Source organism: Dromiciops gliroides, chromosome 4, assembly GCF_019393635.1.
Source record: "Dromiciops gliroides isolate mDroGli1 chromosome 4, mDroGli1.pri, whole genome shotgun sequence".
Classification (NCBI taxonomy): domain Eukaryota; kingdom Metazoa; phylum Chordata; class Mammalia; order Microbiotheria; family Microbiotheriidae; genus Dromiciops; species Dromiciops gliroides.
The window spans coordinates 222,675,301-222,747,389 of record NC_057864.1 but is presented as its reverse complement, the minus strand read 5'-3'; the positions used below and the strand labels follow the sequence as shown (position 1 = coordinate 222,747,389).

General features: G+C 39.7%; 2 pseudogenes; both read left to right on the top strand.

Annotated features, from left to right (window-relative positions):
* Positions 1 to 20,440: 20,440 nt before the first annotated feature.
* On the top strand, positions 20,441 to 22,069 carry LOC122752624 (annotated as a pseudogene).
* A 15,582-nt stretch (positions 22,070 to 37,651) lies between these two features.
* LOC122752621 lies at positions 37,652 to 38,143 on the top strand (annotated as a pseudogene).
* The last annotated feature ends 33,946 nt before the right edge of the window (positions 38,144 to 72,089 follow it).

Sequence of the window (72,089 nt, the reverse complement as noted above, 5' to 3'; positions counted from 1 at the left end):
GATTGACTTAGAGCAAACAACAAGAAAATTGGTAGGCAGACATTTGTAGAAAGGAGACTGGCTCTTCCTCTGCCTTCACACAGCACTGAAATTCACCTATCCTGTACACATTAGAGCCAGGCTTGTTAAACATTTTTGACTCATGACCCCTTTTCACCCGAGAAATTTTTATACAACTGTGGGTATATAGGTATATAAAATAGGTATACATAACCTTATATTCTTGCCAAATTTTTCTCATACCTCACATTCAGTTACACAACCCCATATGGGATTGTGACCCACAGTTTAAGAAGCTAGGCATAGAGTGAGGAGAAGGTGGTGGTGGTACTGAAAAAGAGTGGGTTGAAAATAAAGAGAAGAGGGGACAGCTAGGTGGTGCAGTGGATAAAGCACAGGCCCTGGATTCAGGACAACTTGAGTTCAAATCCAGCCTCAGACACTTAACACTTACTAGCTGTGTGACCCTGGGCAAGTCACTTAACCCTCATTGCCCTGGAAAAAAAAAAAAAAAAGAATGCACCAGACTGAGGGAATAGATTTAAATTAGTAAAATGGGGAATGGTGATATCTTTCAAGGATAGGATGGATTATATCAAATTTTTGGATCACAGGAAGCTGGGAAGGATAGAAAGAATGACAATCAGGATACCAAAAGATTTCAACAAACTGGAACAACAGTCAGGGTCTAAAAATTTAAAAAGTGAAATGTTGCAAAGTCTTTTAAGTAAAACAAAACAAAACATGCAAGCTCAGGATAAAGGCAGCATGACTAGATACTAGGTCATGCAAAAAGCTCTAGGGGTTTTCCTGGACTAAAAACTGAATATGATTTAACAATGTTTACATTGCAGCCAAAAAAAGCTAATGCTATTCTCGGCTACATTAAGAGAGGCATAGCATCCAGAAGAAGTGAGGTAATAGTCCTCCCATTCTCTGCCCTGATCACATACCACATCTGGAAAGAATGAAGGGGGCAGGGAGCAGCTAAGTGGCGCAGTGGCACCAGCTCTGGATTCAAGAGGACCTGAGTTCAAATCTGACCTCAGACACTTGACACTAGCTGTGTAACCCTGGGCAAGTCACGTAACCCTCATTGCCCTGCCAAAAAAAAAAAAGGAATGAAGGGGGCAGCTAGTTGTCTCAGTGGATAAAGTGACAACCCTGGATTCAGGAGGATCTAGTTCAAGTCCAGCCTCAGACACTTGACACTTACTAGCTGTGTGACCCTGGGCAAGTCACTTAACTCTCATTGCCCTGCAAAAAAAGCAAGCAAGCAAACAAACAAACAAAAACAATGGTAATATTGATTTGATTCTTATTTCCAGAGCAGGAAGGAGGTGCATTATTGGTAGAAAATGTTCAGTTCTGAGCATAACATTTGAATAAGGACATTGCCAAAAGACAGTGAGCGAGACAACAAATGGACTTTAAAATGATATTAGGTGAGAAAGAGTTGAAAGAATTGTGGATGTTTAGACTGGAGAAAAGAAAATAGGGAGGGGTGTGATAGTTGTTTTTCAAATACTAGAAAGGATGCCATTTGGAAGAGGAACTATACTTTTTCTGCTTGGGCATTGAAAGAAATTATAAGAAGGCAGATTTTGGCACAAAATAAGAAAAAAATTTCTAACAATTCAAGTTTTCTAAAAAAGAAAATGGAATGCCTCATAAGGCTGTGAGTTCTCTTTCCCTGCATGTATTAAAGCAAAGTCTGGATGGCCACTCGTTTGGGAAGTAGACGAACCAAAATATATAAGCAACCTTCCAACTCTGAGACAGCCGGAGGATGACTCTCTGTTAAATCGCTGTAGGAGGTCAAAGTGTGTGCCATGGATATGACCCACCAGATTTCTCATATGGAAGCTCTTTCTCAACCATTTAGGGACTGGAAAAAAACTCAGTTTGTGCCCTGACTTTGTATTTTCAGGGTTAATTCAGAAATAATTTGGAGACTAGTTAAGACCTCTTGTGAGATTCATTGGACAAGATGAACTCTTTGTTAAGGTTAATTCCTCCTGGTGGTAACCTCCAACAATTCTGAAAAGTAAACTCTCCCAATGTTTCTAGCTAGAAAGAATGAGTAGATGAATGAGCAGTCATATAATAAGCTCTTAGTCTATGCCAGGATAAGCACCAAGCACTAGAAATGCAAAAAACGAACAAACAAAAACCATAGACTGTGCCTTCAAGGAGCTTACATTCTAATAATAGGATAAGGTAAACAATATGGGGGGGGCAGCTAGGTGGCACAGTGGATAAAGCACTGGCCCTGGATTCAGGAGGGCCTGAGTTCAAATCCAGCCTGACACTTGACACTTACTAGCTGTGTGATCTTGGGCAAGTCACTTAACCCTCATTGCCCCACCAAGAAAGGAAGGAAGGAAAGAAGGTAGGAAGGAAGGAAGGAAGGAAGGAAGGAAGGAAGGAAGGAAGGAAGGAAGGAAGGAAGGAAGGAAGGAAGAAAGGAAGGAAGGAAGGAAGGAAGGAAGGAAGGAAGGAAGGAAGGAAGGAAGGAAGGAAGGAAGGAAGGAAGGAAGGAAGGAAGGAAGGAAGGAAGGAAGGGAGGAAGGAAGGGAGGTGGGGGTTAGTCAAGGAAGTCACAGAGATGGATGAGTGGAGGAGTCATAGTGCAGTTTATTGACATAATTACAGGAATGATAATATTGATTTGATTATTGTTACAAGAAGTGGAAACAGAGTGGAAAGAAGGGGAGGATGGGAGAAGCAGGGCTAGAGTGAAAGAGTATGGCACGAATGCAGCAAGGGAACAACACGTTGGGGTTTGAGTCAGACTAAAAATGATGACTTCTCAACCATGAGAAGCCCAAGGCACCTGTGCAGGCACTGGAATGCTGGAATCTGAGCCTCTGGGTCCCATTCTTAGCAGGTAGATAAGGGATCACATGCTGTTCGAATTAGGACATAGAGGCAAGAATGAAACAGTCCTTTATCTCAAGGAGCTACTATTCTGTTGAGGAAAATCAGCCTGCATAAAGAGAAGTAAATACTAGGTGTATTCAAAATAAATACAAAATAGAGGCAGCTAGGTGGCACAGTGGATAGAGCACCAGTCCTGGATTCAGGAGGACCTGAGTTCAAATCCGACCTCAGACACTTAACACTTACTAGCTGTGTAACCCTAGGCAAGTCACTTAACCCTAATTTTCACCTAAATAAATAAATACATACATACAAAATAATTCAGGTTTGGAAGGAGCCAACAATTAGAGAATAAGGAAAAGAAGTTTTAGAGGTCCTCCGTCCAATCCTTACCTGAACAAGGATGGAATTCCCATCCCCACCCCCCTACATCTCTGACAGACTCTTCTTAAAGACCTTCAGCAATGGGGAACTCACTACATCTTGAATCAACTTGCTTTATTTTGAATGGCTCAATGGTTAGAGGAGGGACTTCTTTGTGACAAGACAATATATCTATAAATGCAATCATTATTGCATTTATTACAGATAATAGTGATGCTAAAGCTCACACAACTAATAAATGTCATATTGATGTGAGGTCACAGTCATTGGGTTTGATCCCAGCTTGGTCCATTTAGCTTTACTAATTAGCTTTGGTATTTATTATTATCTCCATTGTTAAGAAGTATCTCTCAGGGCGGCTAGGTGGTGCAGTGGATAAAGCACCAGCCCTGGATTCAGGAGTACCTGAGTTCAAATCTGGCCTCAGACACTTGACACTTACTAGCTGTGTGACCCTGGGCAAGTTACTTAACCCCCATTGCCCTGCAAAAAAAAAAAAAAAAAAAAAAAAAAAAAGTATCTCTCACTGTTAAGAAGTTTTTCCTTGAAACTGGGACACTAATGCACTGTTGGTGAAGTTGTGAACTGACCCAACCATTATGGAGAACAATTTGGAACGATTCCCAAAAAGCTATAAAACTGTGCATACCTTTTGATCTAGCAATAGTACTGGTAGGTGTATATCATAAAGACATCCCAAAAAAGAAAAAAGGACATATTTGTACAAAAATGCTTATAGCAGATCTTTTTGTGGTGGCTAAGAATTGGAAATTGAGGGATGCCCATCAGTTGGGGTATAGCTAAACAAGCTGTGGTATGATGATGTTGAAATATTATTGTGCTATAAAAAATGAGAAGCAGGAAGATTTCAGAAAAACCTGGAAAGACTTTTATGAACTAATACAAAGTGAAAGTGAGCAGAACCAGGTGCACACAGTAAAAGCAATTTTGTTCAATGAAAAACTATGAATATTTAGCTGTTGTCAGCAATACAATGATCCAAAAGAATCACAAAGGGCTAATGATAAAGTATACTATCCACCTCCAGAGAAAGAATTGATGTTGTTTGAATACAGACTGAAGCATGCTATTTTTCACTTTCTTTCTTTCATTTTTTTCTTTTATTTGAGTCCTCTTGTACAAAATTACTAATATGGAAATGTTTTTCATAATTGCACATGTGTTAACTATATCTGATTGCTTATAACCTCAGGGAGGAGGGAGGGGAGGGATAGAATTTGGAACTCAAATCTTTAAACAAAAATTTGTTTTTAATGTTTTCCTCCAAAATCTGCCTCTCTCCAACTTCCACCCATCGCCATTAATCTGTCCTTTGGTGCCAAAAAATTATCTACTATTTCACATGATAGCCCTTCAATACATGAAGACAGTTATTATGTTCCCCTAAATCTTCTTTTCTTCCAGCTAAACAAACCTAGTTCTTTGAATCAATTTCTCCTCTAGGCATAATTTTCAATTCTCTAACTATCCTTGTGAGTAGAAATTGTTTCATTCTTTATCCTGGTATCCCTAGCACTAAGCACAGTACCAGGCCTAAAGTAGGTCCTTAATAAATACTTGTTGAATGGTTATATAATCATAAGAGAAAAAGAGCATCTATTAAGAGCTTACTATATCCCAGGCACAGTGCTAAGCACTGGGGATACACAGTACCTACTGTTAAGGAGTTCTGATAAGGAAAGAAAAAAGCAAAGAGCAATTAAAAAGGGGGGTGGGGTAGCTAGGCGGCACAGTGGATAAAGCACTAGCCCTGGATTCAGGAGGGCCTGAGTTCAAATCCAGCCTCAGACACTTGACACTTACTAGCTGTGTGAACCTGGGCAAGTCACTTAACCCTCATTGTCCCACCAAAAATGGGGTGGGGGGGGGGGACACTTGCATAGAGAAAAGGGAGCTCACGAGGAAGTGGAGCAGACCAGAAAGTGAGCTGGAAGGGAAGTGGGCATCAAGGCATTGAACTGGTCAGAGGTGAGCAGCAGTTTCCTGGGTTATACACATTATACATTACTAGAGGCATAGTGTTCAGCATAAGGAAGGGATATTGCTTCTATACTCCATCGTGTAGGTGCCCCATATTTTAGGAAGAATATTGACAAGCTGGAATGAGTCCAGAGCACAGCTCAAGGAGGGGCCAATGGTAATGATTGTTCCAGGATGTGCTGGCACACTGGCCCATACACCATCCATTCCCAGTTTTACTAGTTAGTTGTAAGAAAAAGTTTTGTGGCCAGTCAACAAGCATTTATTAAGTACTGATGAAAATTAATATTATGCTATATTATTTAATAACCAATATTACTCAGTTATCCATCTTTGTCTTGATTTTGTCAAGACTCCACTTTTGAAGGGCAGGCGGTTTCTGAAGGGCTAGATAGAGTAATGTGATCACTCCCAGGCCCCAAGGCATCTGTTCATAAACCAGCTTGGGCTAGGCCTCTCCCAAATGGGAGCTTCTCCTCTGTTTAGCCAGCAGACAGAGAACCAGCTTGAGCTAGGACCTCCCCTGGGGACAAGTCTCTGGTCCTGGGGTGGGGGGGGGGGCGGGAGGGGGGATATAATTGAGAATTTTTTTGTTTTTCTAGCCAAGATTGCTGGAGATAACTGGGTTTCATAAAGCAACCAGCATTCCTTAAGTATCTGAGAAGGGCATAATCAATCACATCTAAAGATCAGCCCACTTTACCTAGCTGCAGACCAATCCTTTCACCTAAGGATTAGTCCTGCCCCTCCCCCCAACGATGAAGCAATTGGGAGGAGCTGAGAACTCTGAACCCTCCTCCTCATTACCATTTGGGAAAGTCTTGCCTTTGCCAAGGGAGGTCCCAATGATATACCATCAAGCTAATCAGAAAAAAGACACATGTACATTTAAAAGCCCCTGTCAGAAAATAACTAAGTATATACAAAATATATACAGAGTAGATAGAAGGTAATCTCAGAGGAGAAGGTGCTAGCAGCTGGGGAGATTGGTAAAGGCCTCCTTATAACCATTAAGAGCTACATAAATATGTAATTTTTTTTAGTGTTCCAGGTTGCCTTGTTATACAAACATTTCAGGATAGATGGTGATGGTGGTGGTGGTGGTAATGACGATGATGTTAATAGCATTAAGAAAATACTTCAAGATTTGCAAAGCACTTAAATACTATTTAATTTTCTCCTCACAACAACCTATGAGATAGTTGCTAATAATAATACAGTTGAGGAATCTATAGACAGAGGTTAAATGATTTATCCAGAGTTACAGAGCTAAGAAGTATCTGAGGGCAGATTTGAATTCAGGTTTTCCTGGCTCTGGGTCCAGCCATAATATTCAGTATGCAACTTATCTGCTAATGGATAGAGAGACAGACAGACAGACATATAAAGCATTTAATAGTAATAATACAAGTAGTAATTACTATTAAATGCTTTATATGTCTATCTATAGTAATTACCGGGCAGCTAGGTGGCGCAGTGAATAGAGTGCTGGGCCTAGAGTCAGGAAGACTCATCTTCATGAGTTCAAATCCAGCCTCAGACACTTACTTGTTGTGTGGCCCTGGGCAAGTCACTTATCCCTGTTTGCCTCAGTTTCCTCATCTGTAAAATGAGCTAGAGAAGGAAATGTCAAACCACTCCAGCATCTTTGCCAAGAAAACCCCAAATGGGCTTATGAAGAGTTGAATGTGACTGAAAAATAACTAACCACAACAAAAAAAGTGATTACTATTATTTAGCAAGTATTAGTAATACTTAGTAGTAATAAATTAGAAATAAAACAATACTACTATTGATGTAAGAGGCAAAAAGGGGTTGATAGAAAAACCTAAGATCTAAGCTTTAATTCAGATATTAGCTCTAAAAGGGAGTTAGGTCCCAGTTAATGGATAACTTACAAGTCAAAATGCTAGGTTCTTGTACCCACAGTGATCAGCATCCATAAACGGACCAAAACGGGTCAGGTCAAAATAACAATAAAGGAAAAGACAAGGGTATAGAAATTCTAAAGAAAAATGATTATATTTTGAAACTAGGCATGGGAATCAGAAAGAGACATGCGCAGAAAAGGCCAAATTTGTCCCCAGATTCACCTTATGACATGTAAACCCCCAAAACACACCTCCACTGAAAAAGGTACCCTCCTCGGGAGTTGGCTTAGGACCCTAGGAACTCCAAATTGGGATAGGCCCTCCCCTGAAACACCCCTAGGTGGAGAATATTATAATGAGAAGGACAGGCCCTCCCCTGTACCTCTCCAACATGGAGATTATTATAATGAGACTAATAATCAATTTATCTATACTATAAATATAACTGTCTTTCCTTTCCTTATTTGAGAGATACCTTTCCACTATTCTGGTTCTCTCCTTATGATCACTCACAGCATTGCAATAAAACTTGGGAAACTGAGTCACTGAGTCTTGTAATTCTTTTGGAACAACTCAAGATCCTTTGACCCCAAATTCTATCCCACATCACTATTATTTTAATACTTTGTGTCTGTAGTTTTGTTGGTATTAGGACTTTCTCCACCAATGTAGGTCTCAACTTAATACATTAAATTTCTCCATTCTACATTCAACTCGATGATGAGCCTCTTTGAACTTAATTTAGGCTTGTCAGACAACTGAAACAGTACATCACCAGATCCATACCTGAAGCCTTTCCACTTTGATAGGGCTTGCCAGTACTTCACCAGAATCCAGGGTCAACTCAAAGATACAATGAGGTACTGGAGTAGGGCTTGAATGGAAAGAGCTAGTAGCAGCAACTGCAATTTTAGCAATGTGCTTCACCTGGACTAGCTAACCTGGCATAGACTTATTCCCCTGCATACTCAGTAAGTGTAGACTGAGGCCCAGGGCTTTTAAACACAAAAAAGCTGGCTCATTCAACGCCTGCTAATTTACTGAAAAAAATTGCTGGGTGAAGAAGTCCTTTATAGAATATAGCTGAAAGGGAAAAGCTTGGCTGCCCCCTGACAATTGGGATGGTTATCAACTATAGGGAATTGCTCTCCTCCCACATCCCATTATCTTGACCCCATAGCCCAGACTTGGCTCCTCCCTCCCAACAATTCTCTCCAACACGGTCTTGTTCCTTGAAGTACAAATGAGCACTTACCTAGAAAAATCATTTACTCAGATAGTTACATCTCCAATTCACTCAAATAACTGACAATCTGCTACAAAATTATAGAGCTTGTGATTGATTTGTTGCCAGATATTGCCAGGCAACAGGAAACTTTTCCACTGTCTCCACTCTAGTAGGAGAACTGTAAAGAGGCCTATATCACAGCAGCTATCTCTTAAGAGATGAACCAGAGGAGTGTGCAATCAGAGGAATAGTGGACTGAACTGAGCTGCTAAAAAAAAAATTTTTTTTTCAAATATTCTCTAATTTATAGTAAACCATTCATTTTTAACTTAGATTCTGAAGTCCCCGTCCCTAAGACTAAATTTGCGTGTGAAAATCAATTAACAGGCCAAGTTAAGGCTTAGGAAGAGAAAAGTATAATGAAAAATCACCCAGTTCCTTTTGAGCATGGAAATTAACATTTAAAATGTATCTTGAAGGAAGGAAAAAATGAAATGCTACTTTACAGAATCCAAGAGATCAATTTCCCAAGTCTGACAGTTATTGAAGTCTTCATCTGATGACAAAAAAATCAATTTCAATAATTAATTTAACAGAATTGCCACTTTGTAGTCAATGATAAAGGAAAGTCATACAGTAGCTGAATTTAACATTTCCACAGAGACCATTCTGGGACAAAAATGCATAAACACTAGTAAATTACTTGAAAGCTGTTCTCTTTTTTAATTAACTGAAACAAATTTGTAATAATCCCTATAACTCATGTCTTAAAATGGATATCGCTTAAAGATTGAATCTTTCCTCCAATTCTGATTTGATTAGACTAGTGTTGAAGTTGCTGATCCCAACCACTAACAGTGATTCACTTATTCTAAGACTGTGATGATTAAAAGGTTTTAATAAAACACACAGAACTTTCAAGATTCTTCTCCAGCTTTGGCTGGTAAAAAAAAAAAGGAAAAAAAAGTGTCAGAAACATTTAATTACCCTGGTATTAGCTAGTGATTTAATGAGCCCACTCTAGCTGTGCGTACCTGGGATATGAGAATCTCTGGAGTTAAAAGCTTCTGAAGGGCTATAAAAGCCTTTTTGAGAATGATGGGTATGTGTGCTTTAAACTCCCAAATTAATATAAAAGTTAAAGCCCCAGGCTCCCAACTTCCTCTCTGTTCCATGTGGGAGCACTGAAGTGAAGATCTAACATGCTTTAATTCTACAACCCCCAAATGACAAGATGGGTATGTGTATAGGAGGTGGGGAGAGAGTCAGGATGCTATGATCTGTACCTAGAAGCACATAAATACAGAACCGGAAAAGACCTGAGGGAGATAAATGATAGATAGATAGATGATGATGATAGATAGATAGATAGATAGATAGATAGATAGATAGATAGATAGATAGATAGATAGATAGATAGATAGATAGATAGATGATTGATAGATAGATAGATGGATGAGAGATAGATGATTGATAGATGGATAGATGTTATAGGGCCTAGCACCCCAGAAGTCCTCTGGGGTACATCAAAGAATGTTCTCCTTGAGAAACTAAACCAAAGGACAGACACACCTAAAGAAATAAGTAGAACCAGATCCCAACTGAGTTAGATCTGGGACCACCACCCTTCATTCCAGTCTCCCTCACCCCTGGGGAGATAAGATTAGGTGTGGCTGCTGCCTTTGTGGTCTGAGGAGCAGAGAGATGGCTTGAGAGATCCCCAGCCACCCCTCCCCCGACTACTCCAGCCACCACCAGTGGGAGATGGTCCTCCCTCAATAAGGGAACTTTTCACAATCAGATGATCACCCCCATCAGTCCTCTATAAAAGTATATGCCTGTTTTCTGCTCAAGGAGATTGGTATCTCAGAGCCATGCTCTGTGCCATGCCTTCTCCCCATGAGAAGAAGTCTAAGGATTTCTCTCTTGGTTTCCCTTCCCCAGCCCCTAAATAACCTGTTATCTTATTCTATTGGATTTGTGTGCAAGAGGGTGTAATTCTTTAAAGAGGACTTTAATTCTTTCCTAAGGACCCCAAACCCCAACCCCTATCCCTATCCCCAAACCCCCTACCCATTTTCCCCACAACAGATGATAGATAGATAGATAGATAGATAGATAGATAGATAGATAGATAGATAGATAGATAGATAGATAGATAGATGATAGATGATTGATAGAGGGATAGATAGATGATAGATAGATTGGTAGATAGATAGATAGATAGATTAGATAGATAGATAGATAGATAGATAGATAGATAGATAGATAGATAGATAGATAGATAGATAGATGATAGATCAATCCTGTACAAGTGCAAAATCTTCTTCAGGTCTTTTCCAATTCTGTATACACACATTTTTTTCACGAGATGTATAATATAGTGTGGTATGTCAATCAGTCAACAAGTATTAATAAGAGAGGAAAGCTAAGTGGCACAATGGATAGAGCGCTGGTTCTGCAGTCAAGAAAACTCATCTTCATGAGTTCAAATTTGGCCTCAGATACTACCTGTGTGACCTTTGGCAAGTCACTTACCCATTTGCCTCAGTTTCCTTATATATAAAGTGAGCTGGTGAAGGAAATGACAAAGCACTCCAGTACCTTTGCCAAGAAAATCTCAGATGGGGTCATGAAGAGTCAGACATGACTGAAAAACTTCATTAAAAAATTCATTAAGGGGGCAGCTAGATGGCTCAGTAGATAAAGCACTGGCCCTGGAGTCAGGAGTACCTGAGTTCAAATCCGGCCTCAGACACTTAACACTTACTAGCTGTGTGACCCTGGGCAAGTCACTTAACTCCAATTGCCTCACCAAAAAAAAAAAAAGAAGAAAGAAAGAAAAGTAAATTTTTTTATTATTAAATTAAATTTAAATTAAAAAAAAATTCATTAAGGGCCAGGTATGACTGTCCTAAGTGCTGAAAAAAAATACTGTATAAAGAATTGTTATGGGGGAAATACGTGTGGGTTTGGGGTAGGGGTCCTTAGAAATTCCTCTTTAAAGAATTACACCCTCTTATCTCCAAATCCAAGAAAAAAAAAAAAAGAAAGAACTGTGGAGTATAGATGCTGAATGAACCACACTATTTCTTTTGTTTTTGGTGCTGTTGGTTTTTTTTTCTATTTTGAGGTTTTTCATCATTGCTCTGATTTTTTCTCTTATAACAGGACTAATGCAGAAATAGGATTAATGTTATTATGTGTGTATATATATATATGTGTGTGTATAGATATCTATATCTATATAGATATATAGATATATAGATATAACCTATATCAGATTACCTGCTGTCTAGGGGAGGGGGGAGGCAGAGGAGGGAGGGAGAAAAATCTGAAATTGTAAAGCTTGTATAAACAAAAGTTGAGAACTATCTTTACATGTAACGGAAAAAATAAAATACCTTATATGTAAAATAAAAAAATTAAATTAAATTTTAAAAAATAATTACACCCTCTTGCACACAAATCCAATTAGAAAAAAATAATAATTTGTTTAGGTTCTAGGGAAAGGAAACCAAGAGAGAAATCCTTGGACTTCTCATGAGGAGAAAGCATGACACAGAGGTGTGGCTCTCTGAGATACTTTTCTCCTTGAGCAGGAGAGAGGGAAATCCTTTTATAGAGGACTGATGGGAGTGGTCTGGTGGTGGCTGGGGGAAGTTGGGTGAGGGGCAGCTCCGGATCTCTCAAGCCATCTCTCTCCTCAAGCCACAAAAGGCAGCAGCCATACCTAATCTTATCTCCCTGAGGGATGGGGGATACTGGAATGAAGGGTGGTGGTCCTGGAGCTAGCTCAGTCCTGATCTGGTGCCACTTATCTCTTTAGGTGTGTCAGTCCTTTGTTTTAGTTTCTCAAGGAGAAAGTTGATTTACTTGAGAAAACCTCTGGGATACCCTGGGCCCATAACAGAATGAAACAAGCCCTAAGCTCAAGTAATTTACCCTCTAACAAAGGTGATTACAAGCATATTTTAAAATCTATACAGTATGAATGCAAATTTGATACAAAAAAACATATATAAAAAAATAGTTAAATACAATTTGAGAGAGAGGCAGTTGGTAGTTGGGGAAGACTGGGAAAGATTTCGTGCTGAAGATGGAGTTTGAGTTGCATCCTAAAAGAAGAGAGGGACTCTGTGAGGTGGAAGCAAGGAAGGAGTGAATGAAGACCAAGGCTCTTAGAAGGGATATATGGAGTGTCATGGGTGGGCAACAGAAAGAAGGCCAGTTTGGCCACATGGCAGAGTGGAGGAGGAGGAGTATTGCCCAGTGAGGCTGTAAAGATTGGCTGGGACTAGCTTGTACAGGGCTTTAAAAGCTAAACAGGGGCAGCTAGGTAGTGCAGTGGATAGAGCACTGGCCCTGGAGTCAGGAGGACCTGAGTTCAAATCCGGCCTCAGACACGTAACACTTACTAGCTATGTGACCCTGGGCAAGTCACTTAACCCCAATTGCTTCACCAAAAAAAAAAAAAAACCTAAACAGAGGAACATGTATTGATTCCTAAAGGCATTAGGAAGCCACTGAAGTTGGCTGAGTAGAATTACCTGGTCAGATCTGCAGTTAAGAAAAAGTATTGGGGGCAGCTAGGTGGTACAGTGGATAGAGAACCAGCCCTGGATTCAGGAGGACCTGAGTTCAAATCCGACTCAGACACTTGACACTTACTAGCTGTGTGACCCTGGGTAAGTCACTTAACCCTCATTGCCCCACCAAAAAAAGAAAAGAAAAGAAAAGAAATAGTATTTAGGCAATAGTGTGTAGGAAAGACCAGAGTGGTGAGACTTGAGGCAGAGAGACCAATTAATCTAGGCATATAACAATAATCTAGGCATGACGATAATCTAGGCATAGTGTAAGAGACAGAGAATTGCCTTCACAATCAGAAAAACCTGGGTTCAAGTCTTCCCTCTGAAACATACTGCTTATGTGAACCTGGGCTTATTATATAACCTCTTAATGCCCTGAGCAACTCTTTAAGATTATAAATTGCAAAGAAGATATAAATATGCAATGGCAGAAGGAGTTCCTTTATTTGGGGGTTTTATGTTTTTTTTTTAGAAAAGACATTTTAATTAATATTTCTTTAAAAAAAAAAAACAGCACCTGCATTACCCACTATATCCTTCCCAACCTCCCACCCTCTCCTAGAGAACCATCCCTTATAATAATGATTTTTTTAAAAATAAAAGTATTTTATTATTTTCCTGTTACATGTAGAAATAGTTTTCAACATTTGTTTATATAAGATTTCCAATTTCAAATTTTTCTCCCTCCTCCCTTCCCTCCCCCCTTCCCTAGACAGCAGGTAATCTGATATAGGTTATATATACATAATAACATTAAACATATTTCTGCATTAGTCATGTTATAAGAGAAGAATCAGAGCAAAAAGGAAAAACCTCAAAACAGAAAACCAACAGCACCAAAAACAAAAGAGATAGTATGGTCCAATCAGCATCCATATTCCACAGTTCCTTTTTTTTTTCCTGGATTTGGAGAGCCTTTTCCAGCATGGGTCCTTTGGAACTTTCTTGTACCATTGGATTGGTGAGAAGAATCTAGTCTATCACAGTTGATCAACACATAATGTTGATGATACTGTGTACAATGTTCTGGTTCTGCTCAGCTCACTCATCATCAGTTCATGCAAGTCCTTTCAGGTTTCTCTGAACTCCTCCTGCTCATCATTTCTTACAGCACAATAGAATTCCAGTACATTCCTATACCACAACTTGTTCAGCCATTCCCCAATTGATGGACAACCCCTCAATTTTCAATTCCTTGCCACCACAAAAAGAGCAGCTATAAATATTTTTGTACATGTGGGTCCTTTTCCCTTTTTTATGATCTCTTTGGGGAAAAGACCCAAAAGTGGTATTGCTGGGTCAAAGGGTATGCACAGCTTTATAGCCCTTTGGGCATAATTCCAAATTGCTCTCCAGAATGGTTGGGTCAGTTCATAGCTCCACCAACAATGCATTAGTGTTCCAATTTTCCCACAGCCTCTCCAACATTTATTATCTTCCTTTTTTGTCATTTTAGCCAATCTGATAGGTGTCGGGTGGTACCTCAGAGTTGTTTTAATTTGCATCTCTCTAATCAATAGTGATTTAGAGCATTTTTTCATATGTGAATAGATAGCTTTGATTTCTTCATCAGAAAACTGCCTGTTCATATCCTTTGACCATTTCTCAATTGGGGAATGACTTGGATTCTTATAAATTTGATTTAGTATAATAATGAATTTTAAAAGAGAAAGAAAGAGATGGGGATAGGGGAGAGAATGTATTACAAAACTAATCAATATATTAAAAATATTATGTTATATGTAGTGTTCTACATCCATGGTCCCCCACCTCTTCAAAGAAGCAGAGGGAAGTGTTTTCTCATATCTTTTATTTAGATCTAAATTTGGTCATTACAATTTTGCAGTACTGACTTTAGATTGTTTTCTGGTTGCTGTTGTTTTCATTTTCATTGTTGTAGTCAACGTGATTGTCTTATTTCACTTTATCAGAACATTTAATTCTATGCTTCTCTGTATTTATCATGTCAACATTTCCTACAGCACCATGCTATTTCATTGCATTCATGCACTAAAATATATTTATCCATTCCCCAACTAATAGGCATCTTCCTTCCCTTCCCCACCCCCTCCTCCCCCAAGTCTTTGCTACCACAAAAAGTGCTGCTCTAACCTCCTTGGAGTATATGCCTAGGAGTGGAATCTTTAAGTCAAAGGATATGGACAGGAGGAAGCTAGGTGGCACAGTGGATAAAGCACTGGCCTTGGATTCAGTAGGACCTGAGTTCAAATCCAGCCTCAGACATTTGACACTTACTAGCTGAATGACCCTGGGCAAGTCATTTAATTCTCATTGCCCTGAAAAAAAAATTGTGGACAATTTAGTCAGTCTGCTAGGAGGGCAACAAGCATTAATTAAATGCTTACTACTGTCAGACACTGTGCTAAATGCTATGGATACAAAGAAAAGCAAAAACATGGTCCCTCTTCTCAAAAAGTTCCATTCTAATGGTGGAGACAACCTAGAGAATAACTATGCAGGGTAAATGGAAAAGATAACCTTAGAGCAACCTAAGTCTTCTTGCAGAAGATGGAATATAGGATCTTTTTTTCTTATATATATAATATTTCATTTTCCCCCAATTACATGTTAAAATAATTTTTAACATTTTTTTAAAGTTTTGAGTTCCAAATTTTATGCCTCCCTCCCTAAACTCCTCTCTGAGACAGCAAACAGATATAAGTTATGCATATGTAATCATGAAAAACATTTCATATTAGTCATTTTGTAGAAGACTCAAATAAAAGAAAAAAATGAAAGTGAAAAATAGCATGCTTCAGTCTGTATTCAATCAACATCAGTTCTTTCTTTGGAGGTGGATAGCATGTTTCATCATTAGTCTTTTTGGATTATCTTGGATCATTGTTTGGTGAGAATAGCTAAGTCATTCACAATTCTTCACTGAACAATATTGCTGTTACTCTGTACAATATTCTCCTGGTTCTGCTCACTTCACTTTGCACCAGTTCATGTAAGTCTTTCCTGTCTTGATCTTCCATTTTCCCAATTTTGGGGCATCGCTTCAATTTCCAATTCTTAGGTACCACAAAAAGAGCTGCTTTAAATATTTGTGTACAAATAGGTACAGATGAGTCTTAAAAGAAGTCATGGGGGGCAGCTAGGTGGCACAGTGGATAGAACACTGGCCCTGGAGTCAAGAGGACCTGAGTTCAAATCCAGCCTCAGACACTTAACACTTACTAGCCGTGTGACCCTAGGCAACTCACTTAACCCCAATTGCCTCACCAAAAAAAAAAAAAAAAAGGAAGTCATGGAAGTTAGGAATCAGAGAGAGGGAGAGTATTCTCAGCATGGGTGACTAACAGTGTAAATTCAGTGTCACTTGATGAGAAACAGCAAAGGGGTCAATGTAGGTGTACCACACCATGGTGATGGGGAGTAAAGTATAAGATGACTGAAAAGGTATGAAAGATCTAGGTTATGTAGGGCTTTAAATACCAAAAAGAAGAATTAATATTTAATGCTATAGGGAACTGAGAGCTACTAGAGGTTATTGAATAGGAGAGTTACATGAAACTCACTTTGGCAACTGAGTGGAATACAGAGAAACTTGAAGTGTGAAAGCCATTATGATGTGGGATGGAATTAGGGTCAAAGTGATCGTAAGCTCTCCCAAAAGAATTACAAGGAGGGTGGCTAGGTGGCACAGTGGATAAAGCACAGGCCCTGGATTCAGGAGGACCTGAGTTCAAATCCAGCCTCAGACACTTGACACTTACTAGCTATGTGACCCTGGGCAAGTCACTTAACCCTCATTGCCCTGCCAAAAAAAAAATAATTACAAGACTCAGTGACTCAGTTTCCCGCATTTTATTGCAATACTGTGGGTGACCATAGGGAGAGAATCAGAATAGTGGAAAGGTATATCTTGAATTAAGAAAGGAAAGATAGTTATATTTTTAGTATGAATAAATTGATTATCAGTCTCATTATAATAATCTCCACCTTAGGGAGGTACAGGAGAGGGCTTATCCTAATTTGGAGTTCCTGGGGTCCAAAGCCAGCCCCCAAGGTGGGTACCTTTTTCCATGGAGGTGTGTTTTAGGGGTTTACAAGTCATAAGGTGAATCTGAGGACAAATTTGGCCTTTTCTGCCCATGTCTCTTTTTGGTTCCCATGCTTAGTTTCAAAACATCTTTATTTATCATTTATTCCTAGTTTGAATTTCTATAGCCTGTCAATTTTATCATTGTTATATGACCTGCCCCTTTATGTTCTGTTATGGGTACTGATTACTGTGGGTAGAAGAACTTAGCATCCTGACTTGTAAGTTATCCATTAACTGGGGTCTGAATCCCTCTTAGAGCTCATATCTGAATTAGAGCTTGGGTCTTAGGTTTTTCTATTAACCCCTTTTTGCCTCCTACATCAGTTATAAGACTATTGCAATATTCAGGCAAGAGCTGATATACTACAGTTGTGACTATATGAGTAGAAACAAGGAGACATATACAAAAAAAAAGCATCATGGAAAGGTAGAACTACAAGATTTGACAAAAGACTGGATATGTGTCATGGTGAAGGTGAAGAACAAGGTAAAGAGTCATAAGGCCTAGGGGAAATAATTAATAGATTGTTGCTGTTTGTCCTTCATTCTTGAAGAGGACTGTGATGTCATGCCTTTCAATGAATTGATTTAAGTGAGGGAGGGCTGTGAAAAGTCACCAGCCTCACTCTCTCCTCCAGAGGCAACTGCATCCAGGGACAAGACAGATCAAGATGACTGGAGATGGCCCCATGCAGTGGGAGACTTTTTAAGCTAAGGTCTTTCCCAGGTCTCCATTTGCCTGAGGAAACACCCATTCAGTGATTAAGGCTAAGAATAGAAAAATAATGAAAGCTATGATTAAAGAAAGGAATTTCAGAGTCCATGAACATGAAATTGGAACACTTATTTGTGAAGCACAATTCACAGAATGGCTGGACCAACTCATAACTCACTCCATACATTAGTGTTCCTAGATTTCCACAACCTCTCCAACATAAAACAATCCCATCTTTTGCCAATTTGCTGGATGTGAGGCAAATACAATGGATGAGCCCAGGTACCCTTTTCCCTGTCCATTCACTAATAAAGGAGAGGAGTGAGAGTTTTTAAAAAAAAAAAAAAGATAAAGATAAAAAGGAAAGAAAAGCCAAGTAGTCAACCCAATTCTGTAAGAATAAGAGTCAGTTCTTAGGATTAATAATAATATTTATAGACTATAATTCATAATAGTAAATTAGATTTATATATTATATGTATACATAATACTATATATATAGTAACTAATATATGCCAGGCACTATGCTAAGTGATTTACATATATTTCTTTTGATCCTCACAAGAGCAGTGCCAGGTAGTTCCTATTATCCCCATTAAATAGATGAGAAAAATGAGTAAGGGGCTTGCTCAGAGTCACACAGTAAATAAATGTCTGAGACTGGATTTGAACTCAGGTGTTCCTGACTCCTAGCCAAGAGTTCTAACTACTGTGCATACACACACACACACACACACACATACACATCCAGTCCCAGTTCCCCCTCTTCCTCAGTTCTCTGTCTGAGCTCTGTTGCAGCACAGAATACTACTACTCCTACCTGGATGCCCTCAGGCTTCTTGATGCTGAAACAGCTCCTCAGATAAAAGTATTCAGAGGACCCGAGTAAAAGAATCTCAGAGGCAAAAGGAGTGATACGTTAGAGATGACGATAATAAAATATTTCCCAGCAGCTAATTTGCATGTAACTATTTTTAGTACTTAGAAGTTTTGTTCACTAGTAAAATCTAAATCGAGGAAATTTAAGGGGAACTTCAGAAAACTGTATGGAGACTATTTGTATTGTATCTAATAGAAATATGGATTTGAGATTTCTCAAACAAAGATAGAAGTGGTATTTCAGGCTGGAGTGTCATGGAAATCTGTCCCTTGAGAAGCCAGATCAGAAGCTAGTTGGAAAATCAGCTGGGAAGATGAGAGAAGTTGTTCATGGAAAACTAAACACAGAAGTCAACAGAGCTGAGTAGCAGGGAGAAAAGAAGCTGAAAGAAGGCAACAAAAGCCAATGAAACTGAGAGTCTTGCAGGTGCTGAGCCCAGCTGACTAGACAAAGGCAAGGCAGGCTCTGCAGCTGATGCTGAGCTGAGAACAGGAAAGCCGAAGATGCTGGGAGCTGATTGGAGAAAGCAGTATGCTATTCTGTGTGGAGAGTTGGTAGGAAAAGGCCGCCTTGTTCTCTAGCACTATCTCCAGCTCCAGAAAGGGTAGATGTCTCAAAAACTGTCCTATGTTGCCCTTTATTATCCTCTGTGGCTCAAGAGGGAAAAATTCCTCAAAGCCTATAGAGAGCCAACCTGAATAGTTTTGCAGACTCCCCAATCATTGGAAACTGCTTTTTTTTTGCCTCAGCAGTGTCTAACGAAGGAGTCATGGTGGGAAGCTATGTAGATTTCAGAGCTTACTACTGTTTCAGCAGTTGCAGAGAAGCAGCTTGGCACTGACCATCTCAAATGATTACTAGAACGTACTCCCTTCTTACCCCTGCCTCATAGAGTCATTCTCTTAAAGACACAAATCAAACACCATCTCCTGCATAAAGCCCCTTCTGTTTCCCACTCCACTCCCAACTACTAATACCCTCCCATCCAAACTACTCTATACTGACTTTGTATATTTTGAATATGTTCATTTTACATTTATGCATGTATATTTATATATGTTCTTGTCATCTCCCTCTTTTGAATTTAAGTGCCTTGAGAGCAAGGAGTCCTTCATTCTTTATTCCTTCATTCCCAGTACATAGCGCAGTTCTTAATACTTATGTAAGTATTTAATAAATGCTTGTTTATTGATTGATTCTTCCACAAGGAGAATGGAGAGATTCAGAAGAGAAGCCAAGGATGTGTAGTGCATACTGTTCCCTGTTTTGTTGTCTAAAATTGTAACTTGCCTCAGATACTTTGTTTTTTTTAACCGATGTACCTCAATGATAGGTTTCTATGAGTTTGTGCCCACTTTCTCTCCCCTCCTTCAAAAGACATTGTGAATTGGTGATTGGTAAATAAGCTAGGTTTGTGGGCAGACTGTTATGTTTTGATTATTCCTATTTTTGCCTTCTGTTGAATAAATGTCATTTTTTATTATTCTTGCTTTTGCCTTCTCATTTAGTAAATGTTTTCTATTTAAGACTTAATGGTTGGGGCAGCTAGGTGGCCCAGTGGATAGACACCAGCCCTGGATTCAGGAAGACCTGAGTTCAAATCTGGTCTCAGACACTTGAGACTTACTAGCTGTGTGACCCTGGGCAAGTCACTTAACCCTCATTGCCCTGCAAAAAAAAGGGAAAAAAAAGACTTAATGGTTGACATTTCCCCAAAATAGAGCTCTGTGCTTCCTAGCACCTTGCAGCCATTTCATCCTGGGCAATGAGAGGTGACCTTGGGAGGTCTTAATGTGGTGACAAGTTTACTTCAATTAATGAAGGAGAATAAAGAAAATGCCAGCACTTCAGTAACTTTAGCAAACCTGGAACACATAAAACCATGCTGGTACTGCAATTAAAAAGACATGACACACACCTCCATGCTTAGAAGGACTAGATCCAGCTACCAAGGTCCAGTACCACTGAGATGGTTCTAGGTTCATCGAACACGTTTGGGACTGCACAATGATACCCAGACTATGGGAATAATTTATTTTAATCCCTTCTATATGTTTCATTCAATTTCCAAGATATGTTACAGGAGTGGGTGGTCTCTTTTTGGCAGGGAAAGTAGAAGAAACTTTAAAAAAATGTAAAGATGTTAACAAAACAGCTCATAGCTTAGTACATAATTTACAGTTTGGTCAGTTTGGAGATGATCCAAAGGAAGAAGTTATGGTTCTGGAAAAGATCTTATTACAGACCATAAAGTTTGATTTGCAAGTGGAATATCCCTACCAAATCCTCCTCAAATATGTCAAACAGTTCAAAGGTAATAAAAACAAAATTCAAAAATTGGTTCAAATGGCATGGACATTTGTAAATGACAGCTTGTGGACTACATTATCACTATAATGGGAATCTGAGATCATAGCAGTCCCAGTCATATTCTTGGCAGGCTGTTTATGCAAATCTGAAGTACAGGAATGGACATCAAAACCAATGTACAGAGATGGTGGGAATAGTTTGTTCAAAATGTACTTGTTGATGTTCTAGAAGACATTTGCCACCAGATCCTGGGTCTCTATTCACAAGGAAAACAGCAGATGTCCCATCATACTTCTCATCAATTGCAGCAACCACCATCTTTTCAGTTGAGGGCACCTCAAGTGCCCTCAGTTCAACAGTCACAGCAATCTCAAAGTTCTGAAGAGTCATAGCCACAACAGGGGTCCTAGCAGACAGCACAGTAGTAGCAACAGCAGCAAGTATAACAATCTAAGAAACCATCTCCTAAGGCAGATTAAACAATCAATGGTTGTTTCTCCTAAAGAAGACAAAAAGGAAGCAGAATGACCACTATCTAAACCCCTCAAAATTAAGACTACACCCCCACCAATACTATCTATACATCTACCTCCGGAACATAAACTAACCCTCACACCTGCAGTTTCAATGGGAGAAGGTAAGCAGACCAGCACAGTGGAGGCTGGAGATCTACCAAAAGTACCAAAAGTCCCAGCCCCTGGACACCAGCCCCTCATCCACTGGAACATCAACTATAAATTCCTGCATGTCAGAACTTCTGTGATAAAGACAGAAGAACCTATGAAGCTCTGCTTTCAGCATATGGACCACCCAGTCACTTGCCATAGCATCCTCACATATATCTTCCTAACTCCCACTGGCTATCCCACCTCCCCCAGCATCATTTCCACTATCCAACATCCCCCATCAGCCTTTAGATATCCTCTCCCACCAACATACAACCCCAACTTTCCACCTCCACAATTGCCTCCAACTTATGCTGTCCCTCCCCACCTTCTTCCAGGGTTGGAATGCTACTTAGCAGTTACCCTCCCACAGCTGTGCCCCAAAGTGGGCAACCCCTATTGCCACCTCCCATCCCCCCACTTAGCATGCCTCCTGTGGGAGGATTGGGATGTACAGCTTGGATGAGATAACATGATGCCTCTTCTCTTCCTTACTCCTTTTTTTTTTAATCAAAAACAATTTTTTTTCATTGTTTTTTTAAAAATCACTTAACTTTGAAGTATAGTTTAAATGACAAAATAGTTAAACAGCAGGGTACCTTGTATAATGCTAGACAGCTACAGTACAGAAAATGAACAGGGTGGTGAATTTGAACTCTAATGGACCTCCTACAGTATGGATTAAAAATTACAGAGACTTCTCATATAAGTATTGCAAAACCAATTATAATCTAACTGTACATATTTGATTAAATCAGTTGTTACTGCAGTGGATTTTACTTTATACTAGTGAACATGTTAACCAGCCATATTGGCTGAATAGTTATCTGTGAAGAGTAAATTTCCTTTCAAAAATCAGTGCCTGGGGCAGCTAGATGGTGCAGTGGATAGAGCACTGGCCCTGGAGTCAGGAGTACCTGAGTTCAAATCTGGCCTCAGACACTTAATATTTAACTAGCTGTGTGACCCTGGGCAAGTCACTTAACCCCAATTACCTCACTTAAAAAAAATCAGTGCCTACTTTTACTGAAAAATAAGTTTCAAATAATCCAATATTATCTAAAATCAAAACTGTTTTCCTTCAGTAATACTCTCCAGTGATACATGATGCTTTTGTCAGACTTAAATGGTTTAACTGGTATTAACTGGTATTTTAAATTATTTTTGACAGGTTGGCCTTGCTGAATTTGGGCAGGGCGTGGGAGGAGTGGAGTTAGGGGAAGGAGAAGGGAGAAGGGAATGAAAACAAGACCTTGGAAACCAATGTATGTTTACATTGATTTACAAATCCCTGTATATACAGATATATTTTTAAAGTGTGAATGTTACACCATACTGTGAATTCCATCTTGGTTACAAATGAGACTCCCTCAGTCAGTTACCTACCCAAATAAAATCAGTTCTTGGGGGGAAAAAAGACTTAATGGAGTTACTGTGATTGATTTCTGTAAATGAAAAGCTCAGTTTAGGGCTCAAGAGCAATTATGGTGAGTAGTAGGAGTGTATTCTGGGGAGCACACCAGGATGAACCGTGTGGTATTATTGGCTGGCTTACCCTCTGAGAAAACCTCTTAGAACTGCCAGTGAGAGGGAGGTATAGGTTGAGGTGAATGAAACAGCATAGATAGTAAAGAGTACATAGGTGTGTAACGATTGGAATGACGCCACCTGCTGAAGACTTACTGTAGAAGAGTCCCGCCACGAAAGGAAGGTCTTTGAGGGCAAGAACATGCGTCTTGTCTTTGGCATCAGGAAGGGACGTTTGCTAGTGGGAGGAAGAAGGAAGAGCTGGACGCTCTGACTCACTCTTTCCTGGGGACTCTGGTGGAGAGAGGAGCTAGAAACGTGCTCTCTCTTTAATAGATAGATGAATGTAGACCTTTCTCTCTCTTTACCAAATTCTTATTCTCCTTAATAAATGCTTAAAAGCCTAACTCTTGCTGAAGCTTATAATTTATTGGCGACCATTCATTAGATATTTTAGACAGAATAGCTAGAATTTTAGCCCTTAACAGGTGCCACATCAATGCCATGCCCTATACCCACTAAATCCATATAACCATTCTGGAAAGTTCTCTAGAATCCTGGGAAGGCTCAAGCATTGTCCTTTCACATAGCTCCCCCTGTTCCTTGAAGCAAAGAGTCTCACACACTGATTCCATCATTTTGGAGAGGATTTAGAACTATGCCCAAAGGGCTATAAAACTGTGCATACCCTTTGACCCAGCAATACCACTCCTAGGTCTGTATTCCAAAAAGATCATAAAAAATGGAAAAGGACCCACATGTACAAAAACATTTATAGCAGCTCTCTTTGTGGTGGCAAAGAATTGGAAATCGAAGGGATGCACATCAATTAGGAAATGACTGCACAAGTTGTAGTATATGAATGTAATGGAATACTATTGTGCTGTAAGAAATGATGAGCTGGTGGATTTCAGAGAAACCTGGAAAGACTTAAGTGGACTGATGCTGAGTGAAGTGAGTAAGAACATTATATACAGTAACAGCAATGCTGTTCGATGATCAACTATGAACGACTTAGCTGTTCTCCTCAATACAATGATCCAAGACAATTCCAAAAGATTCATGATGGAAAATGTTCTCCACATCCAGAAAAAGAGTGGAAAAAGTTTAAGAAGCCCTGCTCTATAGGAGCAGCTAGGTGGTACAGTTGATAGAGCCATGGGCTTGGAGTCAGGAAGACCTGAGTTCAAATGTGGCCTCAGACACTTACTGGCTATGTACCCTTGGACAAATCCCTTAACCCTGTTTGCCTCAGTTTCCTCATATGTAAAATGAACTGAAGAATGAAATGGCAAACCACTCTAGTATCTTTGCCAAGAAAACCAAATGGGGTCATGAAGAGTTGGTCATGACTGAACAACAACATCCACAAGAATTGAACTGAGCTATGAATCTAACCCCTTTCCCTTATCCAGAGGCTGAATTAGTGCAAATAAAGAGGAGATTAAGCCCCACATATTGAGGAATAAGTTTGTATATTTGTGATTATACCTTTGAAATACAGTAAATATTTCTTTGTAAGAGCTAAAAAAAAGTTTTCCTTGTTTCATACTACTACTTTCCAAAAACTCTATGATCCATTTCATACTGAACTCTTTACCTGACTTGCTAAGAACCATGTTTTGGTATCTTTACCTTTGCTCCAATTCCCTAGACCTGAAATGCTCTTACCTGCATTTCTGCTTGTTGAAATCCCATAAGATGGAGACCCAATGCCACCTCCTAGAGGAAGTCTCCCGTAGTGTCCCCAATCATGTACCTCTATCTTAAGCACTTCTCCATTATATATTATGCTTATTTGCATAACTGTCTGTTCTCTGCTACTAAATTGTGAATTCCTTGGGGAGCGAGGGAGTTGTTCAACTCTTTGTATCTATATATACCCCACCCCTCATTCCAACAAACTTCTAACATTGGTCTCTTGCACATAGTAGGTGCTTAATCAGTATTTGTTGAATTAACACAGTAGAATAGCTCCCTTCCTTAATGCTTTATTTTTTTATATCCCAGTGGTTCCTAGTCTATTGTTATCCTTGTTCAAAACTGAAGTTAATAAACAGAGACAAAAAAGAAGCTCACATATCAAGTATTACCAAATCCTTGCACCCCACCGTGAGCACAATGCATCAGGCACAAGATATCTTAATTGAACAAAAGCCTGCAGGGGCTGACTTAGCAGTAGCAAATGAGGCAGTGACAACAGGAGGGAAGATGAGCTTCTGTCCACCAAGCCCTCGTGGTTTCAAATTTTGGGGTTTTTTTTTTTACTGGAAATGGAAATTCAATGCTAAAGAAAAGCAAGCAGACAAGCAGGGGCCACAGAGACTAAGGTTCTCTCCCAATGCCTGGATAATGTGGCATTGCTGAGCCAACCTATTCTGTTTCCTTCCCTCTTCAGAGGATGAAATATTACTTTTCAGGGCCACTGCATCTCTGGGCATCTGCTTCTACTCACAAGCTTTTCTCAAAGACCTCTGTGAAAATGAAACTTCCTTCCTGAAATAGATGGGCCAGCTGGGCCTAGAGTATAATTTAGCAGTTCCATGGTATAACATCAACAGTGCCCTATGCACTCAAGAAGAGGATGGAGGCAGAGAGAAAAGACAAAACAGGCTACCTGCAAAGGTGCGAGGGAAGAAAGGAACCCATCATTTTCTCCAAGTATTATCCTCAGCAGACCTTGGAATCCATATGATTTCATAGGAAGAGGGCTGGCTTTGGACTTAGAGCCTTGAGTGTGCAAGTCACTTTATTCCCTGGGCCTTTTCCCTCATCTATAAAATTAGGGTAGCTCTAAATTCTAATATCCCATACCTGCAATGGACATTGGGATTCACTGGTACTCTTCTCCCTCACCATGCTTTCTTTCAGTTTGTGAGGAGGAGTTATATTTTAAAAAGCAACTCCCATGGGGCAGCTAGATGGTGCAGTGGATAGAGCACTGGCCCTGGAGTCAGGAGTACCTGAGTTCAAATCCGGCCTCAGACACTTAACACTTACTAGCTGTGTGACCCTGGGCAAGTCACTTAACCCCAATTGCCTCACTAAAAAATAAATAAATAAATAAAAATTAAAATTTTTTTTTAAAAAAGCAACTCCCCAAACTGTCCACATCCTCAAAGGCATCATGCCCCATAAAACAAGTGGTCATCTTTCCATGTAAGGAAAGGCTGGTCACTCTAAGGCAGGCTTCTGTTACCCCTCTCTTTCTTTAATCTTCCGAATGGTCCAAACCAGTCAGTAGGAACTGTCACCAAAACTCCCATGCTTTTGAATGTAGCAACAAAGAGGAGCCAAACTTGATGGGAAGAGATATAAGCCCCATCATAGTCTTTATAGCCATGGCATGGTAGGGAGGAGAGCCTTGTGTGGAGAGGGAGGAGAGTAGAGAATGTTTGGTAGTAAACATCAGGAGGCAGAAACTATCTCAAGTTAATAAAAAGTTTATTGATTGTCACATGCAATAGCCAGAATCATTTTTCAGTCATGTTCAACTCTTCATGACCCCATTTGGGGTTTTCTTGGTAAAGATATTGGAGTGGTTTGCCATTTCCTTCTCCAGCTCATTTTACAGATGAGGAAACTGAGGCAAACAGGGATAAGTGACTTGCCCAGGGTCACACAGCTAATAAGTATCTGAGGCCAGATTTGAACTCAAGAAGATGAGTCTTCCTGCCTCCAGGCCCTGAGCTCTAACCACTATAACACCTAGCTATTCCTAGAATGCATGCATGTATAGGCTAAATCCATGCATGCAGGTTGTTCAAGAGAGTACAAAATTCCCCTAAAATCACCATGATTTTTATATCCTTGATCAAACAACTCTGATTTCTTCTCTTTACCAAGTATTGTTCCCCATTTGATATAATATTGACACAAGTCCTTTTTCTTATCCTGAAGACATTCTGTTTTCAAAAGCATCCAGAGGTTCCCTAGACAAACAATCCTGCAGTTTATCAGCAACTCTGTTGCCTCCTTTTTCTGTTTTGAATCCTTGTGGGTCAACAGGAATCTTTTTCCTTTATTACAGCATTTTGTTATAGCCATACACAAAATTTTAACCCTTCTGAAGGTAGAGGGAATAGGGATGGAATAAGGATAGAGGTGTATATGATGTTCAAGAGCAATTATTTCATATAAGAAGATTGTGTTACTTGTTGCTAAAGAATAGGAACATATGGCATGGCCCCTGCCCACAAGGGGTAGTCATTTAGTCTCTTAATTAGAGAGGCAAAATATACATTTTTGTATTTGTTTTATTTTATATTTTTTCAATGAACAAAAATCTATTTTCTTTCCACCTCCTATCCCATTGGGGAAAAGAAAAGAAAAAGAAAATCCTTATAACAAATATACGTAGTCAAAGAAAACAAATTTCTGCATTGATCCGTCCAAAAAATGTCTCAATCTACATAATGAGTCCATCCCCCTCAGTAGGTAACTTGCTTAATCACTGATCCTCTGGAATTTTTGTTGGTAATTGTGTTGCTCAGAGTTCTTAAGAGACATTTGTGGGGCGGCTAGGTGGCGCAGTGGATAAAGCACCGGCCCTGGATTCAGGAGTTCCTGAGTTCAAATCCGGCCTCAGACACTTGACACTTACTAGCTGTGTGACCGTGGGCAAGTCACTTAACCCCCACTGCCCCGCAAAAAAAAAAAAAAGAGACATTTGTAATGTCCATCAATCAATAAAAAGCACAAACTAGGTGTGAACAAGGAAGGGAGGGCTCTTCCTGACCTCCCCTCACCCCAACCTACAATCACCATGTCATCTAAAAGATTAGATGGTAGCAGACAGTGCATCCAGCTGGGAACAGAGAGAGACTAGATTAGTAAGAGATAGCATATTTAGCCCCTGGAGAAAAGGCAGCTCCAGGGATGATGACCCTCATGGGATATTGAAGAATGCCAGCCTGAACAACACTGAAGCACTGACCTTCAAAGCCCAGCAATGAGCTAACCTAAGGGGAACTTTATGAGAACCCTATAAAGGGAGAAAGGGACTTCCAGGAAGCAGCTGCTTTGCCAAAAATATTCACTTTCCCATTGTGTTTGTGATATTTCTCCCAAACTCCACTCCTACTTTCTACCATTGCTTCTGGAAAGGATATGACAATCAGTTGCCCTATGGTTCTACCCACCATTGATAGACCAAAACTCCCTTTCCAAGCCATCACTTGCCTATTAGAATACAAGGTTCCTGAGGGTAGGGACACTTGGATTTTCTATTATATACCCAGTGTCTAGCATTGTGCTTAGTCCCTAGATTTAGTTATCACCAATTAAATGCTTTTCATTCATTCATCAGTTTGTTCTTTCATTCCTTCATCTAGTCCATATTTAGGGTCAACACCAGACTGCCTCCCCATAAGATCCAATGCCAGCTCTGCTAATTACATGAGAACTTTTGCAAGGCCGTTCTCTCTGGGCCTCATTTTACAGTTCCCTCACCCACAAAATAACAGGGCTGGCTATACTCTGGACTCTGACCCTTTTGACTCTGAAGTCACTTACAGAAAATATCCCATTGTGAACCTAGGCCTAAAGAATGTGAGTAAATAAGAACCAGGAGGTCATTGGGAAGAGGGGAGGGGATTAAAGTATCCTCTACCCTTTTCCCCCTTCTTTAGAATCAATCACTCTTCTGAAACCCCCCAGGACTTAATTTGTATGGCCCGTATGGGCCTGTCTTAGGCAGGCTTGACTGGGGCCAATACCTACCCTGTTTATTTGGCTTCAATGTTGTAACAAAATGAGACATTCATAAGTTGTTTAGCAGTTAACAAAAGGAGGAATACAGAACCATAATGCAAAAAGGATACTCAACAATTATAGTTAGTTCATGTAGACTCCTGCTTTATTTACATATGGAAATTTTTTTGATTAGCAAGGCAGGGAGTAGTGATTCTCAAAGTCTTAGGTCATCCAATCCACTAAGTTCGAAGGGACCCTGATCCCATGGAAGTAGGTCTTTTACAAGCCCTGACATCTACCGGTCAGAGGCTACCAGGAAGCCTTATCAAGATAGGTACAATGTGAGCCTCCGTACGGTCCTAGAGATAGCTCTATTGCTTTTTGGGGGTAAAACTAGGCTATCCCATTTGGGGGGAGGGTGATAAAAGGGAGAGTAGAACCCTAGTAGATAATGGTCCTTATCACAGGCTCTTATCATATTTTACCCTTTTTTCTAGTAATTTATGTCAATTTCATATCCCCTCTACTAGCATATAAACTTCTTGAGGGCAGGGATTATGTTTTATACATTGTAAGTATAACATACCATCCCTTTGTGGTACTACCCTTTCATGTGAAGCAATTGAGTTGCCCAGTTGTCTGCTCCAAATTCCAAGAAACAGTTTTTCTAAGTCAGTGCTCTGAGACAGTTTTAGCTCATTTTGAATATGAAAATCTCTAGCATACTGAAGATGTATGGATACCAGAACCGTTCTATGATATGGGCTAAATGTAATTAATCTGATTATAGGCAGAAGATGAAAATGTGTTTACTAACCATAAGCTAAGATAGAGTTATTCGTAGAAAGGATCTAGAGTCTCAACACAGGAAGATAAGAGATAGGGGTAAGAAATGCATCAAGTAAGCTGGAAGTGTTGATATGATCATTGATACTGTGGAATAGGTTAAATAGTTAAACACAAAGTACATTAACTCAAGCTTTGTGGAAATACCTGTTCAACACAGAAATTTTATTCATCAAGGAACTTAGGTGGAATATTCCTGAGACAGAAAGAAGACAATGACATTCCAGAGTTTTGAGCTACTCAAAGAAATGGGATTTTTCTCAATAATGCACCTCCTTGGTAAGTTTCTGTAATATGTGTCTGCTTTCTTCCACAAGAGGGAAAATGATATGAAAGGGAAAATCATTTCAATGTGTTTAAACTGCTCCAGGTCATAGGAGGGAAATGGAGTTTTATGTGTAGGTAGATGGAGCAAGAGAGCTTTGGAGAGTGGAAGTGCAGAGGCATAAGGTATACCCAAGGTATAAGAAGTGGGAAAGTGTAGGACCTGTTTGGGGATAGAGAGTAGACCAGTTTTGCTGCATCATGGTTCATATAATGTTTGAATAAGTTCCTTCCAGCTCTGAATGCTATGATCCTCTTTTGGAGATTGGTAAGATCTTTCACATTCCTTGCACAAGGTCAATTTCTTGTTAAAGTTAACTCCTTGTTAACAAGATTAACATAGACAAGATCTTTGTTCTGGAATAGATATCTCAAAGCAAGGACTTATCTTGTTCTCAGTGTCTATTGATCCTTTAACACCACATTTGAAGATGCTCAATTAAGTCAAGGCTAGATGGAATACCTGAGCTTCAACCTTGGATTTGGCCTTTAAAAGGAGAACTGAAGAACAAGACAGATGCAGAGAACCAGAGCTAAAAAAAGCTAAAATAACCTTGTAAACTTTCTTCTTGTTGTTCAGTAATGTTTGATTCTTTGTGACCCCATTTGGGGTTTTCTTGGCAAAAATACTGGAATGATTTGTCATTTCCTTCTCCTACAGAGGAGGAAATTGAGACAAACAGGGTTAAGTGACTTGCCCAGGGTCACACAGCTAGTAAGTGTCTGAAGTCAGATTTGAACTCATGAAGAGGAGTCTTCCTGACTCCAGTCCCAGAACTCTGTACACTGCACCACCTAGCTGCCTGTGACCCTCTTAGGGAACCCCAAAGGAATTCAAAGGATATTGCCCAAGAGACAGCAGCAGCAGAGAGAGGCAGAGGTAAAACAGCAAGGAGTTCCTGGGCCAAGCTGGGACTGCTCAAACATGAGCACTCCACTGTTAGTGGAGTGGCAGTGTTGGAGCTAAATAGAACTTCCTGGAAGAGAGGAGTTCCGGGATCCAGAGATGTGGAGAAGCAAACCCAGATCTTGCCCTCCCATGAGTCACTTGAACGCTGAAGGTCCAGGGCAAGGGGGGCAATTCTCTCACAACTCCTAGTTCTTTCCCCAGCTAGAGGAACCCCAACCCCAGGGCAATACTATAAGTTTGGACAGTGATTACTGAAGAAGATCACAGATATCACCACAGGAGGTGTGTTGCTTGATTTGAGTCTAACAATCTGGTTGTAGGTGAGTGTGAGGGACTCAGCCTGATAAACTCTAAATTTAAAAGACTATTAGGTCCAGGAGGAAGGGAGAGACAGAGACAGAATCGTTTTGACTGTTATATGATTGTTCAGGTATGTTTTGGGTTCTATTTTATAATCTTTGTCCAGTTAAATAAAGCTTTTCCTATCTTTAATATACTGTGAGCCCAAGTACTTATATGAGGATTGAGGGGAATGTTTGTTTATTTCATGGGGACCTAGATATGACCTAAATTCTTATGTTCTCAAGGGAAACCCTAGAGTAGCCCCCAAGATTGAACCTAGTTTATAAAAACCCAGAGCCTTCAGTTTGGGGTAAAGATAGAAAGGTAAGTTGGGACTTGAGCATGAGTACCCATCTGAGGAAATCCTATTTTTAATTGCACAAAACAAGGGCACCAACAAATTATGAAAATAGCTGCTCACTGCTGTCCTTGGCTCCCCACATGGGTTGACACGTCCATTAGGGCCAGAGATGTAGAATATACTGCTCAGATCTGTTTTCAAGGTCAAAGAGTCACAAGATAGAGCTATATGTAAAACAATAGCTACACAGGCTGGCCAGGGAGGACTGATGAGACCACAGGCAGCTGGTCACCATAGTAACAGTTGTCTCCATTTCTGCTCACTTGCTTGGGGCTTGCTGGATTTCATTGTGCTGCTAGGGAAGATTTTTTCCTGAGGATTTGGCCCAGCTGAGCCCCTGTCCTGCCTATTTGCTCAGAAAAGAAATATCTTCTTGGGCACTTCTATTCTTTCACCATTAAAGGTAGATCCAGGTCCACCTAGGGAAATTAAATATGGGGAAAAATCTAAGTGAATGTCAATTGGAAAATTTGCAAGTTTCCTACTCCAATTCCCTCATACTATATATGATTAAAGGTACTCCAAGAAGGATATCAGGTTGGGTCCCTTTTGCCACCTGCTCCCCTGAAATTTTCAATCTGTTATAGTGTCCTCTTAAAGCCAGCCTCAAGAGCTCTGGGGAAAAGAAAAGGCGACAGAATCTATGATGCTCAGCTCATAGAAGGCAGTCCAGAAGCACCCACAATAGCCTGGCATTTCTGTGATTTTTCTGTGAAAAATCAAAACGCTCCACAGTCACCTACTAATCTCCCCAATGCACACATTTCTTTCTTTCCCTCCCCAACACACACATACACACACCTACTTAATCCTGTTTTTAGTCCTCAAAACATAAAGGGGGTTTGGTATTCAGCTCCTTGCTGCCTGGAATCATGCAGATACAAGACCAGAGACAAGCTTCCATTTCAACCAAAACAGCTCCCACCCTTTTCACTCCCCACCTCCTCCAGAAAAAAAAAAAAAAAGGGCAGAAGAAAAGAAAGCCTGAGTCCCGGTTCCTTTCAGATTTTCTCATTACTTATTGGGTTCCCGCATTAGACAAAAGTCCCCGGGTGAGCTGGGAACAGCATTACTAAGGATGCGCTAGCCCCAGGCAGAAGCCAGAAAACTGATACTGGTTCCCTGGGGGCTAAGCAAACACTGGGCCCTCCTTAAGCTCCTTAAAGCCTGATCCACGCGGAATCTGCCCTAGTGTGTTCAGTCTCAGTAATTATCGTGGTCTTTCCCCTTTCTTCAATCCTTCTCTCACCGTGTCACTCCCCGACCCCCCCCCCACCATGTTTATTCCTCATCTTCCTTCTTGTTTCCAAACTGCGCCCCCGGCCCCCCCCCCGCCCCCCAGCATTTTCTCGGTAGAAGGAGCATGAGACAATTCCCTCCATGCACCTTATCCAGCCAGAGAGAAAGACTTCTTCCTTAACCCTCATCACTGCTACCAATCTTTCTTTCCCCATAATGGGTCATTAGTGATCTAGCTCAGCCTCAGTGATTTTCCCCCTCCTAGAAGAAAAAAAATTTTATATATATATACTCTATTTCTGCCATCAGCAGTGGCCCAATGAGAATGACAAAGGTCCATAGCTCCCTCTTGTGGACAAATTTAGCCAGCACAGGGTTCCCAGAATGCAGGCATTCTGTCATCCTCAAACTGGGACCTGAGGCTCAGTCCGAAGCTGCAATCATTCTTTATTTTACATATTCAGGGACATCTAGGTAGCACAGTGGATAAAGCACCAGCCCTGGATTCAGGAGAACCTAAGTTCAAATCTGACCTCAGACATATGACACTTACTAGCTGTGTGACCCTGGGGAAGTCACTTAATCCTCATTGCCCCACCAAAAAAAAAATCTCACATATTCAACAAAAAATTATTAAATACTTAGTACAGGGGGCAGCTAGATGGCGCAGTGGTTAAAGCACCGGCCCTGGATTCAGAAGTACCTAAGTTCAAATCCGGCCTCAGACACTTGACACTTACTAGCTGTGTGACTGTGGGCAAGTCACTTAACCCCCATTGCCTAAAAAAAAAAAAAAAGAAAAAAAAATACTTAGTACAAGCTGCAGCAGGTGTTGGACCTACAAAGACAAAATTGAAGCAGTACCTGCCCTTAAAGAGCTTACATTCTACTGCGGGGTGGGATGGATGCTGCAGGTATACAAATACATAAACAAAAGGTAATTTGAATGTAGTCAGTAGATAGATTACTACTAACTAGACTGGCTGGAATGGCTTCTTGGAGAAATTGGCACCTGAGTTAAGGTTTTGAAGTATTTTGAAGGGTTTATGTGAGGAAAAAGAGAAGGGGTGCACTTTGTGCAAATGTACAAAAGTAGGGAAATATAATGTCTAATATGGAGAGCTTACTAGTCCAATTTGTCTGAGACATAAAGTGTGTGAAAAGGATGACAAGCTGGAACCAATTTTTTGAGAAACTCATTAATAATAATAACAATAATAATAGATGCTATGCATATAACACTTTAAGGTTTGCAAAGTGTTTTTATATATATTATCTTATTTTATCCAAAAAACAACCCTTAGAAATAGATGTTATTATTACAAATTAAGAAATTGAGGTAGGCAGAGGTTAAATGACTTGCTCAAGGTCACACAGATGGGATGTGTCTCTGGTCTTCCTGATTCCAAGTTTTGCATACCATCCGAAGTCAGATTGCAGAATTTGTATTTTATCGTGGAAAAAATAGGAGCATTGAATTTTTGAGTGGGAGGATAACAAGGTTCATCCTATACTTGAGGAAGATTATTTTGGCAGCTTGTACAGAGGATGGAAAAGAAACAGGAATGAGGGAGACCAATTAGGAGGTTATTATAATAGTCCAGGCAAGAGTTGATAATGACCTGAACCAGTGGAGAGAGAAAGGGACAAATCTAATGTAGGTAATGGCAGCATAATTGACAGGATTCAGCAATTTAGTGAATGGAAAATTTTGAGGTTATTAAGCCAGATGATGAGGAAGCTGGAAATTCTTTCAAGAGGGAAATTTTGAAAGAAAAGAATGGAGCAGGGGGTAGTTCTGAATTCTACTTTGAGAGTACCAAAAGGGAAAACTAACCACATTGCCTCAGATTCATTGAAGTCATGAAAACAAAGCAAGGTGCAAAAGATAAATAAATTATAGTACTACTGTCTTCTGACTGGTTGGACCACATTGGATTATCATACCCTGTCTTTTGTGTAATATCAACTCTCATACCCACCCAGGGTGGAGATATTATATTAGTGTCACATTTTAGGAGAGACACTAGCATATTGGTAAGATAAGAACAATGAAGAGACTTGATGAGAATCATGATGAAGGAACAAGGGATGTTTGGCCCTAGAAAAAAAGGAAACTTTTAGGGAAGCACACGATAGATGTTTTCAAATATCACAAAGTTAGTCAGACTTGCCCTGCTTGGTAACAGAGTGGGTCCAATAGGTGAAAGTTACAGAAAAGACAACTTTTGGCTCAGTATAAGGATTATTTTCATACCAATGACAGCTGTGTAAAATGAAAGGGATGAAGGGTAGCTAGGTGGAGCAGTGCATAGAGCCCTGGATTCAGGAGGACCTGAGTTCAAACCCGACCTCAGACACTTGACACTTACTAGCTGTGTGACCATGGACAAGTCAATTAACCCTCATTCTCTTTGAAAGGTAAGAAATCCTTTTTCACTGGAATGTTTTTAAAAAGAGGACAAATGGGGATATTATAAAGAGTTTTCACCTATTGAGTAGGGGCAGAGTTTGACTTGGATGACCTTTAACAACCCTTCCAAATCTAGGATTCTGTGAAGGTAGAATCAGCTAACTACCCGAAGAGAAGCTGACTGATTTGGTTTAAGTTCCCATTTTTAGAAAAATTAAGAAAAAGTGTTTTTAAATTATCCTAATCTGGGGGCAGCTAGGTGGTGCAGTGGATAGAGTATCGGCCCTGGATTCAGAAGGACCTGAGTTCAAATCCAGCCTCAGACACTTGACACTTACTAGCTGTGTGACCCTGGGCAAGTCACTTAACCCCAATTGCCTCACCAAAAAAAAAAATTATCCTAGTCTGAAGCCTTTTAGTAATCTGAATATATATATATATATATATATTAGTACAACTGATGAAAATCAAACCTGAGAAGTAGAAGTTTGGATATTTATTATATAACTTGCCAAAAAAATATTTGAGACAAGATACTTTGCCTAACACCCATTGCTACATTGGTAGATGACTCAAAATACCCTGCTTATGACTCTGCCTAAATTGACTGAAGGCTCTTTGTAGTACAGATGTGCAGACTAGAGGAATGTGGTTCCACTATGTAGTCCAGAGTGCTCTACTTGCTTTGCCAAACAAGTATATCAAACCAAGCTAGATGCAGTCTCTACACTCTTAGAGAAAGAAGGATGGAAAAGAATCTTGACCAAGGTTGGGGGCATACTTTATATGTTTAGAGAGGTCAGGGAAAGAGAAATAGTTTCATGTTGCTGGAGCAAATGAGAGATCGGTCACAATTTTTTTCAGAATTCTAGTCTACATATGCAAACTTAATAGAGTTTATTTTCCTTAAATAGTATATTTGCTATTTGCCTTGAATTGCCTTTTAGAATTCTAGATCCTAAATGGCAGTTGCTGTTTTACATAGTAAGAGGATCTGCTGGGGTGAGATTAAAACAATTTTCTCACCAGTTCCTCTCAATTCCTTTTCTGTTTGAGACATGGAGCCAAGAGGAATAAGTCTTAAATGGGTTTCTGACCACAATTTAAGTGACAGTTGAACTGAGACATCCAAGAGAGGGCAGTATAGTCCAGTTAAACAGAGAATATTTACGGTTAAGAGTGTAGAGGAGTTTAGAAAAAGAGAAGCAGTTAACATAAGAATTAGAAAAGGTCAAAGGGAAGAACCTGACCACAACATAAAGTTCTATGCTTAGCATAGCCTGACTTGAGAACAAAACTTTACAGTCATCAGGGTCCAAGCTGTTAGCTGAGAAAAAATGCAGAAAGCTTCAGGGATATCAGCTAAAATGTTGCTTGAGGAGAGCCGGATCGTCTGTTATGCTAGGAGAGCCTCACCAAGCATGGCCTCTCCATCACATGGAGGTCTGAGTTTAGGTGACTCTGAAGATAGAACCTCAACTGAAAACCATAGCTGATGCAGAGAAGGAAGCTGAAGGAACAGGATGATAGGACAGACTCAAAGAAGCTTAATAACCACCTTTCCCCTTCCCCCTCCCACCCCCCAGTGGATGGTGGAGGTGACTGAGTGATCTTGTAAGAGGGCTGTAACCACAGAATCTTTAGTGAATATCGTATAGGATATTAGGTGATCCTGGAAATAGGCAAAGTTGACAACCAGTATGAGGAATATCACTCCAATAACTTTTGGAACTCAGTGTTGGTGATGTGTCAAAGGCTCGTTTATTGTCATTCTCAGAGGAATGGGCCACCCCTTGTCCATCTGGTGGGTGACCAAAAATGGAGGCTCGAAGACCGGTTTTTATCTACTCTCATCCCTAATGCAAAATGGCCCCTCCCCCTTTTCACCATTATTTCAATTACTCAAGGGTTACAATCTGCGGGCCAAAAACTAGCTAATCGGGACGCAGTATTTCTTAGCCAATGGGGGAGGTGATACAGGGACAATTCTTCCATTCCTCCCTTATAGGGACACACAGCTCAGGAGCTGGACCTAATTGAGACCAGCCCAGGGTTTCCCTGAACCATGTGATTTTATTTGGGAGGTTTGCAGGGTGGGATGGGGAAGGAGACCTTTTTCCTTAAACAGGTCCGGAGGAATGTATTTTGAATGGTGACTATTATATGCTTGAGAGGAGACCAATCCCCATTTCCTCACAACTAGATAGAGCAAAAAGACACATTTAGCAGGCCTGGCAGAGAGCACAACAATTATAACAATAAAAGATATCAGCGCTTTTGGCTCCTAGCTCGTGGTGCTGAAGGTGCAACTTCTTTCGGTGGTCCCAAATCCGGGTTCATCCGACACCGGCAGCCACCCCGCAGCGTCCAGGCCGAGCCTCCACCTTCGTCACCGCCATGCCGCCCACGTTTGACCCTAACGAAATTAAAGTCGTGTTTTTAAGGTGCACTGGTGGTGAAGTTGGTGCCACATCAGCTCTGGCCCCCAAAATTGGTCCCTTGGGTTTGTCTCCCAAAAAGGTTGGTGATGGCATTGCCAAGGCAACTGGTGACTGGAAAAAGGGCTAAGGATCACAGTGAAACTTGTCATTCAGAACAGACAGGCCCAGATTGAGATTGTGCCTTCCTCTTCAGCCTTGATCATCAAAGCCCTAAAGGAACCTACTAGGGACAGAAAGAAGCAGAAAAATATTAAACACAGTGAAAACATCAGTCTCGATGAGATCATCAGCATTGCTCGACAGATGTTCCTTGGCAAGAGAACTCTCTGGAACCATTAAAGAGATCCTTGGAACAGCCCAGTCTGTGGGCTGCAACATTGATGGCAGGCATCCTTATGATATTATTGATGACATCAATAGTGGTGCTGTGCAATGCCCAGTAAGTTAAGCTACAAAGGAAGGCTATTGCAATAAATTAACATTTGACAAAAAAAAAAAATCAGCAACTTTGATTAGAGACATGAATTGCTTCTCTGATCGTGCACCCTGGTCCCTGTGGTCCCTGTATGTGCATCTTTTGTTGTTGTTGTTGTTGAGGTAATCAGTGATTTACCCGAGGCTACACAGCTTTCAAGTGTCAAGTGTCTGAGGCCATATTTGAACTAAGATACTCCTGACTCCAGGGCTGGTGCTCTATTCACTGCACCACTAAGCTGCCCCATATGTATCTTGTTTTTTTTAATCCCCTATATAAGGATAGTCCACATAGACTTCTATGAAGATCTATTCTTATGTCTGAGTATGTATATATATATATATGTGTGTGTGTGTGTGTGTGTATATACATGTGTATATATGTATATGTGTGTGTATACATGTATATATATGTGTGTGTATATATACATGTATATATATATATATGTATATATTTCTGGAAGATTAAACCTGAGCTTTGTGGGTGATAAAGACAATTTACTGAAAACTGATCCCCACCTACTCCCCATTCCCAAACCAGTGCATTGCTTGGGGCTAACCAATCTTTGTCAATTTCAGACTCTTGATTGACTTATGGATCTCCCCTAAATTATCCCCTCCTAAAGATTCCCAAATTTACTTCCTGGACTTTAGGTTATTATGTAAAAAAGTTCATTTACATTATATAGTTTCTGTCTGTGAGAACCTTACTTTTCCCAAGTACAGTTTCATAGCTCCCTGTGTTTTGTTACCCCATATAAACCCTGTCCTCAGTCCCCATCTTTGAGTATTCCTAGCATCCTTGCTTTGTGAGTTACAGCTCCTCTGCTCCAATTAGATTAAAGACTTTATTTCTCCTATATTGATTGTTTCATTAATTTTCAGGTTAACATGGGTAAAGTGCTAAAATGCTCCTTTATTTATATTGCTATTTAATTAAAATGATTGTTGTGTGTCATCTGATTAAAATATAAAATATAAAAAGTAAAATATATATTATAGAAGCACATGAGCCATGGTTTGGAGAGGATTCAGATCCATAAAATACCTTACAATTTAAGTTAGCTAACTGGGGACTCAGAGTTCAGAGAGGTCTACATATTTGGTCTACAGATACAAACCTATAGGGTTTATTTACCTTAAGTTATTTTCCCCTGTTTATAAATTGCCTCTGAGGAGTAGGAACATGAAAGGCTTAATAGTAAAGTGGCCCCATTCATTCATCCTGTGTTCATTTCACTGTATGTGTCTGGAGAATCTGTCTGAAAAGCCTGGCCCTTAAGGTCCAATTTTTTTTTCAAGGTGATATAGGTTAATTAGCTCAGGTTCCCTTACTCAGGAAAAGATGTAGGACTTGCAATTAGAATATCCAGAAATTCAGGGAAATTTTGCCAATTAACATTTAAGCTTCATCTGATCTACTCATGACCAGTTAGGACAGCCTGAAGCCAGGAAGACTCGTGTCCCTGAATTCAAATCTGGCCTCAGGCATTTACTATCTGTGTGACCCCGGGCAAGTCACTTAATCCTGTTTGCCTCAGTTTCTTCATCTTTAAAATGAGCTAGAGAAGGAAATGACAAATTACTCTAGTATCTTTGCCAAGAAAACCCCAAATAGGGTCACTAAGAGTTGGACACACCTGAAAAATGACTAAAAAGGACCCAGTTATTCAAGGTTAGAGTATTTGTAAAATTTCCCCCATTTCCGGGGGGGGGGGGCGGGCAGCTAGGTGGCACAGTGGGAAAAGCACCGGCCCTGCATTCAGGACAACACTTGACACTTACTAGGTGTGTAACCCTGGGCAAGTCACTTAACCCTCACTGCCCCGCAAAAAAAAAGGTCTCATTTCCCTTTGGCTACTTCAGTATAAAACTGCATGACCTAAAACAATTGTGGGCCTTCTAGAACTACTCTACTTCCTAGATAGAGCCAGTTGCCTGGGTTGCAGTTGTATGTGCAATGGTGGGGTTTTATCCCCACACCAATTGGTTGGTTCAGTGGTTGGTTGTTGTCCTTCATTATTATTGAAGAGCACCAAAATGGCACAGCATGTCTGGCTGTGGCTGATCAGACAAGCTCAGAAGGCTCTACCACAAGTCTAGTACAAATACTCCATATGAACATCTGGAGTGGAGATGTCTCTAAATTTGCACATAATATAATCACAGAAGGCCCAGATAGCACATGTGAATCAAAGTATAAATGATATGTAAATAAGGCTTAAATTTTAGAGAATTTAGCCATTGTATGATAGACAAATAACGCCATACAGGAAATATATTGTGACTAGTTGGTAAGGTTAAGTCATACCATCCTAACTATACTTAAACACAACAAGCAAATTTGTTGTTGTCCAATCATCCTTTTCTACATGTTTTTTTACTGATGTACCTTACTACCTGTGTACTTTAAGTTTGTGTTCACTCTCTTCATCAACCATAGGTGCATATATAAAAGGATGTGCCCCCAGACTTTTCAGAAAATGTTTTTGTTAAACACTAACCAAGGGTACTGGCTGATTGTTAGTAGGAAGTATACCAACGAGGACTCATGAGTGACAGTAATTCATTACTTAAAAACCAGCCCCTTGAGAGTTTCCCCAAGAACCCTAAGGATAGTTAGGGGACCAAATGCACAAATCGGAGTAGGAATTGGACAAGTAGCCCTGGAAAGAACACTATTAAATGGCTTTCCTTGCCTAAACCAAGTGAAAATAGGAACCTAGAATGGCTGTGAGGTAGATGTTCATAACTTGCATCCTTCTTTTGTGAAAATGTCCAATAAATTAGTTTATATACTTAAAAAAAAAGTCTCCTTGGTGTGATTTGTCTCTGTTCCTTGAAATCTGGGACCTAATTAGTACACTAGTTTTCTTTGATCATACCCACAGAGGATGTAGTCTTATACTGACTTTGTTCATTTAGTCTTATACTGACTTCATCATCTGTGTCTAATGCTGACTATTCTACCCTCCTTCCCTACTTTTTTTCCTAGCCTGGGATTTGTCAAAGAAAAGATTTCAGTCAAGAGATAGGATCTGAGCATCCTCTGTGAAGGACTTTTTACCTTATTTTCTATTTTTAGACAATATCCAAAAAAACCCCAGAAATCAGAAAAGCACAGAGATGGGGGTTTTTAGACAGTATCCAAGGTATTTTGACATTTTGCTATCCTGTTCTGCCAAGAACCAAAAGTAAATGTTGAATCAAGTCATTCCTTCTACTTTGCTAATCCAATAACCTAGGGTTTATTTGCGAGGGATTTAATTTCTTTTTAATTATTTTCAAAGGCTGTAATAGAAGTTTTCTTGCATCAAATTAAGTAGAAAGCATGGCCTCAGTTTTCCCTATCTTCTTTCTACCTTCCCTTTTACAAAAGCTTAAAAGTTTTAGTAAGATTCCCCCTCCACTCCTCACTTCCCAATAGTTCACATAAATCCATTAGTAAGGAAATAATGAAATCCTGAAGATGTTTGTTCTGATTGGTTCACAGTAGGCACGCTTTTATTAAACTGGTTCCTGAATGATGCATCTCCTGCTCATTTTAGTTTATATAACTTGAGTAAAGGGGCTTTTCTTTGAAAAGTTCTTCAGCCACTGCATCTCACCTGTATCATGTCATTACCTAAAGACATGTAGCTGAGCTGTGCTGGCTATTGTCTAAATATGGACAATATAGAATTGGCCCCTGATATGTAGGAGCTTCTAGAAAATCTCATAAAGAAACACACGCTGATCTAGTCTCATATGTATTCAATTCAATGTGTTTAAAGCATCTACTATGGAGCAGCTAGATGGTGCAGTGGATAGAGCACCGGCCCTGGAGTCAGGAGTACCTGAGTTCAAATCTGACCTCTGACACTTAACACTTACTAGCTGTGTGACCCTGGGCAAGTCACTTAACCCCAATTGCCTCACTAAAAAAAAAAAAAAAGCATCTACTATGTGCAGTTGCTTGGGCTAGGCACTGGTAAAGAAATGAATTTTAGCTATGATCCAGTCCTTGCACTCATATAGTTTATATTCTAGCCCCACATTTACATAAGCTTTATAGTTTATAAAGCATTTTGTTCCCAACAACTCTGAGAATATAAGAATTACTACACCCATTATATAGATAAGGAAACTGAAGCTTAAAGAGCCTAAGTGAAATGATCAATGTAGTACTTCCTCTGGGCCTACTTCCCCAACTCCCACTCACAGAGCTACTCACAAGCCCTGACCAGTATGCTTCCCATTTATTATCAACCAATAGCTTTCAGCAAAGGCATTAACTAAAAAAGTATTGCAAAAATCAGCAGGTATAAAGCATTTCCTCCCCTCCACTACCCTCAAAAGCTCATAATTTCCTATGCATGGTAAGAGTTAACTGAAATTTAAGAGTACAATAGTACTGAGGCACATTCATAGAGGGCATATGTGGCCAAAAGTAGCCCAGTCATCTGTTCATGGTTACTGGAAGTCTTTTCTTGAGTTCATAACTTGCATTTTTCTCTTGAAAGAGAATGTCTCAGGGCAGCTAGATGGCACAGTGGATGGAGCACCGGCCCTGGAGTCAGAAGTACTCTGGCCTCGGACACTTAACACTTACTAGCTGTGTGACCCTGGGCAAGTCACTTAACCCCAATTGCCTCACTAAAAAAAAAAAAAGAAAGAAAGAAAGAGAATGTCTCCTCCCTTAAACAGCTATCTTTCTGTATCTGCCTATGTCTATGTATACCTTTGTTTTTATCTGGTATTTTTCTTTCTACACCCAGTTGTCTCTTACTGGTCAGGTCTGTCCAATTAACATTGGGGATAGGAGTGGTAATACTACCTTTAGGCTCCCTCCCCCAATCCCTTTTATCTACTGTAGTATAGATAGGTACAAACAAGTATTTGCCAAAACACTCCCAACCCTGTAGTTCTCCACTCTTTGACTGAGTTCACCAATGGACTCACTGAGCCTGGATGATTCTCTCAGTCAATCATGTAGCTTTCTTTTTCAACCCAATCAAAGAGATTTACACCTAGTAAAGAGACCACAGGCTAAAATATGTTTACAAATTTTAAACTTCATCTTGTCTTTTGACTGATGGATGGATGGATGGATTGATTGATTGATTGATTGATTGATTGATTGATTGACTGATTTAGGTGGATCCCAAAACCACTAAGAGAGCCAGGATTTGGACCTAAGCCTTACAGTCCTATGTCTGGTCCTGCTTTTGCCCATAGAACACTTCCAACAAATTACCAGTAGCCACAGGACATATTAGCGAAGCAAAGCTACGTAAGCAAGATCACAGAACCCTGGATTTAGACCTGGAGAGGATATTAGAAATCTTCTGGTTCAATGATATCATTTTATTTATTTTTTTTTAATTTACTATTTCAGGGCAGCTAGATGGCGCAGTAGATAGAGCACCAGCCCTGGATTCAGGAGGACCTGAGTTCAAATCTGTCTCAGACACTTAACACTTACTAACTGTGTGACCTTGGGCAAGTCACTTAACCCCAATTGCCTCACACACACACACACAAAAAAAATTAATTTACTATTTCCCCCAATTACATGTAAAAACAGTTTTTAACTTTTTAAAAAAGTTTTGAGTTCCAAATTCTGTTTTTTCCCTCTCTTCCCTCCTCCTCTCATTGAGAAAGCAAGCAATTTGATATGGGTGATATATGTGCAGTCATGCAAAACATTTCCACAACTGCATCATTTTATTTTATTTTATTTTTATATTTCTTATTTTATTTATTTTACTTTATTTTATTTTGGAGGCAATTGGGGTTAAGTGACTTGCCCAGGTTTACATAGTCCACCTAGCCACCCCTATACAACTACATCATTTAAAAGAAGAGGAAATTGAGGTGAGGTAGTTAAGTGACTTACCCAAATTCAAAAAGGTTACTACCTTGAACCTGAATGCAAATCCTCTGACTCAAAATTCAGCACTATACTGTGCTAGAAAAGATATGCTATTTCTACATGTACAATCAAAGGTAATTGGATTAGTGGAAAGAAGCTGGATATAGAGTCAGAAGACCTATATTTGAATTTCAGCTCTGCTACTTACTAGGGGTGAGCAAGTCTTTTTACCACTCTGGGCTCTCTGGGTGTTCTTACTTATAAAATGGGTTTAGACTACATCACTTCTCAGATCTTTTCTGGCTCTAAATCCTGTTATTTAAATATGAGAGAACAAGGCTAAGTGCTTTATTTACTCAACAACTACTTACTAAAAGTCTACTATGTATATAACATCCCTTTAACCCTTTCTTTTATATCATTTCAGGAAGTTACTAAAAACATTGCATTTTTCTAGCCTTAGTCTTGTCCCAGGACCCACAAGAACATTTTGAGACCAAGGCTTTCAAGGAAATGAGACCTCTTTGTGTCCCACTCAGACTAAGCCCTTTCTTTCTTTCCATTTGAAAGGTAGGTTCAGTCGTTTTATCATATGTATCTGACTCTTCAGAACCCCATTTGGGGTTTTCTTAGCAAAAATACTGTGTAGTTTGCCACTTCCTTCTCCAGCTCATTTTATAGATGAGGAAACTGTCCAGTGTCACACAGCTTGTCTGAGGCCAGATTTGAACTCAGAAAGATGAGTCTTCCTGACTTGAGGCCCAGTACTCTATCCAATGTACCATTTAGCTACCCTTAAGAAAGGTAAGAGGGGGCGGCTAGGTGGCGCAGTGGATAGAGCACCGGCCCTGGAGTCAGGAGAACCTGAGTTCAAAGCCGGCCTCAGACACTTAACACTTACTAGCTGTGTGACCCTGGGCAAGTCACTTAACCCCAATTGCCTCACTTAAAAAAAAAAAAAAAGAAAGAAAAAAAAAAAGAAAGGTAAGAAATCTCTACAAATAGAATTACAGGGACCTAGTTCCTCTGGGACAGAAATGGCCCTATTAATAAGTCTAACAGAACTTAGCATTTTTTTAAGTGAGGCAATTGGGGTTAAGTGACTCGCCCAGAGTCACACAGCTATTAAGTGTTAAGTGCCTGAGGCTGGATTTGAACTCAGGTACTCCTAACTCCAAGGCCTGTGCTCTATCCAATTCGCCATCTAGCTGCCCCTAGCTTAGCATTTTTTATCCCAGAAGATAGAGTGAGGGCCAGAGTATCTCCAACCCTCGAAAAGCCACTCTTATTGATGAAATATGATTGTTCAGTCAAACCCCACAGCCCATTACACATATCATCCTTTGCCTAGTGCTATCGCAGACACAAGTTCCATGGCATACAAATGGCCAAGCATCCAATTCCCTGAACTCCACTGTGGCAAATCAAAGAAGGGCTAGAATTCTCAAAAGAATCTCTGATTTAGCCTCCTGATTATTATAGGATCAGAGGTTTCTAGAATGAAGAAGGGGCCTTCATCTAGACCAGCGCTATCAAACTCAAATAGAGATAGAGCTCTGCCTTGACTTAGAAAACCACAAATTAATTGTATTCTTATTTCATCTTATCAAACATTTCCAATTACATTTTAATCTGGGTTGGGCCAGCACTCAGGAGTGTTGGGTACTTCATGAATCTCACAACTAACTATCCTCTTAACAGTCTGCTAGTCTTGGGGCAGCTATGTGGTGCAGTAGATAGAGCACTGGCCCTGGATTCAGGAGGACCTGAATTCAGATCTGGCCTCAGACACTTGACATTTATTAGCTGTGTGACCCTGGGCAAGTCACTTAAGCTCATTGCCCTGGATGGGGGGGCGGGGGCGGTGGAGTCTTCTAGTCTTGCCCTTCCATAATTCCATTCTATCCATGTCTTGGAATCATTTGTTGTCTCTGTCTTGTGACTTGGATTCTACTTCCTTCTCCTAATCATCTCTGTTCCCCTGATGATTCAATCACCCAGCATAAGGCATACAGTGCCTGGAAGAACTGTAAAGTTCTTGGCTTGGCTTATCCCATTTGCCTACCACTATTACACTTAATGAGTTCCAGAACCCATGGGGATTATAGGCTGAACCCCAATTTGACTAAAAGTTTAAAAATTAGGCACAAATTTAACTTAAATATATAATTTATAGAACTATAAAATTAATCTAAATAATTATTGAATAATTTGGCATTCATTTTAATGATGACTTAATTATCAAATAAATATAAGGTATCCCAAGAGTCTTAGAGCAGTTAATACATTAACACTGCATGCACTAAGATTTTTGGAATATTCTATATAAATATATTTGCTTTAAATATAAAATAGCTAGCTTATAACAAATTTGTCAGTCTCTGTTCTAATAGTCTGGGAGGTGCTGACTTGTCTGGTAAGACATGGCCTGATAAATGTGAAGTAATAAATAATACAGCCCCCAAAGATACTGAAATCCATCCATCATTTATTCCTTCATAGCATACCTCTGCTGGGCCCTGAGAAAGGTATGAAATTTACTGAACAAAGTCAACTCTTTAACAAGGAATAGAATCCCTTGATTCTGCGTCTTGATTGCCTCACTGAAGAAGCCTTACTTCTTATGAGTTCATGATATCTTCTTGACAAGCTGTGAACTTGCCTTTAACCTGGAAGACCTTTCCCCATTGAGACTAGCCATTGGTGACTATTCTTATACTTGAACTAAACTCTTGGCTTTGACCTTCAAAGGGGAACATTCTCCAACTTTGGACACTAGTGAGCTGGGGACAAGCAATTAAAGAGAAAGGAATGACAATATAGAGACAGAGGTTCCCTGAAAGGAGGCCTATGTGGCCCTCCAGAGCACTGGTGTCAAACTCAAATAGAAAGTGGGGCTTCTTAATGAGGATTCCTGTGGGTAGCATAATGACTTAGAAAACAATATCATCTATGTTCTATTGTATTTTTATTTATTTTGTCAAATACTTTCCCATTATATTTGCTGCCAGCAGCAATGAGGCCTGTGGACTGGGTCTTTGACAGTCTGCTCCAGACATCCAATAGAGGAAGAATATCTCAATCACAGGGATGACAGGAGACAGAAGCAAGCTGGAAGCTCTAGGAATGTGATCCAGTAGCAGAAGAGTGGTAGTGGTAGAACATTTAAGGGATTCCTGACAGAAGCTAGCTCTAGAATTGAGTAATGAAAAAGAATATAGGCAGGGGTCTGTTGGTAAATGTTTAAGAATCAGCTCTCCAAAACAAAATGTTCTCAGAATACACTTTCAAACTCAATCTGCATTATCAACCTTTTTCCCCTCATTTTATTAAAAGTCTAGACAAGCAACAAAACACCCTAATTTGTAGCATTTTACTCTGAAAATTTTAACAATTGGCTTATACTCCTGGATACTATCACAATAAGAAAGAAATACAGACTTTGACCTTCATTGTTACTGAGATGTATAGGTTATGCAGGTCTGGGAGAAGGGGATCAATGCTCTCTTAATGACCACCACTTCTTATCTCCTAACAGGTGTGAGAATTGGAATACCAAGCCTGCCGGAGAGACACTGTGGGGAAGCCCTGCCATGATGAGAAGCCTAGTGAGAACAAGTCAAGTGGTATTCAACATCTGTAACTTGTCTCTGTGGAGCTGCCTGTTAGTTCTGTCAATCGGGGCTGCCAGCCAATTAGCTTGGGGCTATGTGTATGGACAGCCCTGTTTCCTGTGGGAGAGGGGGCTTTTGGGAGAAAGCCGGGGAGAAGAGGTCTCACTTTAGCACGTTAGAAAGAGAGAGAGGGATGCTACACAGCTAGTTCTCTTTGGGACTGCTAGTTCCGGGTGGTGGTGAGTTTACGGGTTGTATTTTTTCCTTCCCCTATTCCCTTTTTCACTGTCCCTAGCTTTATTAACCTCACTTGTGTTTTAAATTTGTTCCCATTAATAAACTCTGTTTTGTTTATTGAAAAGAGGCTGTCAATCTCCTTTCTTACCCCAATGTTACTCCCCATACTAAATTTGGGCCTTACACAGGCATGGATAAACCTGAGGGTCTTACCATAAACCTTGCCTGCATGGGTCCCTGAGAAAGCCAGGCTCACCAGAGCATTTGACTATCAATCCTGTCCTTTTTCAGGGGCAGCTAGGTGGCACAGTGGATAAAGCACTGGCTCTGGATTCAGGAGGACCTGAGTTCAAATCCGACCTCAGACACTTGATAGTTAGCTTTGTGACCTTGGGCAAGTCACTTAACCCTCATTGCCCCACCAAAAAAACAAGCAAACAAATCCTGTCCTTTTCCCTTGGAATAGGTAGGTAAGGGGTGTAAAATATTAAAATATAATTTTTGTATCTGTCTGCCTCCTACAAGCAGATCAGAGAAATAATCTTTAATCTCTCCTACAAAATTAATAAACAGATCAGAAAAATTATAATATTTTATAATTTCTCTTACAAAAAAAAAACCCAGATCAGAGACACATCTCCTATAGAACAAAACCAGATCAGTGATAGACAGAAAAAAAAACAAACAAACATGATATCAATTTAATACTTTGTCCCAAGAAGAAAGATAACACATGATCATGTGGAAACCTCCCTCCTAAGAGAGAAGCTCAGGAACTCCCCATTTCTGAGGATAAATATGGTTTTAGTCTACTGATTATAGGGCATTGTCAGTTTCAATTGTATGATACAAAAATCAACCAAAAAGCAAAAAGCAATTTAACAATTTCAGTTATAACAAGTATGGAGGGAATACAGAAACATCATAAGACTACAGGATTCCATAAGAGGGTTTGACAAGGATAAGGATGCCCAGATGTTACCATAAGATAGGGACTTAATATCCTGAGAGAAAAGAAGTCACTGGGTAGGGTCTTTTATCTACTAGCTATCTGGGTTCAGGTTTGGTGTTCAGTTGAAGGAAATTTTGCTCCTATAAACCCAGGGTTTCATAAAAAATACTTTTGGATAATAAGGTACCTCCATCAAATACAGGTGATACATATATTCATATTAAGAGGGGAAACAGGGGCAGCTAGGTGGCACAGTGGATAGAGCACAGGCCCTGGAGTCAGGAATACCTGAGTTCAAATCCAGCCTCAGACACTTAACACTTACTAGCTGTGTGACCCTGGGCAAGTCACTTAACCCCAATTGCCTCACTTAAAAAAAAAAAAACAATTAAGAGGGGAAACACACCCTGTAGTACTATAAATATGAAGGACTGTATATGTCCACCAGGAGACCAGTTAAGTGATTATTGAGCAGCTAGGTGGTACAGGAGATAAAACACTGGCCCTGGAGTCAGGAGGACCTGAGTTCAAATCTCACCTCAAATATTTACTAGATGTGTGACTCAGGACAAGTCACTTAACCCCAATTGCCTCCAACATCTGGGGCCATCTCCAGTCATCCTGATGTATATCTTGCCCCTGGACATAAATTCAATTCAGTGCAAATCATGACATCACTGATGTCATGGTCCTCTTCAAGAATGAAGGACAAACAACAAATGATTATTATAAATACTTCCTTTCTCAGTTTAAGACCTTTATATATGTCTATATTCCTGAAGTATTTGGAGGCAATGTCACACAGTGGAAAAGACAGTGAATGTTGGTACTGTTAATAATGTTGGGTGAGTCATTTAACTTTTCTCAGTTTCAGTTTCATCTTCTGTAAAATGAGGGAGATAGATTAGTTAACTAGGATTCTTCCAGGTGTGTCAAGATAATGGAATGTGATAGATGAGATTTAGCAGATACTCAGAGACCCACCTGGAGATTAATTTAAACTGATTAGACTGCATAAAGTGTCTGACTCCTGAATGGATTACTGGCTGACTTCTAGTTAAGCACATCTGGCTGGTACTTAAGGGTACTTAAGAAAGTAATTGTTCTCAGAAGCTAACAACTTTGAACTTTGACCACCTTCGGTCCAGTGAAACAATCAGCTTGAAGAACTTTCCATTTCTGGAAGGGGAACAGGAAGGAGGAAGTGGGGGCTGTTGAGAGAGCTTGGCCTCTATGGCTGAGAGAGATCAGTGTGCTGGCAGTTGACTTCAGAAGTGGGAGCTGGGGGTGGAGCCAAGATGGTGGAGGAAAGGCAGTGAGCTCCCAAACTTATGACACAATCACTCCAAAAAACATCCAAATAATGCCATAGGACAACACCTGGAGCAGCAAAACCTACAGAAGAATGTGCTGAAATCATCTTCTAACAAAAAACGGCTTGGAAGGTCAGAAAGAGGGAGCTGCTGTGCTGAGACAGGAGTGGAGCCCAACCCCACAATCATCCCGACACAGATCCAGTCCTAGGAAGGCTTCACCAGAGAAGGAGACCCCCCATAGCCTCTGAATCAGCTGAAGTGCCCGTGTTGTCTGGAACTAAGCTCACAGTCTGGTGAGTGGACTGAGTCCTGGGCAGAGGAGAGACTACAGGGGTCTATGCTGGTGTTAAGGCAGAACTTGGATTTTACACTCCTGCTGAGAACCAGGAGGTAGGCTCAAGTAGCAGTGGCCCAGGTGGGGGAGGGGCACAGGCTCCTTGGCGCTAACAACCACAACACACAAAGCTGGTTGATTAGCAAGTTGGTCTGGGGTCATCTAGGACCAGGAAAGAGGCCTGGCAAGTGAAGAACCTGATTCTCCTTAAATCATACCACCTGAGATTTCTTAAGCTTGGGATACTGCAACCTGGAAACAGTGCCCCACTTTAAGGAGCTAAAAGTCAAGTAAAAGAAAGGCAAGATGAGCAGACAGAGAAAGGTGGGGACCATAGAAAGTTTCTTCAGTAACAAGGAAGACCAAGGGGCACCCTCAGAGGAAGATGTCAACATCAGGGCCCCTATATTAAAAGCTTCCAAGAAAAATGCGAATTGGTCTCAGGCCATAGAGGTGCTCAAAAAGGACTTTGAAGATAAAATTAGAGAGGTAGAGGAAAAAATGGAAAGAGTAATGAGGGTGATGCAGGAAAGACATGAGAAAAAAGTCAACAGCTTGAAAAGTCAAATGGAAAAGGAGGTACAAAAGCTCTCTGATGAAAATAATTGCCTAAGAATTAGGATTGAACAAATGGAAGTTAATGACTTTATGAGAAACCAAGACACAATAAAGCAAATCCAAATGAATAAAAAAATAGAGGGCAATGTGAAATATCTTCTTGGAAAACCTGCTGACCTGGGAAATAGGTCCAAGGGAGATAGAAGATTGCATTTGCCTGAAGCATCCTGCTTCCAACTTCTGTACTCTAGAAGCTATTGTAACCAAAGAACTTATAATTACTCTCCCCAAGTATTTTCCATCCTATATCATTTCTTCTCTGAGGCTCATAAAGGTCCCAAGTAATTTTTGAATCAAAGTAAAATTCCTAATATAGGCATTAAGACTCTTTTACCCATTACCCCCCAAATTTTTACCTAACTGACTTTGTATATATACTGTTATTTCTGAGCTTGCACCAGCTGCTTCAAGCAGGCAAACTGTTTCCTGTCTTCAATATGGAATACCTTAAAGCAGGGGTACATTGGTAAATATTTAACAACCAGCTCTCCAAAAACCAAAATTTTTTCTCACAACATACTCTTAAATTTAATCTACATACTCTTAAATGTAATCTGCATGATTTACATTTTTGTCACTTTCTTATGTCTAGACAATCAACAAAACAGTAAGTCAAGCTCTGATTTTTAACTTCTGATCTAGTCACTTCCAGGGTGTAACAGGAAAAAAGGAGAGAGCCAAGTAAACATGTTTTGGAAAAATTTGAGGAAGAAGGGAACATTTTCTTCTGAGTGAATTAGGCCCTCCAGAAAGGCAGGCAGTCCAAGCTTTGCTATAAGAACTATTAGATATTCATGTACTCCACCATCAAGAGTGGAATCAGTTCATATAGGCTCATGAAAGCCAATCATTAAATTTTCCTTGTGAGTTTTTACACCAGGGCCCAAAACACTCCTTCCTCAAAGCTTCATACATACATTTCAGCTTCCCTGCCTGAAAATTTTTTGCAAAATTTTACACAAGGCTAACCCCCTCCTTGAAAATTAGTCCTACCTGGCTCTTTTCATTCTTGTCACCCCACTAAAGACTAAACTCATATATGCAATTGGACCTGGGTTTGGTTGTTTTGGGGGGATTTTGGGGGGAGGAAATGGAATATACAATTATACAGGTGTTCATACAGTTAGCAGGTGCCAGAGACCAGACTTTGAACTCAGGTCTTTCTGTCACCAATTCCAAGTCTCTATTATTACATGATGTTGCCTCTCTAAAATTACTTTATATATATATATATATATATATATATATGTGTGTGTGTGTGTGTGTATGTATATATATATGTATATATATATATATATATATATATACACATTGATATGGTTCTGTTTAACATGTTTTTGTGTATTTTATCTTGCACTAGCCATGTTTTCCTCCTTAGACTAAATGTCCCTTGAAAGCAGAAACCTTGGCAGTATGATACAGTAGTTCCCAATCTTTTTAAGTATAACTCCTTTTTCAATGTCAAAAAACTGGACAGCTCCTTCAACACACAAAATAGTCTTGGACTGTTGAACTAATACTAGATTGAGAAAACATATCATGATCCAAAAGCTACTGTAATACCTATATCCACTTGGTTTGTCTTGTCTCAGGATCAGTCCTCTAACACTACTACACACATAGAGGGTAACACAACCCAGAAAAAGTGAGTCACAATGTAGCCTATCTGTGTAAGGGAGAAGGAATTTCAGGTGGTTGAAAGACTTTGAGAAAGGCAGGTTGAAGAAGGCAAGGGCCTGAACTTTTGAATCAAGGGGAAGCTGCAACCCCTCCCACTGTCTCTTGACATTCAGCACTTGCAACCCTAGACTGCTAAGAAGGAAGCTAACCGCCCACCCATCTCCCCCCACCACCACCACCACATTTTCTTATCTTGGTTGAACTGAGATGTTTTTACCTTGCTCCCAAGCCAAAGAGTTCCTTTGTTTTTGTGTTTTCTTTGGTCTCTCCTGATCTCTATAAATTCCTCAATTTCTATTTACTGTTCCCTTTGATAAAGAGGTATACCAGCTATAAATGATAGTCTTTTTGTGCAACCATCTTTTGAAAGTAGAGGACTAAACTGGTAATAGTAAGCTAAGTATTACCTTCCTTTGGAGAGAGATCAGGGAAGGTGGCATTTATCCTAGGCCCCAAAGTCTTATAAGCCTAGACTATCAATATTTGAAGTATGATAGATAGACATAATTCTAGTCTAATTTATCTCTTGGACATAGGTGAAGTAAAGTGAAAGTGCCTAATCATAGCCTTCCTCCTACTCTCCACAAAGGTGGAAATTACAGTCTCCCTTGGAAAGGAACAAACCAGTTCCCAAATCAGATATCTATAAAATATACAAACCTAGCCATATTTATATTTAGCTACCATGCACACATATCTCACAGTGCTATAAATTCTATAACATTTAAAAATGAATTTGCATTTGGAACTATGTCCAAAAGGCAATTAAACTGTCCATACCCTTTGATCCAACAATGCCACCAGCTCTCCCAAAGAGATCTATATCCCAAAGAGATTATAAAAAAGGGGAAAGGACCCGCATGTACAAAAATAGTTATAGTAACTCTTTTTGTGATGGCAAAGAATTGGAAATTGAAGAGATTGGAAATCAAAGGGATGCCTATTAACTGGGGAATGGCTAAAAAAGTTGTGGTATATGAATGTAATGGAATACTATTATGCTGTAAGAAATGATAAGCAAGAGGATTTCAGAAAAACCTAGAAAGACTTACATGAACTGATGCTGAGTAAAATGAGTAGAATGGAAAACACTGTACACAGTAACAGTAACACTGTGCAATGATCAACTATGATAGACTTAGCTCTTCTCAGCAATACAATGATCCAAGACAGTTCCAAAAGACTCATGATGCTATCCACATCCAGAGAAAGAATCAGTTCTGATGGAGTGTGAATGTAGATCAAGGCATACTGTTTTGACTATTGGGGGGAGGGGGGGTCATTTTTTTTCCTTTTGTTCTGTTTCTTCTTTCACAGCATGACTAATGTGGAAATACATTTTACATCATTGCACATGTATAACCTATATCAGATTGCTTTCTGTCTTGGAGGGGGGAAGAGAGGGAGAGAGGTAGAAAAATTTGGAACTCAAAATCTTTCCAAAAACTGAATGTTGAAAATTACCTTTACATGTAATTGGAAAAAATAAAATACTATTCAATAAAAAAAGAATTTTCATTTCATTAATCTCAACATCTACATGCATTTGAAAATGAGTGATGTGTGTGTGTGTGTGTGTGATATTTATTTAGTCTCCACAAGGTATGATTACTTGCTTATTACAGTAATCAGGCTGCATATTTTGTTGGAGTAAAATCAAAATAAACACCCTTCATGTGGATACAGATTTGAAAGCCCCTCAAAATAATTCCTTGCATCCATGGTCCACTGGTGCAATGAAAAGTGTATTGAACTTGGGAGTCAGAGGCCTGAGTTCAAAAGTTGGCTCTACCATTTATTAATTGTGTGATCTTCAGCAAGTCATAAAAATTCCTGAAGCCTCAGTTTACTGACCTATAAAATGGAGATAGTAACAATTATACTATGTGCATGGTGATTGCAGGAACTGTTTTATACTTTAAAGCACTACTTAAATGTCATCTATTGTTATAATTAGTCTCTCTATAACTAGGTCCATAACCTAACTGGGTCATTTGAGGGTATTGACCTATTTCGATGTAAAGTAGGTGTAGCAGTAGCATGTGATGTGATACCCACAATCCCCTTCTTTTCCTCTGGGCTGGCTCACTAAACTCCAACCAATCCTTACCCTAGTAGGTGTTAGGAGGGAGAACATTCCCAAATGAGATACCAGCCATGGCCATGACAACTTAATTGAATTTACTCTCATGCCCAGAAGTAACCCTGGTTTGTTTATGTGGAGATGAATTCACCTCTGTAGCTCCTTAAGTTCCCATCTATGCACTTCCCATTTATATAAATCAATCACACCATTAACTCTAAAAAATTTTATTGATATTTTTGTTTTTACATCAACCATATTTCCCTCATTTCCTTCCCACCACTTCCTCTCAGAGAATTTTTGAAAAAGAAAAGAAAAACCTCAACAAAATTGATAAACATACCAGAAAAAAGGACATAATGTGTAATATTTCCCACATATAGACACCAACCCCTGCAAAAGAGCAGAGGAAGGGATTTTCTCATCTCTCTTCTTTGCAGTCAAGTTTGTTCTTATAATTTTGCAACATTTATTTCTTGATTCATAGTTGTTGTTCTTTCCACTTACATTGTTGTAATCATTATGTATTCCATCTTCCTGTTTCATCTTACTTTATTCTGCATCAGTTCATGTTAGTCTTTCCATTTTTCTCCATATTCATCATACTTGTTTCTTACAGCACATGACATTTGTGTAACAAGATTTGTTTAGCTATTCCCTACTTTATTTACAATGCTCTGCTAGTCACAAAAAAGGGAACTTAAAATACCTTGGTGTATATGGCATTTGTCTTTATGTCAATGACACAAAGGGTATATACTAGCAGTGGAATCTTTGGTTCAAAGTGTATAAACATTTTAGTCACTTTATTTGTATAATTCCAAACTGCTTTCCAGAATGGATGTACCAATTCACGGCTTCACCAACAATTTATTAGGGACACCATTAACTCTTTTTAAATTTAGTTTTATGGTTTTGGTGGGGTAATGAGGGTTAAGTGACTTGCCCAGGGTCACACAACTAGTAAGTGTCAAGTGTCTGAGACTGAATTTGAACTCAGGTCCTCTTGAATCCAGGGCCGGTGTTTTATCTACTGTGCCACCTAGCTGTACCCCCTTTTTTTACCATTAATTAAACATTAGCAAAAGCAAGAATAATCACAGCATAACATTTACTCAATAGAAGGCAAATAATAAAAGGTAAACAAAGCAGGAATAATCAAAACTTCACATTTACTCAAAAAAGTCAAAATCAGGAATAACAAAAAATAATGGTGTACCCAAAAACCTGGATTATACTCTCCCACCAATGCACACAGTATTTTGGGGAACAGTGGGTGAAGGAGGGGGCAGAAACTTATAAAAATTAACAGCAAGGTACATGAGTAGGGAACCATATTTGTTTAGGACAACTAATGACTCCATACTGTAGGTTTTGATGTCCTTGGTCCTTTTAGGGAATAGTTTACAACTACATGCTAGAAAGGACAATTTCTTTTCTAGGTTCTCCATTCTCTTCTTAAACAAAGTCATTTCTCTGTTATTTTTGGCTCATATAAGTCAATTAAATTCTTTTAGTAAATAGAAGCATTATGTCCTTTCAGTGAAAGGACAATCTTACTGGCAGCTGAGTAATGCAGTAGAAAAAGCACTGGCCCTGGATTCAAGAGGACCTGAGTTCAAATTCAGCCTCAGACACTTGACATGTACTAGCTGTATGACCCTGGGCAAGTCACTTAACCCTCATTTCCCCCCCAAAAAAGAAAGAGCAATCTTAATTCTGAGGTTTTCAGCTTTTTGGTTCTGCTCCTTCAGCTGGACGTGGAAGCAATATTAATGACATTTAATGACAATCAGTTACCAGAAAACTGTCAAAATCCTGAAATCTTTTCTTGGAGCTCTGTGAAATATCCTTCTTGCAAGATGTAGATGGTACTAAAGAATAATACAGACAAGTCCACTGAACTTTTCACAATATCAGGAGTCTGCCCTCTCCAATCAGTTTCCAGCAGCTAGAGTTGTCCTCCAATCAAAACAGCTGCCAGATCAATTAAAGTTTGGTGCCTTTAATCTGCTCTTGAATTGTATATGACTCAAAGAAGCAATGGGGACAATCTCAGCCAGCTCTTTACACAACAGCATTCTGCTTTCTCCAATCATTTCCCAGCAACTTCAGAGCTTTCCTCTAAGGAGTTCCCAGAAGCAACCGCAGAGCCCAGCTCCTTTCAGCCAGCTGTCTCATTTGGCTCTTATCTTCTAATTCTCCTCCATTCTATTTCTTCCTTTTATTTTGGGGGGATTTGTGAGGCAATTGGGGTTAAGTGACTTGCCTACTGTCACACAGCTATTAATTGGTAAGTGTCTGAGGCCAGATTTGAACTCAGGTCCTCCTGAATCCAGGGCCGGTGCTCTATCCACTGTGCCACCTAATTGCCCCTCATCCTATTTCTTTCAAGCAACAGGAGGCAGTCTCTGATTTTCCTCTGTCCAGCTCCAAATGCCTTAAATCAAGGCCTCCTTACTGGCTAAAAAACTCAAAATAAAGCAAAATAATTCTTTAATTTACAAGTTTCTCAATTGTAACCTTCAAATCCTGAAAACAGTTCCATATAAATGGTCTAACAGACACAAATGCATTTTTGCTGCTTTCAAAAAAACCTCTAAGTATTTCTCTCTAAGGGGCTGTTTTCATTCTGTTCTTCGATCTGTCTCTCCTCAGGCTCTGGTATCATCTGTGTTCCTAAAAATAACAAATGTTTTGGGTTTGTTTTTTTTTGGCCTGCAGTGAATAAAACTTCCACATATGGAATATATAGGGATAGCTAAGTCCCAGCCAAATGCCCTCTCTCACTACTTTTACATTGTTGTGAGGGAGACAGGTAAGGAGAGCAAGAGAGAGAGAGAGAGAGAGAGAGAGAGAGAGAGAGAGAGAGAGAGAGAGAGAGAGAGAGAGAGAGAGAATAAGCATTGTTGGGATGCCCATGAATACAAAAACCCAAATCTGTATGAAACTCATACCATACATTGTCGTTGTTTATCATTCAGTGGTATCCAACTCTATGTGATCCCATGGACTTTGTCCATAAGGTTTGCTTGGCAAAGATACTGGAGTGGTTTACCATTTCCTTCTCCAGTGTGTCACCATTTTACAGATGAGGAACTGAGGCAAAAGTGGGTTAAATGACTTGTCCAGGGTCACATACCTAGTAAATGTCTGAGGCGTAATTTGAACTCAGATCTTCCTGACTCTAACTGGTACTCTATCCCCTGGACAACAAAACTGCCCCATACCATACATATAGGGTCCATATACTGAAAATGTTCAATCAGCACTATTGGCTGACTGTAGTGAATAACACTTCATCCCAGTATTTCTGCTTAATTCAATTCAATAAACATTTATCAAGCACCTACTATCTTCCAGGCACTGTCCTAAGTGCTAGAGATTCAAAAAGAGGCAAAAGACAATCCCTGCCCTCAACAAACTTCAATTCAATGAGGGAGAAAACATGCAAACAAATACATGCAAAGCAAGCTATATACAGGATAAAAAATAATTAACAGAGGGAAGGCACTAGAATTAAGTGAGGTTAGGAATGGCTTCCTGGAGAAGGTGGGATTTTAGTTAGGACTTAAAGGAAGCCAGGGGCAACATAACACTCCCTTTGAACTAAGAGTTGCCATTGCAAGATTGACTGTCTCCCATACTCTGCATTCACATTCACATAGCTTTTAATGATATGTTAGTTTAATGATTTGTGGCAAGGATTCCAAGAAAATTAAATATACAGCAACAGCAAGCAAGCTAAGTGGCTTGGAAAATACATTTAGTATCCAACAAAAGACAAAACCAGTGGACAAGAATTCAAAAAAGAGCACTAATTGTCAGAAGCATTTTGTTTCCTTTCTACAAGTGATTCATGAAATTACAAAAACCCATTGGTTTAAACCTTGAAATTAAACATTTTTCAAGTGGGCAAATGGCTCCATGTATTTATCTAGTGCTCATGTTTAAAACAGAGCTTTTGTTATTGTATTCTTTATTTTTTTCAGTCACTGGAGAACACAGTACCTGATTGACAGAAGCACAGTTAGATAAGCTGGACATGTCTTCTGAAACACTTCTGGAGCAATTTACTCACCTATTTTATCACTACCTTCAAGACTCATTTCATTCATACTGAGTCTGGTCCAAATTTTCACAGGAAAAAAAAAAGCCTCCTTTTCACCTTTTGATTTCTAATTTTTGTCTCCTGGGGGAGCAGGGAGGAGTGAGTGCTGCTCACAAGGCATATTAGAATCCTATAAATCATGCAAATGATTTGAGTGTTTTGGTCTGATAAATCCCTTCCAACCTACTGTGAGGCTCAGATGCAGCATGTCACAGACAATTATGCAAATGCAGTATGTGGGGGAGCAAATGTGGCCTGGCAAAAAGTAGCTGGGAAATGATGAAGAGGGATATAGAACGGGGTCTCCTTGTTCTGCCCCTACCTGAAAATCCAATCTGGAGCTGTCAAAGGTGCTGGGTTTTCTGTGTCAGTTTGAAGCTCTAGATTATGGCTGGGGAAAACTCTTTCAGCACTTGCATTTCCTCTGGTAATAGCATGTTCCTCATCATTAATGACTGTATTTGTATTTTAATTCATCCAAAACCAAGGACCATCTTCAAAGCATGGGTGTTTTTAGAGCCTAAGCCTATTTTCTTTGAATTTTTAAAACATGAAACCCAGGAAGTGGGGAGGAAAAAGAGAGGGATGGGAAAGGGGAAGGGAAGATCATGTTTTTTCATTTCCTTTTTTTAACATTTTGTTTTTATTATCAAACTTTAAGAAAGAAAAGGGAAGGCAGCAGATTTCAGGACAGAGATAGCTTCCTGAATATGGAGAGATCATTCCAAATATATGTCACCATAGATTCATAGAACCATGGAATGGTAAATTTGGAAGGGCTCTTGGGGATTATCTAGTCCAACTCCCCTCATTTTATAGATGAAAAATTTGAGGCCCCTACAGATGAAGTAATAATATGTTGTTATAGGCTAAGGCTTAATTCATGTCAGGCTGGCCTGGCAGATATGCTAACAGGTAACAATAGGAAGTTTAAGTAGCCATAACATGTACAGGATACTTACAAAGGACATAGCAGTAGCATAAATAGACACAGTCCCCTTGTCTCCATACAGAAATGCATATAGTCAGCAGGGGATAGCATCTCACACCACAGCAATGGGTCAGCCACCAGGTCTGAGGGGCATGGACAGTTCACAGAGCCTTAACCCTTCTGGACATATCGAGTCTCAGCAACAGCTTCCTCATCTTTTTTTTTCTTTTTTCAGGGCAATGAGGGTTAAGTGACTTGCCCAGGGTCACACAGCTAGTAAGTGTCAAGTTTCTAAGGTCAAATTTGAACTCAGGTCCTCCTGAATCCAGGGCCGGTGCTTTATCCACTGTGCCACCTAGCTGCCCCATTCCTTATCTTTTATGGGAAAAAAATTGCCTAACTTATGTGGTAGCGATGCTGGTAGGTCATGAGCCTATCACACATGCTCAAATTCACCTAGCTAATTAATGCCAGTGATAGGACTTGAATCCAAGTGTCCAAAGCTCTGTTAAGGGCTAAAATTCTAGATAGTCTGTCTAAAATATCTAATGAGTGGTCGCCAATAAATTATAAGCTTTAGCAAGAGTTAGATTTTTAAGCATTTATTAAGGAGAATAAGAATTTGGTAAAGAGAGAGAAAGGCCTAGATTCCTATCTATTTAAAGGGAGAGCACATTTCTAGCTCTGCTCTCCACCCGAGTCCAAAGGAAAGAGCGCGAGCGCCAGTCTCTTCCTTCCTCCTCCCACTAGTCCGCGTCACTTCCTGATGCCAAAGAAAAGACTCCTGGTCTTGCCCTCAAAGACCTTCGCTTCATGGGCAGAACTCTTCTACAGTAAGTATCCAGCAGGTGGCGTTATTCCAATTGTTACAGTCCCCCCTGTTGTTCCTCAAGAAACAAAATGTTTCCTTGATGGAACAGTAAAAAGAATATAATAACTATTGCTAACTAATAATATGTGAACAACAATATAGAAAAGGAAGAGAGGAAAGTTTTGTCCAGAGGGGCGATTTTTTGTCCTCGTGAACCGACGCTTTGACATCAGTCTTGCAAAGGGAGGGCCTCTGCAGAGAATACATGTTACAGATGGTGTATATTATAACAGAAAGAGAAAAAAAAACAACAAATCAAAACTGTTCATTTAAAGTCTCTGAAAGTCTTTTCTCAGATGTCCTCTAGGTGTAGTCGTGGAATGGAAGTCTTTTCAGGGGTTGATGTGTGGATGCTGGTAATCAGCCAGGAAAATTTCCTACAAAATTGAGCTTAACACAACTTTAAAATAGCTTTGTCAATAATCAAATCAAACAATGAAAGTTCTAAAAAACATGTCTAAGGGAATTCAGAATCTTAGTTGTTACACATGAAACATATAATAAAACAAAAATTGAACCATTCTTTAAAATTATAATATTACTATAGTCCCCCCCTTATGGAGGGTAATTGAGAAGACAATTGCTGCGATATTAATTATTAAAAATAATTTTTTATCTTTGTTTCATCACTTTTTGCATCATCTGCCTAATTATCCTCATGCCATTATGAGAAATTAAAAAATCTAATATAATTGGTAACAGATGTCAAGGCCAAATTCAACACTGTTATTTATCATGACACCTGAGATAATTATGGGGGTTACCATAAAAGAACAGAGAAATGATGGGATATGAGCATTCCCACACTTGAGCAATACGTACTGCCCATACAGTATGCCAGGCTTAAAATAGGTGGATGGAATATATGTCCATGCCACCGAACATATTGGAAGAAACTGAGTCAGACTTAATCAGATGCATGGGATTGAGATGTCCATGGCATCAGGCATATAGGAGGGAGCATAGAAGCCAGGTGTAGAAGTGAGATGGGTGGGATGAATACTTCCAGTCATCTGTACAATATTGTGGGGAAAAAGAGAATAAAATATTAAACCAAGAGAATCCAACCTCAACATTTGTCAAAAGCCGTTCCCTCGGCCATACCTTGACTTCATGCATGTCTCCCCTCATGTGACAGTTCAGTGTCTGCTCTTGCATGTATTCCTCTTGTGATTGGATGGCATCTTGGCCAACTGGCATCTGATAACTCAGAATAACGGCAATTAATGTCTTAAATGATAAATTCCCATAATTTAAAATCTCATATGGATTTAAAAATTGAGGATAATAAATGATTGCAAAAAATGTGAATACATCTTGACTCAGAACACAATATATAATTATGCAACAATTTCAAATAATACCCCTTTTTTTTACTTAGTATACAATTACTTTTGTGAAAAATCAGAACATATTTGAATACAAGTTAAAGCACAACACAATCTCAAAGACAACTTTTACAAATGTTCCTCTCTTTTTTTTTTTGGAATATGCTTATCAAAAATAATACTTCTAGAATCAATTTACACTTGCCATGGCAAACAATTTGCCAGGGAAATGCTTTAAAGAGTTTGATCAAATAATCAGTTGAGAAAAAATAGCAAAAACAAATAACTCAGAATATGGGAGCACAATACTCCTAGAATTAACATTGTATTATGAAATCAAAACCATGTTTCAAAATTAGATAGATGAATGAATAGAAGAAAATACACGTGGAATAATAAAAGACAATGAAATTCAAACTAGGGAAATCTAAATGAATATGAACTTAATATTAATAAGAGTATTACAAAATATAAACTTGATCGCATGACTATAAAAAGCTTTTACAAATATTCTCCTTGTTTTAGAAACTAAGTATAAGACACAATCTCAAAAGCATTAAAATCTCTATGAAAATAAACCTATACCATTAATTCCAAAATGTATATGTAATAGCATAGAAATCCTATGTAACCTCTGAACTGACATTAATAATCTGAGTGAATTCAGAACACTCTTGATTCCGATATCTAAAATCCCCAATACTCATATCAATACCTTGCTGCTTACTTCTACATTTCTGTAAAATATATACCCTTCCATGGCAAAAGAAGCAGAGTCTTGAACTATGTTGATTGTCATTCTTATTCAGCTTAAGTTTTTCTTCTTTAACCCCTCTATATTGTCTGTCGGGCTTTTCACCATACAAATGCTTTATAAGATTACTAATTAAAGACAAAAGCAGGTTAGCAAAATTATGAACAAAATGAGCATATTTGGAATTTAAAGAGTTTTCTAAGATTGTCTCAAAAGCACAGCCAGGCTGGGGAAGGGCTGAGCCTGAAGCTGCAAATGTAGTTAGAGAAAGTTGCGCATGAGCATTAGATCTCTGGACTTCCCAGGCAGGGGAAGCAATGGGCTTGGCCATGGGAGGAGTAGAGGGTGGGGTCTGGAGAGGAGGGGAGGGACCAGCACAATTTGAATCAGACTTGATTTTGAACTCAGGCCTGGATTCCTCTTCCCCCACTTTGCCTCCAGGTGCTAGGGGATTAAAAGCTTCTAGAGGGTGGGTCATTGCCTCCAGGCATGCAAAATTAGAGCAACAATTAGTGTTAGAACTGGGAAAAGCTGCAGGAATCTCTTCAGGTTTCTCTGAAAAAGCATGGTTGGGAGAGTGGGAGATATTTCCTTGTGTGAGTATGTTGCTGGCTCTTTTAACAAAAATAAAAAGAAAAATAGAAAATCCAGAAAAACAAAGCATTAACATGATCTTATCTCCCATTTGTCTGGTTAAACAGACTAAAATCAAAAATAGGGTAATTAGGTAGTTTAAAAGGTCCATTTGAAAAAATTTAAAGGGAAAACACAGCCAGTGCACCAGTACTTAGCAGTTTAAAGGGTAGGGGAAATTTCTTACCCAACCGGAAGATCAGAAGTGAGGTTCAGCTTTCCTCTTCGTGGTCAGCCATCTGTTAAGGGCTAAAATTCTAGCTAGTCTGTCTAAAATATCTAATGAGTGGTCGCCAATAAATTATAAGCTTTAGCAAGAGTTAGATTTTTAAGCATTTATTAAGGAGAATAAGAATTTGGTAAAGAGAGAGAAAGGCCTAGATTCCTATCTATTTAAAGGGAGAGCACATTTCTAGCTCTGCTCTCCACCCGAGTCCAAAGGAAAGAGCGCGAGCGCCAGTCTCTTCCTTCCTCCTCCCACTAGTCCGCGTCACTTCCTGATGCCAAAGAAAAGACTCCTGGTCTTGCCCTCAAAGACCTTCGCTTCATGGGCAGAACTCTTCTACAGTAAGTATCCAGCAGGTGGCGTTATTCTAATCGTTACAGCTCTTTCCTCTTAGTAAAAAGACCTGGAGTAGGGATAGTAAAACAAGAAAAGGAAGTTAATGGGTTCATCTTTCCCTTTTCTTTCTTAAGCCATCCTAGCAAATATGTGTCTATTTTGGTGCTTGGGGGCTTTTCTTCTATTTAAATTATTAGGAAAGATTTCATAATTTAAAAAACAATAACATCATTGAAACTGACTTGTGTCTCACCTTCCCTACAATCACCTGAACATAAACTCCTCTATTTCAGTGTAAGTCCATTTCTTTTTATTTTGCTTTCAGTGAAGAGAAATTAGTCACTTCCCTAAGAATGACTATTCTCCCCTCGTAGATTGGCAATCATTTTGAGTATACAGTTGACCAAGGGAAAGAATCTTCTTTAAGTTTAGATCATATCTTTCTAGTAAAAATTATATCCAGGTTTGATGATTTTTCTTCCCCTGATCTTATTGATATATTATCTCCAAAAAAAGTGCTTTCTCATGGACAAGAGAGAAATGACATATACATAGAATAGGTTTTAAACAACCTGTTTCTTTCCTGGGTGGTTGACAGGGAAACTTCTGGCATGAGCTTAGAAAGAAAAGCAAATGATTATGGTCCAATTTCTCACTTTGTTTTCCTAGGCCTAAAACTTCCAATACTTTAAATGACAGGCATTTGCAAGGAAGTACAATAGACACATACACATGCACTCAAAAAACATACATGTAGAATGCAAAACCAAGATGACAGAGCTGCAGGATCAAGTGCAGCAGAACTGCACACACACACACACACACACACACACTCAACATTTCCAAGCAGATCTAGAAAATGCACCAGACCAAATCTTGATTGGGAATTCCAAGACAAAAATCACACTGAGTTATTTTTCCAGCCCAGGTTAGCATAGGGAGACAGACCCAGAGTTCTGCTGAAACCAAAGATGGGAATCTATCCAGGAACAGCCAAAGGGAACATTCTAGAACAAATAAAAGCTGTGCAAGAAGAGGTCCCAAATCCAGAAGAGGAAACTAAATTTGTATAGATGCAGGAACAGTTGCAAACTGTCAGATCTGTTACTCACTACCCAGTTCCATAGCACAGATAGAGGGTAGAATGAAGAGAGGACTGCTATCTCAGAATCTCATTCTAGGGGGAGAATTAAGAGCAAATTCAGAAGCAAGAATCAGTTGATTGTGAAGTCCTGACCTCAGGAGTGGAGAGGAGTCTTAGTTCTAACTTCTATCCCAATCTAAAGCCTGAGGTGGCATAACCAGGGCAGGAACCAGAGCAAACCAAAAGGGAGTCTGCAGTTCTGCCACCCTAAACTAGCATTGCTTTCCAGCTGACTAATCCTGCTGAGTCCAACTCCAAGTCAGGAACATGCAGAACTCAGACCCAGATGGCAGTGAACAGACTTGGCACTGGAATAAGATCACTCTGGAGGTATGAGAAGCTTGCAGGTCCCCTACCTGAGCTATCCCTGAGATCACAGAATAACACAAAACTCAATACCCAATAAACCAGTCAGACAAAGTCATTTATTAAGTACCTACTCAATGCCAGGCACTCTGCTAAGTGCTGGCAATACAAAGAAAGTCATAGGACAGTGTAAGAGACAACTTGTAAATAACTATGTGCAAACAAGATAAATACAAGATAAATTGGGGATACTTTTTTTTTAGTGAGGCAATTGGGGTTAAGTGACTTGCCCAGGGTCACACAGCTAGTAAGTGTTAAGTGTCTGAGGCCAGATTTGAACTCAGGTACTCCTGACTCCAGGGCCGGTGCTCTATCCACTGCCCCATCTAGCTGCCCCTGGGGATACTTTTTAAAAGAGAAGACACTAGCATTAAAGTGGATCAGGAAAGACTTTTTCCAGAAGATGGGGCTTTAGCTGAGCCTGGCAGTAACCTAGGGAAGTGCAAAAGCGGAGATAAGGAAGTAGAGCATTTTAGGCATGGGAGAGAGGAAATATCTCGCTTGAGGAATGGCATTTCAGGATTGTAGTATAGGAGAGGGATGGTGAGGATGGAAGGGGTGTAGGGTTATAAAAAGACCAGAAAAATAGTGAAGGGGATAGGCTATGAAAGGCTTTAAAAGCCAAACAGAGGATTTTATATTTGATGTGGAGGCAATAGGGAGTCCCTGGAGTTGACTGAATTGGGGGAGGACCGTGATATGGTCAGACATATATTTGACAGAAATATAACTCCTACACTTTTTTTTTTTGGTGAGGCAATTGGGGTTAAGTGACTTGCCCAGGGTCACACAGATAGTAAGTGTTAAGTGTCTGAGGTCACATTTGAACTCAGGTCCTCCTGAATCCAGGGCCGGTGATCTTCCCACTGGCTACCTAACTGCCCCTGATGTCTTTTATTTTTACATCAATTTTATTTTCTTATATAAGAAAAAATAAAAAATAAAAGTATATACTTTTATTTCCCCACCCCTCCCATCCCTCCTAATAGAGAAGGAAAAAGTAGCTCCCCAAACTAACCAACATTTCAATCACGTACAACAGTGTTCTACACACACAGTCGCCCATGTCTGCAAAGAAAGTACATGCTTCTATCTTTTCTTTGGATTCAAGCTCGGTCACAATAATTGCATAACATGAAGTTTCACTTTTCTGTAGTTGTTCTGTTTACACTGTTATAGTCATTGTGTATATCATTTTCCTGGTTACACTTACATAACATGTAACATTCACAAAGTTGCCCCACCCACTTTGAGAATAACAAATTCTCTGGCTGATTCTAGCCAGCCATGAGTGACTACACCAATAAAGCAATATACTAATTGGCTACTGAGCAGATTTGAATGAAGCTTCAAAAAGGGAGTGACTGCCCCTGTCTTCTCACTTCTTTCAACCCTCCAGGTGGCATTATGCAACTCTAGGACTTACTGAGAGGGAAATGTTTTATGTTTTGGTGGTTTTAAGTATCAGCCTCTTGACAGAATATAATAGTAGTTATCACTGCCATTTGTTTAGCTTGCTTACATTTTTTGTCAATGTGCACATGTAAGAAACTTTTGAGTTTTTTTTAAGTATTTCTTTTTGTGTGTGGGAAATAAAACCTGATTTTCATTGTACATTGAGTACTTGCTGTTTACCACTTTAGGGAGACCGTAATCATGAGCTAAAACCTAACCTTTTCAGAATGCCAGAGCAGGGAGTTTAACAAACCAATGAATATAAGAAAAGGAATCTGATGCTTCTTTTAGGTGGTCAGGTTCCCCAAGGCTTGAACTCATTCTGACTCACATTTTTGGGTCCATGAGAGAGGCTGCTTTTCAGGGCCACAACAATTCTGCCCTTTGGGCCCACTAGGGGTTCTAATTATTAGGCTGTGGATTTGTCTGAGAGCTAAGAGATTGAATACAATCAAATGCCTTTTTTGGGGTGACCTACATGTGTTTGGCAATCATCTGAATTAATTTTCTTTCTTTTTGAGTTAAACCTGCACCGGCAGGGATCAATTGAAGAAAAGTGAAATCCCCTATGTTTCCCAAAGGAAACTGTGAAGACCTCTGTGAACTGATACAGTGTGAAGTGAGCAAAATGGAGAACAATTTGTACAATTGATAACATTATAGAGAAAAACAACTTTGAAAGATTTTTAAATTCTGATCAATGCAATGACAAATCTGATCAATGCAATGACAAAGTAATGTGGAAAATTAAATGTAGAAGGGAGGCTTTGACCTTGTCTGTAGCAGAAAGACTCTGGTCTTGCCATGTTTCAGCTGCAGTCCTATTTCTCCTTTGTCCTTTGTAAGGTAATCTCTGCCCTAGTCCTTGTTTGATAAACTTGTAAACTTTCCTGACTACTATACCACTATACCACACCCACTCTTTTTGTATATAACCAATTGCGCTAAAAGAATGGGGGGGGGTGTTAACGGCTAAAATTCTAGCTAAACTGTCTAAAATATCTAATGAGTGGTCGCCAATAAATTATAAGCTTTAGCAAGAGTTAGACTTTTAAGCATTTATTAAGGAGAATAAGAATTTGGTAAAGAGAGAGAAAGGCCTAGATTCCTATCTATTAAAGGGAGAGCACATTTCTAGCTCCGTTCTCCACCAGAGTCCAAAGGAAAGAGAGTCTGAGCGCCAGTCTCTTCCTTCCTCCTCCCACTAGCCCGCGTCACTTCCTGACACCAAAGAAAAGACTCCTGGTCTTGCCCTCAAAGACCTTCGCTTCATGGGTGGAACTCTTCTACAGTAAGTCTCCAGCAGGTGGTGTCATTCCAATCGTTACAGGGGGCAGCTAGGTGGCGCAGTGGATAGAGCACTGGCCCTGGAGTCAGGAGTACCTGAGTTCAAATCCGACCTCAGACACTTAACACTTACTAGCTGTGTGACCCTGGGTAAGTCACTTAACCCCAATTGCCTCACTAAAAAAAAAAAGAATGGGGGGGGGCATTGTTGGAGGTCTGACCCCCACGGGCCCACATGCATAATAAACTCTCTCTCTCTCCACCTCTAGTACCTGGCTGAGTATTTTCTGTGTCTATAGTGCTGTAAGAAAACCACAAGTCTAAAAGAACAAAGATGAAACATAACACTCACCTCTGAACAGAGGTAATGAGTGAGCTCTTGAAAACAAAAAAAAACACATTGACTTTCAAACATAACCAATATGAAAATTTGCTCTGCTGGACTATGTGGCTCTATATCAATGGCTTTTTATTTTTATTTTTAATTTGCTTAATTGGGAGAGAGCATGGAGTGAAAAGGTCAGATTAACACCAAAAAAAAGAAAGAAAAAGAAAAAAGAGGAAATTGGTGCTATTATATGATACATTTATTTCAACATAATTTATTGCTCTGCAGTGATGTTGAATTAAAATTCAGGCACTAAACCACACTGCCAAAGAAGAATGGTAAAAATACACTGCATTATCTTGCTACTAAAAAGTATTTCAGTATGCTGTTTTAATGAAGTTAGACCACTATTGATATTATTGTTACTGGGGGGAAATGAGGAGTATTTTTTAAAAAATCATGTAAGTGCACAAGATTTAAAGTAGGCACCATTTTAAAATCATTGCATTGCTAAGGCATATATGCTGTATTACATATGTATGTATAAATATACATACTCTGCAATAAATACTACAGGGCCTTCTTTAATGTATGTATTATAATGTATGTGTTTTCATATGTGTGTATATATGTGTATACATATGTATGTACCGTGGGTGTTTGTGTGGGTGGGTGGGTGTGGGTCTGTGTATGAGGGCCCTATATATAGTATTTTGTACTGTAATATTTAGGGCCAAGGCAAACACAAAAAGAAAAAAGGGCACGTGCAGGAACTGTGGACAGGCTCCCTTGAACATTTTTGCTTAGAAACTTAGAATGTAAACTGAGGTCAGTGTGTTTGCTGTTTACACAGGTTTGTGCTGTCAAGAAGAAACATAATGAGACTGCCTCAGGAACAAACATTTTGTTCTGTCACAGATGGAATGTCCTCTGTCTCTCTCTCTCTCTCTCTGTCTCTCTCTCTGTTCCCCCACCCCCACCCCTTCAGAGCCATTTTTCTCTGGCTTTAATAGAGTGATTGTTTTTTTCCCTTTGGAGAAAGGTTAGAATGCTGCGTGCATGGGGAGTGGCTGAAGGAGAGAGGCAAGAAAGGGGGAGAGGGTGGAGAGGGAGACAATCGTGATGGGGCTAATACACTCTGACACATGCACCATTAGGAGGAGAAACCTACAAATAGAAGTTACAACACACGCCTCCTGACTGCTGCCTGCTTTTCAAAATGGGTATAACACAGAGGCTCACTGCAAAGGACTCTACATGTGAGCCGATGAGCCAAATATAGGGCGTGCTTTCTAGCACTCTGGCAGCTTCTCACAGTTCACTAGCCACTGCTGCTTCCTCCCCTCTCCCCTCTCCTCTGCTCTTGCCAGCAGATCTTGCTGTTAAACTAGAGATAGTGAGTGTATCTGACGCACAAAATTCATTACAGACCAACTCACTCTGCCGACAGCAAATTCGACAGTCTTCCCCTGTGCCTGCTGACGCCCCCCCAGTGTGAGGCCTTGCCAGGCTGTCACATGTACTCATGAGCCCCTCGCTGCTCGTGCACAAATCAGCCTCTCCCGTCTTTCTGCACATGTGAGCAATCTATCAAGGACTGACAGCTGCAGGCTACTCTAGGGAAGCAGCAAGTGTTGATTTGACCCAGATGAACTTCTTGCATAGGAGAAAGCTCCTCCTCAGGGCTGGCCTCTGAAAATTTAAGCTTGTCACTGTTCAATCTCTTCAATTTGTTACCCAGTCAGAAGGGCTTCAGAGAAAAGTTGTATCTGCAAAACACGGGAGCCAATGGGGAAGGAAGGGGCCTACTATAAGTCATGCACTGTGCAAATATCTCCTTTAATCCTTACAACACCACTGTGATCTCCCTGTTACTAAAAATAAAAACAAAAAAAGATTCAGGACAATTCCAAAGGACGTATGATGAAAAAGACTGTCCATCTCCAGGGAAAGAAGTAATAGAGTCTGAATGCCAATCAAAGCATACTTTAAAAATGTTTTTTCTATTTTTGGTCTATGTTTTCTTTCATCACATAACTAATACAGAAATATGTTTTCCATGACTACACAAATATAACCTATATCGAATTGCTTGCCTTTTCAATGAGGGGTTGGGAGGAGAAGAGAATCTGGAACTCAACATTTAAAAAAACGAATGTTATTGTTTTTACATGTAATTGGGAAAAAATAAAATATTAAAATTTTAAAAGATCCATTTTACAGCCAAAGAAAGGTAATCAAAGGTTAAGTAATTTGCTCAGGGTCACACAACCAATAAGTATCTGAGGCCAGATTTGAACTGAGGTCTTCCTGTTTGTAGGCCTAGCCCCACTTCACCACCTAGTTGCCCAATCCTTACTACTACTTACTTCCTCTATCAGGTACAGTAAATGTGGATTTCTACATGGTCTACTTCCCCAAATGTTACTGGTTTAAGTAGTGGTGAAAACTGGGGACCTGAAGACTACACTCCTCAATAATTAATAGAATCTCAGGGTTGGAATGGAAATCAGAAAACATCTGATTTACTACTGATATACCTGGGCAGGAACATCTTCTTCATTATTCTGAGAAGCAGTCATCTCAAATCTACTTTAAAAGTTTGTTCTATGTTCTTTTTTTTTTTTTTGAATGGCAATGGGGGTTAAGTGACTTGCCCAGGGTCACACAGCTAGTAAGTGTTAAGTGTCTGAGGCCGGATTTGAACTCAGGTCCTCCTGAATCCAGGGCTGGTGCTTTACCACTGCGCCATCTAGCCGCCCCATGTTCTATGTTCTTTTGATAGATTAGAAGCATATGAAGTGAGCATTTCTGGGGCCTCAGAGATTGGAGGCCCAAAATCCAGAAGTAGAAGACCTGTAGTGAAAATACTCATCCATCAAGTGGATCTCCAAATCCAGAAAAAAAAAAAAAAAGAACTGTGGAGTATAGATGCTGATTGAACCATACTATTTCTTTTGTTTTTGGTGCTGTTGTTTTTCTATTTTGAGGTTTTTCTTCATTGCTCTGATTCTTCTCTTATAACATGACTAATACAGAAATATGTTTAATGTTATTATATATGTATATAAAACCTATATCAGACTACCTGCTGTCTAGGGGAGGGGGGAGGGATAAGAGGGAGGGAGAAAAATCTGAAATTGGAAAGCTTGTATAAACAAATGTTGAGAACTATCTTTACATGTAACTGGAAAAAAATAAAATACTTTTATCAGAAAAAAAAAGAAGAAAATACTCATCCATCATTCTTGTGAGAAAATAATACGGTTTTGGGATTGCTCAAAGGCCCCAGCTCAAGGGGATTGATTGGATTGTGTGGTAAAAAGTACACCAGTTTTTGAAGGACCACCCTTTCAGGGAGGAGACCGACAGCCATGCATGGGCTACGCATGCCAGTCCGGCTGTTAAGCACTCCACTTCTGGAGTGCGAGCTTAAAAGGCAAGGAGAGAACGGAAGTAGAA